Source organism: Lynx canadensis, chromosome F2, assembly GCF_007474595.2.
Source record: "Lynx canadensis isolate LIC74 chromosome F2, mLynCan4.pri.v2, whole genome shotgun sequence".
NCBI lineage: Eukaryota > Metazoa > Chordata > Mammalia > Carnivora > Felidae > Lynx > Lynx canadensis.
In genome coordinates this window covers 74,185,865-74,257,567 of record NC_044320.2, presented here as the reverse complement: position 1 = coordinate 74,257,567, position 71,703 = coordinate 74,185,865, and the positions used below count along the sequence as shown (strand labels likewise).

General features: G+C 43.3%; 1 protein-coding gene and 3 long non-coding RNA genes across 7 annotated transcripts; 3 read left to right on the top strand and 1 right to left on the bottom strand.

Annotated features, from left to right (window-relative positions):
- Window positions 1–12,204: 12,204 nt before the first annotated feature.
- Window positions 12,205–48,293, bottom strand: BPNT2 (3'(2'), 5'-bisphosphate nucleotidase 2). Of its 4 annotated transcripts, none has more exons than XM_030304496.1 (7): window positions 47,849–48,285; window positions 31,372–31,534; window positions 30,152–30,247; window positions 19,745–19,906; window positions 14,651–18,267; window positions 13,999–14,059; window positions 12,205–12,339 (listed from the first exon to the last, which is right to left on the bottom strand). In XM_030304496.1, the coding sequence occupies exons 1-5, from the start codon at window positions 48,236–48,238 to the stop codon at window positions 17,996–17,998; spliced, it is 1,083 nt and encodes a 360-aa protein (XP_030160356.1). In that variant the 5' UTR covers window positions 48,239–48,285; the 3' UTR covers window positions 12,205–12,339; window positions 13,999–14,059; window positions 14,651–17,995. The 4 variants fall into 4 exon arrangements, with proteins under 4 accessions (XP_030160356.1, XP_030160358.1, XP_030160359.1 ...); XM_030304498.1 differs by having other exon boundaries at window positions 14,004–14,059; XM_030304499.1 differs by lacking the exon at window positions 30,152–30,247 and having other exon boundaries at window positions 47,849–48,293.
- On the top strand, window positions 15,286–23,423 carry LOC116737880. Its single transcript, XR_004343188.1, has 2 exons — window positions 15,286–15,369; window positions 19,432–23,423. It is a non-coding gene; the product is annotated as an uncharacterized LOC116737880 (long non-coding RNA).
- On the top strand, window positions 38,793–40,496 carry LOC116737881. Its single transcript, XR_004343189.1, has 3 exons — window positions 38,793–38,898; window positions 38,994–39,046; window positions 40,405–40,496. It is a non-coding gene; the product is annotated as an uncharacterized LOC116737881 (long non-coding RNA).
- Window positions 48,294–50,818: 2,525 nt separating the features above from the next.
- On the top strand, window positions 50,819–58,292 carry LOC115506480. The gene is made up of 3 exons (XR_003966400.2): window positions 50,819–55,166; window positions 55,478–55,567; window positions 58,108–58,292. It is a non-coding gene; the product is annotated as an uncharacterized LOC115506480 (long non-coding RNA).
- The last annotated feature ends 13,411 nt before the right edge of the window (window positions 58,293–71,703 follow it).

Genomic DNA, 71,703 nt, shown 5'->3' with positions numbered 1-71,703 from the left:
CAGGGAGCAGCGATGATGCCGTGGGCACTGTTCCGGGTGCATAGGGAACGAAGAGGCTCTGATGTGGAGAAGTGTACCGCCTGGGGTGGGGGGGTGGATTGCATAAAACAGGGGCCAGAGAGCAGGATCAGCTTGTTGGGCAGGGGTTCCGTGAAGGACCGAGGACGTGTGGCCCGAGGAGTGTGACAAAGCCCGCATGCGAAGGCGGGGGAAGGAGAGTCACCCAAGAAAGAACGGGGACAGCGGCTTGGGGTCCGGAAGGACTCGGCCGGCAGAAAGGGCAGCGTGGAGGTCAGCCCCGGGCTCAAACCCAGAGAGGACGGTGCAAAGTGAAGCGAGGTGGGGCTCGGGACGTAGGTAGGAGATGATGTCATCAGGGCTCTGGGTGACTGACCGTCGCGGTTCGTGGGGATGAGTGGTGTCCCGGGGCCCCGGGCTTCACTAACACCAAGGAAGTCCCAGGCAAACCAGCACCTGGCCCAGAGGCCATGGTGAGATTTGCAGTACGAGAGCAAGGGGCTTAAGTTAGAGGGTTTTAGGTACGCCCAGAATCTGATAGGATTTCCATTTCCGAGGGCCGCTTAGACTTCTAGGTGGAAGGTCGATGGGGGAAGGGGCAGCCGGAGAGAGCAGTCTTCTAGGATTCGAGACCCTGAGGTCAGATTGTTGTAGGACTTGGTGGTGGGGAGAGAGACGGACAGAGGCGAACAGGTTCAAGATGCATTTTGAAAGTAGAAAGAAAAGGTGCCAGTTCCTTACAAGGGAGAATGGGGCAGAACGGAAGAAGTTCTTTTTCTTTTTTTAATTTTTTTTAAATGCTTATTTATTTTTGAGAGAGAGATGAGACAGAGCATGAGGGGGGGAGGGTCAGAGAGAGAGGGAGACACAGAATCTGAAACAGGCTCCAGGCTCTGAGCTGTCAGCACAGAGCCTGACGCGGGGCTCGAACTCACGGACCGCGAGATCATGACCTGAGCCCGACTGAGCCACCCAGGCGCCCCGACCAGTATCTGCTTTAAAAACTCTCCTTCGTCTTCAACCTTCCAGCCTTGAAGGAAAGACGAGGGACTGTAGTGAGAACTCACACCTTCCTGCAAAGTGGAGCCTTTCCTGTGTGGTGCCAGCCTGGGGCTGAGTGACAGAAGGCTGAGCCTGCGTGCATGTGTTTGATGGAGCCTCAAATGATCCCTCTTCTGATGTAAGATTTCATCAGTGTGCACAGAAAGAAAATAGGAGGAGCACGTCCAAAACTATATGCCTTCGAAGGCCAACCTCATAGTACCAAAAAAACAAAACAAAAAAAACTCCATCACCTTCTGGAACAGCTGGCATTCTAGATTCAGTTCAAATGACCCACCTGTGTCCAAAAGGATTCCTCAAGGTGAAGTTGTTTCTCTGTTGAAAGTGATTCTTTTTTTTTTTTTTTGAAGTTCATTTATTTTGAGAAGGACAGAGAGAGAGCAGGAGAGGGGGGCAGAGAGAGAGAGAGAATCCCAAGCAGGCTCCAAATTGTCAGCTCAGAGTCCGATGTAGGGCTTGATCTCACGAACCTTGAGATCATGACCTGAGCCAAAATCAAGGGTGAGAGGCTTAACCGACTGAGTCACCCAGGCCCCCCCCCCCCGCTCCCCCTCCCGCCTCCCCCACCCACTCCACCCCCCTCCACCCCCACCGAAAGTGATTCTTTAAGATTATCTTTTGTCTTCGGTTCTTAGACACAGCAGTCGTCCAAATCCATTTTCTTTCCCCAAAGGCTTCTGTCTCTTTTTCTTCCCCCGAATTGATAACATCTTGTATTTTGCTAGAAGCCATGGGCCTCCTGATATCCTGGACTGGAATTAAATTAATCAGTGCTCCACCTCCCTCCCTCACCTCCGCGCTTCACCGCCCCATCACGGGACAAGCGGGGCCAGACCAGCCGTTGCCCTTAAAACCAAAGTTGACTTAAAACTCGAGTCTTCAAATAAACGGTCAAGTTAGAAGTTTATCCCTGGGAATTTCAACCCGCAGAAGAGCTTCATTCCTAGCGAGATACCCTGTTATTTTCGATTCTCACGTCAAGACTTTGAAATGCAGACCCGAACTACAACGGGCCTTTTTGGTGCGGTTTTGCTTTGGTTTTTGTTTTTTTTTTTCTAGTCAGTGTAGAAAGAGTGATGCTCTGCTTCCCCTGTGTGGCAAAGCCTGATATTTCACTCTCCACAGATCAGAGTTACAGCAAAACAAAAGGAGGAAGCAGGCACGTCAGGAGGTTTATTTATTTTTATTTTAAATCACCCGTATCATGATCTCCTTTTCTGCCCCAAAGAAGCCAATAGCTATTTCAAAATATCCTTAGAGGAATTTTCCTTTTATTTTTCTTCTCGATTTTGAGAGTCGGTGAGTGGCCCTCTAGAACTGTAAAAATGGGAAGCATTTTTAAGGATCTTTTTTTTTTTTTTTTTTTTGCTCATGCGACACTCCGGGGGAAAGACAACAGTAAGTTCATTTATTTCTCCAGATCTTCTACTTTATACAATAACGGCACAATAATATCTATTTAGGTAAGTTTAGCTGAGGCCCCCCGGGTGGCTCAGGCGGTTGAGCGTCAGACTCTTGATTGCGGCTCAGGTCAAGAGCTCACGGTTCGTGGGTTCGAGGCCCCGCGTTGGACTCTGTTCCCTGTTCCCCTCTCTCGACCTCTCCCCTGCTCCCACACATGCTGTCTCTCTCTCAAAATACATCAACAGTTAAAAAAAACAAAAAAAATTGAAGTTTAGAAATCCCAGGAGTCTTTTTCTGGAGCCCCTGAAGCTGAGGCCAGGCAGCAGGGTCCCCTGGGTGATGCAGCTTAAGATACGGGCTATGCGGCAGGACCAACACGTATTATGGGGGATCCAGGGAACCACCCAGAAGGATACCATTTTCCTGAGCCTTGAGTCTCTCCCTGTGCTTCCCGTACCAAAAGCAGAGTCCCCTGGGGCCATTTTGCAAATGCAGCCTCTCCGCTCACCTCACCCCCCCCCCCACCCACCCAGAGTCTGCATTTTATCGAGATTCCCCGGGGGATTCACAGGGACTTGAACGAGTGAGGACCACTGGGCTAGAACTGAAAAGACCAAGATCCACCAACTGGGAAAGAGTGAGGTTGGAGACAGCGCCCACGGCTAGAAGGTGAGTCCCAGACTGAAAAGGGACAAAGGTGGGCATCCAAACCGCAGGGTATGGTTTGCAGTCGGTTTCCCCGGGCCAGTGAGGAAACTTCCAGGGGAACTAGAAGCAGGAAAGTTTTTCTTTTTTTCTGTTTTTTTTTTTCACTTTAGTGGTGATGATTCATTGTCCTGAGCCATCCCGCCTAGGTCAGCCCAGCAGAAGTCACCACAAGAACAGTCCTGGTAGAAACAAGGACAAAGGTGGTCGTAACTGTGATAAACACCCTTGTGAGCACTCAGAGTGGCCGAGCCCTGCGCGGAGGGCTTACTGTGCATTGTTTCATTGATTCTCACGACATCTGAAGTTTCACTGGGGCACGCATGAGTACTGTGCCCGGAGCAAGGAACTGGCAAGTGGACAAAGTTAGGATTTGAACCCAGATTCTTAGTCGAACGTGGAGTAAGCCAAATTTGTGCCGGAACATTTATTAAGGAAAGAAGCAAGTCTCACACTTTAGCGCGTATAGAAAAATCCTTAGACGTGTGTTAGAATGCAAATCCCTGGGCCCCAAAGCCCAAACCGTAGGCCCACGAATCTACCACTTGAGATATTTCCAGCTGAGGTCCCTGGGTGGCTCAGGGATGCAGGGACAATACTCAGCGACACACGGCCCCAATGACAGGGGAGAAGGGTGGCCAGAGCCTTCAGAGACTGAGTTCACATGTAAGATACTATTTTCACCCCGAGACTCCTCAGTGAAAAGACATTCGAAAAACGGTCTTAGCTAAGTACGCGAAGTCCTTCCCAACTCACCTCCCAGCCCCAACTCCCGCCATGCTCAGCCTGGCAATCAATTCCCCAGGGTGGCTCTTGTCCTTACGGAGACACTGCAGAAATGGGCAGAGGCATTTGAGACTTTCAGGATACTTTGCGGCAGCCTCCTGCTAACAGATTCTTGAGCATCTCCAGGGCCCTCCTTCGTGGAGAGGGACGCCCGCTACTGTTTTTCTAATATTCACCTTCTCCTTTTAAATTAAATTATATTCATCCCAATATGCCCATCTTACCTGTATAAAAAATACACCAAAGTATGTGAACGTGATAAATTGAGTAGATCAGAGCATCTAAACGCCAAGTGAAACAAAGTTTTCAAAAGTCGAATATGCCAGATGCTTTTAAATACTTTTTTTTTAAGTTTATTTATTTATTATCTCTCTCTGCAAATGGCAGAGAGAGAGGGAGAGAGAGAATCCAACGTAGGCCCTGAGCTGTCAGCACAGAGCCCAACGCTGGGTTCCATCCCACAGGTTGGAGATCATGACCTGAGCCGAAACCAAGAGTCATTTGCTTAACCACCTGAGCCACCCAGGCACCAGCTTTTAAATACTTGTAATTCCTTAAAAAGCCGACAAAAAAACTCATCAAGTATTACAATCATGGAAAACTCTGGCACTAAAAATGCTACTAACGTAGATGTAAAGTACTTCTCCCTAATCTCTATTTCATTTTTATTCTTACCTTATTTCTTCCTAGGTGTGTTATTATGAGGTGCATTGCCTCCCCTCCAAAATTCCTCCGTTGAAGTCCTAACCCCTAATATCTCAGACTGCTGACCTTCTTTGGAAATAAGGTCTCGGCAGCTGTAATTCGTTATGATGAGGCGATCCGGAAGCAGGGTAGGCCCCTAATCCAATATGGCCGGTGTCCTTATAAAAAGGAGACATTTAGGCACACACACGGAGAATGCCAAGAGGTGACGAAGGTGGAGATCAGAGTGGTGTTCCAGAAGCCAAGGAACATCAAAGATTGCCAGGGGAAAAAAACCCCACAAAACACAAAACGAAACAAAAAAACACCAGACATTAGGGGAGGGCTGAGGAGCAGACTTTCCCTCACAGCCCTCCAGACGGACCAGCCCTGTTGATACATTGATTTTGGACGTCCCGCCTCCAGACTGTGAGACAATACAGTTCTGCTGTTGAAGACACCCAGTCTGTGGAACTTTGCCATGGCAGCCCGAGCAAACTAATGCAGGTGTAATTTTATTCACTTGAACCAGAAGAGTCAGGGCAAAGACTCCAACTAGTCAGGACTGTGGGTTCGGGTCAGCATAAAACAACTGAGTTCATGGAACTGCACAGAATATTGGTAGGCAACAGAGGATAAGGGGTACCTCCCTGGAATTTTTACAGCCTGAGAAATTGCTAATACAGAAGTCAAGAATATTAAATAAACAAGTGTATAACCAAAGTTTTAATTTTATTTGCTCAGTATAATAAAGAATTCTCAGGACGTAGGCCATTTTTTAAAAATCATTTCTAAATTTTTTTCTAATGTTTATTTATTTTTGAGACAGAGAGAGACAGAACATGAACGGGGGAGGGTCAGAGAGAGAGGGAGACACAGAATCTGAAACAGGCTCCAGGCTCTGAGCTGTCAGCACAGAGCCCGACGCGGGGCTCGAACTCACGGACCTCGAGATCATGCCCTGAGCCGAAGTCGGACGCTTAACTGACTGAGCCACCCAGGCGCCCCTAAAATCGCTTCTAAATGTTAGTATATTGAAAGCACATAAAATTTGAAATGTCTTCACGCCTAAAGGACCGTTTCTGGCTCCCTTTGACTCTTGTAATTGGGTCTTACCGTTAATATCATCTCTGTTCCCACAGTGCTTCACCATGGACCGAAGTCCTCCTCTAGAAGGCCCGGAGTCAACACAAGAGCATTTCTGCCCTAGTCTGTTACCCATTTCACAGGCCTCTTTCATGCTGGCACTTTGCCTGTTAGATGCAGAATTATTAGCTCTGAAAAACCTGGAGGACTTCATTTTTTCACAACCTCAATCTTTCCTAATCCTTCATCTGAGTTCATCTGCCATATTGAAAGCCCACAGGAGGACTTGGGACCTCACATTCTCCTCTTGCCAGGATGAGGCCAACCCCTCATGCCAACACTAGGGATAAATAAGAAAGTCTGGGACTCTGGCCTTTGGGCACCCATCACACTCAAACCTGGGGTGTTCACTGTTCTCTGCCTGCATTCTGCCTTGTCCACTGAGCGCCACACAGGTTTCTACACGTCAGCAGTGGGCCCAGCCACGCGCTACTCAGACTAACATAGTAGTAATGATTTTTTTGCCTTGACTCCTGGAAATCCACAGAAGAAGAAGGATCAAGGATCTTGACAGGGATATAAATTCTGAGCGTGAAAACAAGGGTGCAGGCCAGTCTGTGGGTCTCCAGCCTCTACCCAGCCCAATACCTCACAGAAGAGTGAGGTGCCAAGAAAGTGGCCTATAAGGCTTCGGGCAGTGGAGGACACAGTCCGCTGCTGCAGAGCTGGGGTGCTGTTGAGACCTGGGCCTCCAGTCAGGAAAGAACAGGTGAGAAACCTAAGGGGACAGCAGTCGTCCGCTGTCCTTCACGGATGGGCACTGACTGAGGCTGAGGGCCGTTCTTCACCTCATCCTCACAGATGAATCCTTGATGAGATTTTGGTAGCTACGGTTTCCACTGTCAAACTTTCTTCTTTTTCTTTTTTCAAGTTTTTATTTTTTTATTTTGAGAGAGAGAGACAGGGAAAGAGCGAGTGGGGGAGGGGCTGACAGAGAGAGAGAGAGAGAGAGAGAGAGAGACAGCATCCAGCATCCCACACAGGCTCCTCAGTGTCAGCACGGAGGCAGACACGGGGCTCGATCTCACGAACCGTGAGATCATGACCTAAGCCGAAATCAAGAGTCGGATGCTTAACCAACTGAGCCACCCAAGCGTCCCTCTTCCTTTTCTTGACAGACCCTGTCTTGGCCCTCAGACGGAGAGTTTAGGATAGGTGAGGGCGTGCGTTCCAACCAATCCCACCACTGTCCTTTCCTGTAAAGTCAGCAAAGCATAGAAGACTGTTGTGTGCACGTGGGGCCTACTGGAAGAGTGTGTGGATCTTGGCTCACAGACAGCTACGTCCCCCATTTTGTAGAACAAGTCAGTCTACGGGAGAGGATGAACCCAACATGCCGGCAGATAGAGCCCAGGAGGGGGTGGGGAGAAATGGCTACATCTTCTCAATGGTCCACCTTCTCATCCCTTTGTCTTTCTCAGACACTCGAGCCAGTAAATCATTTTCCGCTCAGCTTAATTCAAGGTCATTTTTGCCTCTTGAAAGTAAGAGAGTCCTGCCAAGTAAATACAGCATGGAGCAGAGGCCTCCAGATCAGACTATTGTAAGAAAATCTTGGTGGGGGGGGGGGGAGGCAGGTCGGCGGCAGGGAGGAGTGTGCATCCGTCAGGGCCTGCATGGCTGTTCAAGGCCGTTCCGCATTTTATCTCATTTCGTCGTGGCCGCAGCCCTGTGGACGGTACTCCCGGTATGCCCCTTCACAGCAGAGCCCCTTGCTCAAGATCACGCAGCTACTAAGAGGCAGAAGGGTGTTCAGACGTAGGCGGGGCTGCACCAGAGTCCGGGCAGTGAACTTCCCTACCAGAACTCATCTCTGGAAGTTCCCAACTCCTGTCTCCGACACCGCTCAGTGACCGAACTGTTGCATTAAACGGGGGCCACTCGTGTAGCACATCTACCCCTGTCACTTTCCAGGGGTCCAGGGCTGAGACGTGACCTTATCACTACTGGAGATGCAGCTCTTGCTGTGAGTTGCAGGATCATTTTTGTTGTCTGACATACTTTACAATTTTAAATGTTTCCTTTTGTCGAGATATTGAATCCACTGAGGTTTCCAGGACGGATTTGGCTTGCTGTCCAAAACAACCGTTTGACACGCTGAAGAATGTTGTATCACTTCTCCAGGGAGTAAAAAGCGGATTCGAGAAAGATCATTTTCCTCCGGCCCCATGACGCTCCACTGCTTACCTACCAACAGCTGCTTTAGGCAAAATTACATCCACTTCGAAAAATATTTTCCATGACACTATTCTCTTTGAAGAATGAGCTCTGGTCTTCTGCCAGTTGGAGATTTGATGTAACCAAAGATCTTAATCCAGCCTAGAGAACTAAATTCACTGAACACAGAAAGAACAACTTTCGCAAATGTGCTGTTTGTATTCCTACTGTGAAATAAGATCTGACCCAGCACTTATCTGGGAAGAACTCCCACCAGAGCTGTGGAAATGTTTCATGATCAGAAATCCTGTTGGGGAGAGAAACCACGCTGCCCTCTGTCCAACAAGATGAACTCCTTCATTTCCTGATGTTCTCGTGTGAATCCCCAAAGCACGGCTGGCTGGTAAACTGCACTGGCTGGGAGGAAGGGACAGAAGTTCCAGAGAGCAAATGGAGACCATGGGAGGTGCTGGACTCCATCATTCACTGTGAATCATGGTTTTTGTTGTTGTTGTTGTTGTCGTTTTCTCCATCGTTTGAGCTCCAAACTGAATGAGACTAGTTAAAAGTCTCAGAAATTACAAAACAAAACAAAACAAAACAAACAAAAAACCATATACGATTTCTGAAATATCAGGTGGTATTTGACACTCACAGGGTGGCCCCTCTTCTGAGGAAACTAGAATCCACGTTGAAGAGCTTTGGAAACTCTGAAATGATATTCCTACGAAGAGCCTCCCAAAAGAGTTAAAAGGGAGAAAGAACATAATCTTTGAAGTTATTAAAGAGCTGAGACATTTAAAAAAATGTTTCTGTGCTCATCTCAGATTTCAAGGTATGCTACACAAAGCTATAACAATCAAAACAGTATGGTATTGGCACCAGACAGACACACAGATCAATGGAACAGAATAGAAAGCCCAGAAAGAAACCTACACTATATGGTCAATTAATTTATGACAAAGGAGGCAAGAATATACAATGGGGAAAAAAAGTCTCTTCTGCAGGGAGACTGGGAAAGGGAGTGCTGGGAAAACTGGACAGCTACATGTAAAAGAATGGAACTGAACTGCTTTCTTACACCATACACAAAAATATGCTCAAAGTGAACAAAAGACCTAAATGTGAGACCTGAAACCATAAAACTCCTAGAAAAAAATATATAGGCAGTAATCTCTTAGACATTGGGTTTAGCAACATTTTTCTACTTCTGTCGCCTCAGGCAAGGGAAACAAAAGCAAACAAAAAAACTATTGGGATTACATCAAACTAAAAAGCTTTTGCACAAAGAAACCAACAAAATAAAAAGGCAACCTGCTGAATGGAAGAAGATATTTGCAAATAATATATCCAATGAGAGGTTAATATCCAAAATATATAAAGAACTTATACAACTCAAACCAAAAACAAAACAAAACAAAACCAAAACCAAATAATCTAATTAAAAACAGGCAGAAGACGTGAACAGACATTTCTCCAAAGAAGACATCCAGATGGCCAACAGACACATGAAAAGATGGTCAACATCCCTCATCATCAGGGAAACGTAAGGCAAAACTACAATGAGGTATCACTGAACACCTGTCAGAATGGCCAAAATCAAAAACATAAGAAACAACAAGCGTTGGTGAGGATGTGGAGAAAAAGGAACCCTCTGGCACTGTGGGTAGGAATGCAAACTGGGTTAGCCACTGTGGGAAAAAGTATGGAAATTTCATCAAAGAGTTGAAAACAGAACTACCCTATGATCCAGTAATTGCACTACTGGGTATTTACCCCCCAAATACAAAAACGCTAATTCAAAGGGATACATGCCCCCTATGTTTATAGCACCATTACTTATAATACCCAAATTATGGAAGCAATCCAAGTGTCCATCAATAGATGAATGGATAAAGAAGATACAGTATACACACACACACACACACACACACACACACACACAATGGAATATTATTTAGCCATAAAAATAAAAAGAATTAAATCTTGCCATTTGCAATGACATGGATGGAGCTAGAGGGTATAAACACTATATAAGCCAGTCAGAGAAAGACAAATGCCATGTGATTTCACTCATAGGTGGAATTTAAGGAAAAAAAAGAACAAAGAAAAGACACAAAGTGAAAAACAGACTCTCAACTATAGAGAACAAACTGCTGGTGACCAGAGGGGAGGTGGGTTGGGGGGATGGGTGAAACAGGTGATGGGGATTAAGGAGGGCACTTGTCGTGATGAGCACCGGGTGATGTATGGAAGTGGTGATTCACCATATTGTACGCCTGAAACTAACATAACACTGTATGTTATACAGTATGTGTTATACTGGAATTTAAACAAAAAAAGGATCCTTCCAGCTCTAACATTCAGTGTTTCTTAAAAACAAACAAACAAAAACGGGCAGAGGAACTGAAGAAAACTTATTACAAAGAAGACATACAGATGGTCAACAGACACATGAAAAGCTGCTCAACATCACTAATGACCAGGGAAATGCAAATCAAAATGAGGTATCATTTTATACCCATGAGAATGGCTAATATCAAAAGGAGAAGTGACAGCTGTTTGTGAGGATATGCAGAAAAAGGAACCCTTGCGCATTGTCGGTGGGAATGTAGATTGGTGCAATTGTGGAAAAAGGTACGAAGATTCCTCAAAAATTTTAAAATAGAAATACCATATAAGCCAGTAATTCCACTATTGAATATTTACCCAAAGAAAAAGAACACAATAATTCAAAAAGATATATGCACCCCTTTGTTTATTGCAGTGTTTTACAATGGCCAAGATGTGGAAGCAACCCAAGTGTCATCGATAGATAAATGGAGTAAGGAGATGTGGGATATGGGTACAACGGACTATTACTCAGCCATAAAAAAAGAATGAGATCTTGCCATCTGTGACACCATGGACGGAATTATAATGCATCATGTGAAGTGAAGTAAGTCAGATGGCGAAAGACGGATACCATATGGTTTCGTGTGGAATCTAAAAAATTTATGACAAGCAGAAACAGACTCATAAACATGGAAAACGACTGTGATTGCCAGAGGGGAAGAGGGGTGGGAGAATCGGCAAAACAGTGAAGGAGAGTGGGGGGTACAGGCTTCCAGTTATGGGCTAAGTCACCAGGGTAAAAAGTACAGCATGGAGAACACGGTCAAGGGTGTTGTAACAACACGTGGTGACAGTAGCTATCGTGTGGGGAAGCACAGCACTATGCAGAGGGTTCTAGAATCACTGTTTCGTACACCTGAACCTAATGTAATATTGTGTCAACTATCCTTAAGTTTCTGTGCTTTCAAAATGCTCAGATTTTAGAAACAATTTTAAAAGTAATGGCTTATATTCCAATTTTTTTCTTAGGATGTAGAATGCTCATTTTTTAGATGAACAAACACTATGTTTCTGATACAGAAGTCAAGGATGTGAAATCGTCGAATTCATAACACGGGGCTAATGACTTCTTTGTATCATCTCTAAGACTCGAGGAGTACAAAAGCCTTGGAGATCTTTCTCATTGTGATTTCTATCACTGCCTTCCCACAATTTTGTTGTCTTTGCTTCTTTTGCTCTTTTTCTATCCTCCCTCCACCTTAATTAAACACATCTATCGGAGAATGCAAGTTACACTTCCGTTATGGCTGTTGGCCTTGTACGCCCCTTTTCATACAGACGCCTTTTCTGTACCCGGTGTGAGAAGACCGAGAATCCCGGAAAATTAAGCGTTCAAAAGCAGATGCACTCATAGAAAAAGCAGGACAGACAGTTCCAGGGGCTGAGGGGAAGGGGACACGGGGAGTGACTCAATGGGTAGTTTCTGCTTGGGATGATGAACGGCTTCTTCAAAAGCACAGTGGTGGAGGTTGTACAATATTGTGAATGTATTTAATGACACTGAATTGTGCACTTACAGATGGTTAGAACGATAAATTTGTGGATGCGTGTTACCCTAGTTTAAAAACAGAAAGAGACGGGGCGCCTGGGTGGCGCGGTCGGTTAAGCGTCCGACTTCAGCCAGGTCACGATCTCGCGGTCCGTGAGTTCGAGCCCCGCGTCAGGCTCTGGGCTGATGGCTCGGAGCCCGGAGCCTGTTTCCGATTCTGTGTCTCCCTCTCTCTCTGCCCCTCCCCCGTTCATGCTCTGTCTCTCTCTGTCCCAAAAATAAAAAAAAAAATAAATAAATAAATAAATAAATAAATAAAACAGAAAGAGAGGAAAAAAGCAGGTGCAGCACACCATCTCTTCCAGACATCACCAATTTATTCAGAAAATTCAAATTTCAGTTTGGCAACGTATGTCCAGGGGCAGAGAGTTTGGGATAGTCATTTCGTTGGAAGCAATCACATTTTCTAGAGATAAACGTCCATGGGGTAGCATCTGAAGGAAAGAAAGCAAAACTTTTAAAACTAGTGCGTGGGGTGATAATCATAAATATTTGCAGTTAACAAAACAATCAGCTTACACAACTGAGGCATGAGAAATGCTTATGCTAGTAGTAACCCTTTATTCAGTTCAGTTCAACATACATTAAGCACCTAATTTGTTCAAGACACTGGGCTAGCTGCTGGGGCTGAGGTGGAAATACAAAAATCACCAAGACATAATCCCTGTCCTTAAGAAGTTTACAACAGCACATGGAACCATGAGTGCTACAGGTGAGGTACAAAATAACTGCTCTAAAGCCATGGAGGGAGGAGAGTTTGCCTCTCAGTAGAGATTAAAATCGGGACCCCCCTGAAATTTGGCGGTGTGGGTGAGGCAGGATACAGCATGCCAAGTAAAGAAAACTCTGGGGTCTAGGCAGGTCTCGGCAACAGCAAATGAACTAGCTCCCCTTTAGGTTTAAATGTGTCAAAAGGGAAGGGGTATTCGAAGGGAAGGGGCATGTTTAGTTTAATCCTTCTCATCGACGTTAGCCTATTACAAGGAAGAGATCCACAGGAGTCAAGTCAATTAAGAAAGCAAAGTTTGAAGAGGCAGGGACGTGAACAGGAAACACCATTTCATAGTTTAGTGTAAACTCAACCCCGTGTGTATACACCTCTAGTAGCTTAAGTAACATCATCAAATGGGGGGAAAAGTCCATCAGGAGCACCGCAGTTCATCATGGCAGAACAGGGTGTCTCTTGTTAGACTCTACGACTAGCTTTGGTTCCTGCCAATGGAAGACGTCATGTTACACGAAAGTAGAAGTCCATATTTTACACGTGATATTAAAGTCCTCAAACGTTACCTCCTCAATTCAGCATAAATGATGATGAGAGAGAATCTGGGGACAGAGATGGAAGTCCCCGTAGGTAAACCGACCTAATAAGGACTTTGGCATGCTGTATTTCCTATTTAAAAAAATACAGGATGAGCACGTCCCTCCTGAATAACTTACTACGCATAGAACATACTCCAAGAGGAATTCTAACGCAAAGTACTACTAATCAAACATCACAGTTTCTGCTTTTGTGATTTACACAAATTACCTTAATTATAATACTTTAGGGAACATGTACAAACACAGTATGTAACGTTTTAATATTCTTCATCAGCTTTAACTTCTAAAAGTTTGGCTTGTATTATCTCAAAAAAACAACAACAACAACAACAAACTACTTATAAACCTCATTTTCCCACAGAATTAATTCACCATCCAACTTTAAAAATAAATTTTTTTAAAAAGAAACCAACAGTAAATTGGAATGCTAACACCTGCCAGGTTTTGATAAAATGAAAATAAACAACTCACATAAACAGCACCTCATAAAGCCAAAACCTTCTTTTGAAGTACAAAGTTCAATTCTTGTCCTCTTAGTAACTGCTAATCGGAAGCCCCCCCCCCCCCCATCCTCCCCCCTTCAATCCAGGAACTGTTCTGGTTTAAGTCACGTGACACACAGTATTTTTTTTTTAGCATCAATAAATTATTGATATGGTACCACGAACAAATAGCTAATTTTTAGAAACCAAAGCAACTCAGAGGACTAGCAGAACAGATACAATAGCACACTGAAATGATTTAAAAGTCAAATAAAAACCAAAACGTACCTTACCCTGGTCTTGTATCAATTCAAATGAAAAAACCAAAGGATGAAGTATCATTTCAGACCTATATACATCAAGATGCCAGTTCTTATAAAAACGCACTTCAGTTGTAAATGCTAGATTATGCAAAAATAATTTTATATCAATTGTATTTAACTTTAATGAATTTTCCCCAACTCTAATATTAAAAATGTTAAAAGAACTTAAATTTTAATGGCAAAAAGTTCCTATTTTCCCCATCTATTAAAAAAAGATTTTGTTTTCCCTTATTAACATACAATGCCCTATTGTTAAGGCACAACTTTTTTTTAGGATAAAAATGAAACCGTAGAATAGGTTTATTTTACACAACAGTTACAAGACAGACGTTTTGTAGGCATATACTGAAAATAATGCATCTTAAATTCAACCCGGATCAAAAACGCAAAATCGCCGTTTCTATCCAGGACCAGTCAACACCTAGCCAACGCAAACAGCTGCAGCTAGAATGATCCAAGCGGTTTCTATTTTTAACCTGCCAAAGATTGTCTCCAGAAGGCCATTTTCAAGGTGTTACCAAGGAGAGGCAAGCTGGATGTTTTCTTTTCTGGGGAACGGGGCCTAGTGGCACCCCAGCTCTCTCTACTTATGCTGGGCTATCAGAGAGAGTTCTCACCTTCCAAGCCCGAGTAAGATCCAGTTTCTGAGCATCTGAGACCAGGGCAGAGCTCCCCATCTCTGGGGGCAGATGTTTGCGGCCTCCCTCCCCTCGCCTCCCCTCCCCTGGAGGCTTGTTGTTCTTCCGGACTCTCTTCTTAGCCGCCGCCCCTCCCCCACTTCTTCTGACCCAATTTGCACAATATTCCAAGGGCACACCCCGCAAACGGAATTTGCACAATTGTTGCTTCAACCACATCAACCAAAGCACTTCTCAGCTTCATCATACAGCCATAAATAATTCACTTGAATGCGGATTTAAAATCAAGAAAAAACACTAAAATTGGGGTAAAGAATTTTGCCCGGCAACTGAATACCGGACAGAAATGACCGGTCTGGCAGGCTCTCGGTAATCTCCGCTGAAATAGGGACAGAAGTCTGAAAACGAACAGGAAAAGCAAGTTTTCTTAAGTAGGCCTATATACCTACTTCTTGTATTGACTGCATTTTCCTTCTGTGAAGAACGGATCTGAAGAAATGCTCCGTATAGACAGAAGCACCGGATTAGCCTTGTCAGGGCGGGTCTTTGTGGTTTTGAAGGTGATCTTCCCTTACTTTTTGAGACGTCTCTGAAAAGTAACGGTCAACCAGAACTCTGACAAGGCTTCGTCTCCCTGTTTGGGAACTGACCTAGCTCTCCGTTCTACCGGGAGATCTCAGCAGCCAACCTGGAGAAAAGTAGGTCTATGAGAGAATTCAGGGGTTGAGCGTTGCGGAAGAGTGCTGGTCAAGAAAGAGGGGCAGAGAGCGAAGAACATTAAGGGGCTGAGGGCATCGAGAACAAGGTAAAGACCAAGGGCAGAGGAAGGGGACGGCCGATAAGTACTGAGGTTACTGGCGTCCCTGTTTTTACTAAATGTGATGGGTAAAACTCAAATTTTAAGGGAACACTGTGCTCTCAATGAGGGTAAAGATAAAGGAAAGAGAAGGCCAGGAGTCAGGGAGGTTCAGGGTCACTAAAAGTTAAACTCTAATTATTGTGCTACATTTTAGAAGTGATTTTATTTCTGTAATTCTGGGAGATATTACATGCCTTACTTATTCATGGTGTTTCACTGGTATGTTCTGGCACAATGTCTCACATAAATAAATATAAACACTGTTCTTTGTACTTCTTTTAGTTCTGTAACGTAGACCGACTTTTGGAAACAAAAGCAAAATTTGAAAACGAACTCTCTATGAAAGCACCTAAAAACCATTAGTAATTAGCCTCTACCCAATAAATTATACAAATAATGCATTTAACTGCCAGCCAATATCTTAATTTTTGCACGCAAGCCCTTCGCAAGTCATTATCTACATGCAGATTAATGAAATTAAAAATAAAACCAAAGCAGTCATGCTTGCTAATATGAACTAGTTTCATTTCCATGAAGTTAGAAAGTTTCCGTCTATTGCTGAAAAAAACAAAAACAAAAACAACCAACAACTCCCAATCAGATGCCGGTTCCTAGCATGCCGGTCCTGTTTCCCCATATTTGACACGTTAGAATTAACCGCTTCTACCACGGACTCTGGAAATAATACAAGCCTCTGCCATCCCTCCTGAGAAAAAGTGTTCTCATTTCATTGCCAAGTAGGAAGGTGAGCTCTCCGATTTTCTGTTCTGAATCCCTAAGTCCTGTTTAAATACCAAGTGTCCCGACTACCAAAACGTTGCATGAATTTTCATTGAACAAAATCCCACCTATTGAGGCCCACTCCACTCCCAGACTGGTGACCAGCTGCTGGATATTGAGGAGAAACACGTGCATCCTACCGGATTCAAGTCCCTAATGAGGAAGTAAAGGGCTTTGGAGACCGTGTAAAACGCAGACCTAAAGTTGTATGCACATGCCACCAGATGAGGATGTCCATTCTTTGGTCAATTTTACCTCCAAGATAGGAAAATAAATGGTAAGCTATTTTAAAGAAAACAAAATAAGCCATCCCGCCCCCTTTATCAGAATGTTATAAAATACGAAGTCACATGAAATAACGGTATTTGTTTACATAGTTTCCAGATCTCACACTGAGAGAAATCCGGCATCCCCAGGAAAGACAGTTCACAAAGTAAGGGGCTAATTATAGTGACTCAGTGAAGACTCAACCGCCTTTCTTCCAACCAGATTCTACACACCGAATTTTAAAAAATTAATCAAAAAGTAACATTAACCATCATTATTTTAATCTGAATGGAAACTTCAAAGTATCTTAAAAGTTACTACCTTGAGAGTTTAGGTTAGGTGCATTTATTAACGGTAAAAGCAACCAGAAATCATTCTTGATAAGGAGAGAATCTCTACATTCAAACCTGGCAAACTGTTTAAAAAGTACTAAAACAAAGTTTTTTAAAATAACGAAAGCTAGCTTAAGCCATGTAATTGTCAAATAAGTCAATTAGTAGAATCATTTATATTCTTATAGTGCATCATTTATCCCTAATGAGAAAATGTACCAAAATCCTAGTGCTAACCCTGAAACCTTAATCCAGACCTTATGAGTTAAAACTAAATGTTGGTCAGGAGGGAAAGGATGGAACCATGCACTGTCCACAGAGCAAACGAAAATCAATAGGAAGATGGCAGAAACGTTGAACCCAGGGGTACAAATACACTGTTCTGTATCAAAAGAAAACAGAACAAAACAAAACACACACACGGAAACTACAATTACAACTCAACCATCAAACAGCTATATTCTCGACTAGCTGGTGAACCTGTTATTAAAATTTCAAAGAATGAAAACAGTTTCAGGTTTTTCTATTTTAATCCTTCAGAAATATTCAGCAACAGATAAATAGAGCATTTGTTGCATATTAACGAATGTGTGGCTGCTTGTGCTTTCTATCTGCATTAGGGGTAAAAACCCCCAATAACTTTATTTTCAATGAGATACAATTGTAAAGTAATTATTAAATCTACACAAAATCAATCCTTTCTTCAGCCCAATTCTATATGAAAGTACGAACAAACAGTGAAGGTTCGTGATGTTGTGTGAAAATGGTGACTCAGAACAATGTACTCAGCTGTAGATTTTAATTCACAAATATATATATATACATATATATATATATGCGCCTCGTGTATTGACAACTGTACGAAAATCGTCTCAAAAATAAAGACAATACTTGAGACACGAAGCAACCCATTTTCCCTGATCTTCCATCCTATTACAGGGAAAATAAGTCTCTGATGCTTCATAAATACTTCAGAAAGTTCAGGATGGCCTTAACCATGCATAGTCTGCACCGATGCTTTGAAGCCCCCGGCATTTCGGCGGACCGTTCAACTTGGGAAGAACTGTGACCTGTAATCAGCTTTGCTTATTTATGTCCTGTCTTCTCTAGATCTGGCAGTTTTCTGACCAGGGCTTGGTGGTTCATTCTGATGCTGGCAAGGAGCCCTCCTTCAATGCCGTCGGACCCAGTGTAACTGATTTCTTCACCACTCAGGGTAGTCATATGCCCCCCAAGGGCTTTTAAGATGGCGTTGCCAGCACATATATCCCATTTTTTGATGTATGTCACATGGATATACAGATCAGCTTTTTCTTGACTCTTATCGGGTACATCCAAGAGTGCTAAGACTTTATAACCTAAAAGATGAACACAGAATTTAAGTTACTATTCCCAAGATTTAAAGAGAGTAGCTTCCTGTTTAAGAGTACATTGTTAAAAGTAACGGCACAGGACGTGAAGGAGTTCTCTTGACTGTGTTTGCAAGGGCTAGGTCTAAAATTATCTAAAAATAGTTTTGTTCTTTTTATTTTTTTTTTTCAAATAACAGCCAGACATTAAACCCAAATGAGCAGAAAATATACTGCAAAATAACTTACGAAGCTACTCTTAAGTGTAACCAAACACACGTCTATAATTTTTTAAATTTAAATCTATTTTGTGGTTGTTTTCTATGGAATGATACATACACTATGTCTCATTTCCTACGGAATACTACACTGAAGCTAAATCCATCTAAATACCCACGAGCGCTGGATTTGAAAGACCAAGCACTACAATCTGAAGCCCTTATTGTAATGAGGCAAAGTTTTTTAAAAAATAATACAATAAAACACACAGATGAAACCAGGTCCAGAATCTGGTTTATCCCATTCCCACCAGGTATTCTGAACCTTACCTTTCCTAACCAGCCTAACAGAGAGCTTATAAGAAAACAATGAAGTCATATTAAGTAAGGTACCTATATGTAATCACTAAATTAAAATTACTGGGCTTAAAAGTTAATCAGCATTACTTTTTCCTTTATTACTGTGGTGAAAAGGTCTTCAAACACACGTTTCTGACCACAACGTGTTACTCATTGGAGTTAAAACACTTCTGTCCTATTCGACGGCACTCAAAACAAGGGGAGGCAAACAGCCTGTGAGCCACATCCAGGCCATGTGCCGGTTCTGTAGAACCCTAAGGCCATGAATGGCTTTCTGTATTTTTAAAGGGTGCCAGAAACCCAGACATCCAAGAGGGTCCATATGTGGCTCGTGAAGCCTTAAACATTTATAGCTGGCCTTTCAGAGAGAGTAAGCCGACCCCGGATCAGTAACGCAGGTAATAAAACGGTAGAGAACGTGCGACGAGCTGGGTGGCCACTAGACTCGGGCTCGCCCCGGACACGAAGGCTGAAGAGTTCAGAGGTGTCGAAAGTGACTCGCGGGTCAGCCACTGCAGGGACCCTCGTGATGACGCCTGGCATCGTTCTGCCACACAAAGCATCGGAATGTGCTGGATCTCCCCTCTCCTCACAGATGCTCCTGCAGCGAAGCTCCCAGTGTGATGACTTATGCCGCTGACGTGAAGATGCCGCCTCAGTGTTCGAGGAGCGGGAGTCACCGGGCTGAGACGTGCCGCTACCGTGGACACCGTGGCTCATACGAAGGCATGTGTGACTGAGATCCCACCCCAGACATTACCAAGTAGGTACCAGGCCTGTCGGGAGAGCACGCGCTCTATCCTCCCTTTTCTTCCCGAGCACAGGGCAAGCGATCCTTCCTCCCGACAGAAGCCCTGACCGTGCTGGGGACGCGGGGCACCGGCGCCACAAGGGGGGTAGGAACGTACCGGCACCACCAGCTGGGATAATGGTGGTCTGGTTTCCAAAAGTCTGAAGAGCAACCTGCTTGACCATTCCTGAATGGGAGCGTGACACAACGATCCTCGGGGTCCTCTCGTTGTAGGAAGTGCGGGCTTTCACGTTGGACCCACCATCTACCATGGCCCAAGCTGAAAAGCAAATATAATAGCCATTAACAGCACGGAAGCTTTTTGAAACTAAAACTCAACGTACAAAGGGTTGACTGGAAAAATATCCTTTTACACAGAATTGCTTGTATTTTTTTTCCAAAACGGAAATATTTTTTTTCTGAGAACCAGAGTAATATTTAGTATTTTTTTTACACTAATAGGCAAATACGAAGACCAAGTTAAAAAAGGCCGCGTGATCCTGCCCAACCGGAGACAGTGGCTACTTAAGACTTGACTTAACGACGCCCAGGTTCCAGAGCTCCTTGTGAGCTGCTGAGTGCTCACTGGGATTGCACCCCAATCTCCCTGTGGCTCGGCCAGCGTCTTCCCCTCCGCTACACAAATAACTCTTCAGGAAACATCCTGCGTGCTCATCTCCACGTCAAAAGTCTGGCTCCTGGGGAACCCTACCTGTGACCACCTAGGACATAAGCAGCAAAACTAGTTACCCTGGATAATTAACAACTTAAGACAGGTTTTGCTCCTATACTACCTCTATTTCTGATACGTTCGTAGTTTCAATTATTCGCATATCGGACCCATCTCCTAAGGGAGCTTTATAAACATAAGGCAGCTCAAGGGGGGAGTCAGCGTTACGTATCTGCTTTGTCGGAGAGCGTAAAAAAATGCTCTAGATTTCGAAATAGAACAGGAATTGTAAGAAGGTGAGGAGACCCTCGAGATGGCTTGAAATGTTTTTCTCGGCTTGCAAGTTTTCCTCAGTGACTACCAAGCTACACAAGAGAACGGACTTACTCAGAATCATCCCCATTAGCTTGGTGCTCTAGCAGTCACTCACCACGGGGAAAAACAGTCCGCATGGCTACATGCCGTCCGGACGACAGCAGCTGCATTACCACTTACTCCCGGCTGCAGGAAAACATCAAAAAAGTGAGCGGAGTCGGGGTTTCTGAGTTCCCCGAAGATGATGGCAGGCTCTTGGACTCCCGTCACACTTCTTTCTAAAAACCACACACAGCGACAAGGAGGGCAAATACGCACACCCTTCATCAACAGCTAAGGAATCGGTAGAAGACGGAGACTGGTCACAAACGCAAACTTCAGAGAAAGAAGAGAAGTAAACACTGAAGGTCAGCAGAATGAGTGCCGCGGCTGATCCCAGGGTGGGGACTGTGGCAGGAGCTCCGGACATGCCAAGAGGTTGGAGGACTCTCGGTGGTGGGAGAAGTCAGAGAACAGCGGCCGGGATTTCTCCCCAGAGGGAAAAGGTCCCATCTGAGATGAGAACTCCTGAAAGCGGGCCTGAAATGTGGCAAGAGAGCAGCGACAAGAGGAGGCCAGGAGAAGACACAGAGCCCAAGTGAAGTCCTGAGGGCACACAACACCTATCGGGACATGTCTCCATGAGTGTCTCCACGAGAGACAAAGACGGGAGACTGCCAACAGAACTAAAGAAAAGGAGTTGGAGATAAGGGCCCTCCTGAAATAAGAAAGCAGAAGGGTGGAAACAAAACAAGATGCCTGCTAACAAAGATAATGTCTTCCTCACCCTAGAAAGAAAGCTCCTGGGCTGAGAACCACCCAAACACCTTCCCACAACTCCGCAACGGCCATGCGGCGGCCCAAATGGGAATGAGAAATGTGGACTACTGCAAAGTCCGCTGAAACCAGAAGAAGAAAACACAACGAATGAAGGTCGAAATGTTCCAGGCTACTTGAAAATGCTCATAGATCACGCAGAATAAAACGGTACCACAATATTCTAGAGAACAAGAAAGAAAAAAAAGAGAAAGAAAGAAAGAAAGAAAGAAAGAAACAAGAAAAAAAAAAAACCCAAAAGAACACCATGGAACAAAGAAACAACAACTGAGGACAGGTAGAGAAGTAGGAACATAGTGAAAGGAAATGGGCCCTCGCGTAACGCGGGGAAGAAATTGAAAACAACAACAACAACAGAAACACAAGACGGCTGAAGACTTAGCCCTGGATGGTGGGATATACGGAAGGGCGACAGCGTGGCCCAAAATCAGAGCAGGCAAGGAGGACGGCAAAGGATAAGCGAAAACGAGAAAACTGATTAAAGGGACCAGAGAGAAAGCGACACACAGACGTCAGCGGAAGAAGAGTCAGTATATACATATTAGCAGGTCTCTGAAAAAAGGGAACCAGGAGCCATGAGATAGAACCCGTTGTAAAATTACGGTCCAAAAGATCGTGCCTGAAAGAAAAGAGGACCGAAATGTCCACACGGAGAGACACACTGTGTAGACATCTGCCCAGAAAGCCAACTCTGTATCTGACATCTAGAGTTCTATTATTAGACTTTCAAGATAAAGTTCCTTGGCACTCCAGGCAAAAATACCAAGCTCCTTACAAAGGAAAAAAAATCAGATTATCGGCTTCGCTGCCAACGGGATTCAGCATGCACCCACACGGATATTAATCAGTTCAATATTTTCTACCAGTAACGAAGAGAAAAGAGTGCAGCGGGGGCAAGACAGTGTCCTACTAAAATTCATGCCTGCTACGAACCTTTGGAATGTGACCTCATTTGGATACAGGGTCTTTGCAGATGTAATTCAAGTCAAGGTCACATTGGATTAGAGTAGGCCCTAAATTCAATGACTGGTGTCCTTACAAAAACAGGACACACAAAACACAGACTGAGAGAATGGGAAGGAGGAGGCATGGAGTGATGGGTCTACAAACCAGGGCACCAAGGGATGTCTCACGCCACCAGAAGCTAGAAGAGGCAAGGGAAGTCTTCAAGAGGGAGCACGGCACTGCTAACAACTTGGTATCAGACTTCTGGCCCCAAAACTGCGAGAAAATAAATTTCTGTTGTTGTAAGCCCTCAAGTTTATGGAAATTTGCTAGAGCACCCAAGGATAGAGGGCTAAACCAAAGAGTTTGGAAGTAGCTGAGTCTTTCATGTATCAAGGCTACAGGAAGAGCTTTTAACACGTTAAGAACTCAGATAATAGGAAGGACAGCTATGTGCTAGCTCTTCTGAAGTAATCCATTAGAGGATGAGCTTTAGCCAACTGAAGGAGGACTGAAGAACACTCAGCAAAAGCACTGTTGGTCAGCACTGAATAAATTTAACTGGGGATTTAAGAGGAAACCAAAGACAGGAATAAAGGTTTCGGAAGAATCAAAGCGTGTAAATGATTTGTGTGTAAGAATCAAAGTGTGTAAACCAATCACAGTTGATTGGTTAGAGTCAAAAGATACCATGTAAATCTAAAGAGCTGAAGAGCAGAAAGATACAGGTCGAAAAAGCGACGACTGACTAAAATGGGATGGTGGTCAAGGAGGCTAAAGGAAGCTCATTTCTTTGTTGCTCATAGGGGAGACCCAACGGACGATACCTAAGGATTACATAATGAATGGCATTTAAACAAAAAAGTTGTATACAAAGGTATTTTAATAAAGAGTAGGCAACAAAAAGAACAAATTTAACTTAAAAATAATAACTAGGTTGAATCACACTGAATACATAAAAATCCATGAGATGTCAAGGATATTAAAAAAATAAAGGAAAAATCCTGCTCTTCCTGGAAAAAATAACATCTGTTTCCGCTGGAGGTCGTTTTTACCCAAAGTCCTTACTCAGAAATTGGTAAAGAAAAAAAAGTTAACTATGTATTTTGTCTTTCTAGTAGGAACTACATTTCAGGATCAACAATTCCAGTTGATGAAATTGCTCTACACACGAATTTTAGTTTTGAAAACAGTTTTTTGAAAAAACACACAGAATTAGAAAATTCCATTTTACATCTTTAACAGATCTTTTTTTAAAAATGTTTATTTATATTTGAGAGAGACAGAGATGTGAGCAGGGGAGGGGCAGAGAGAGAGAGAGAGAGAGAGAGAGAGAGAGAGAGAATCTGAAGCAGGCTCTGAGCTGTCAGCACAGAGCCTGACATGGGGCTCGAACTCATGAGCTGTGACATCATGACCTGAGCCAAAGCTGGACATTTAACCAACTGAGCCACCCAGGTGGCCCACAGCTTTAATAGATCTTAAAACTATTTTGTGAAAGGCTTAACGGAATCCTGATCTCAAATGGTGCCAAAGTATTTCTCCAGACTACCTGCTGGTAGCCAGAGAATAAAAATAATTTATAGCAGATCTAGTCATGACCACTTTAAACATCTTAGCATCACTAGTAATGAGACAAGATAGGATACATCATGTAAAATGATGCAACAGGAAGTACATGATGAGTATCTACAACGTATTGACAAAAATGCTAACCTTAAGCCAGTCAAGGCTTCGGATCTAATTTGCACTTTAGAAGAAAAAGAATATGAAAAATAAACAAGTTAAAGGACACCCCGAGCAAATAATCAGAGAAATCCAAAGAGCAGGACATTATGTAACAAGTAATTTGATCTCAACAAGTAATGTCACAGGGAAGAACAGGACTAGAGGTTGTTCTAGATTAAGAGAACTTAACAGAGCAACAAAAAAAATGCATGTCATGAGACTGGATCTTGGTTTGAAGTAACCAGTTGTGAAATCCACTTTAGTAACAATTGAGGGAAGGGGTGCCTTGGTGGCTCAGTTGGTTAAGCATCCGACTCTTGTTTTCAGTCCAGGTCATGATCTCACAGTTTGAGCCCCGAAGAGGGCTCCGTGCTGACAGTGTGGACCTTGCTTGGGATTCTCTCTCTCTCTCTCTCTCTCTCTCTCTCTCTCTCCACCTCCCTTACTCATGCACACACTCTTACTCTCTCTCTCTCAAAATAAATAAAATGAAATAAAATGAAATGAAATGAAATGAAATAAAATAAAATAAAATACAATAAAGTAAAAAGAAACAACCAGGGAAAACAGGAGTATTGGATCAATTAGGGAATAAATGCTAATTTCAACGTTATATTAACAGAACTGTTATGTAGAAACATGTCCTTTTTAGAGATGCACAGTGAAGTATATAGGGATAAAATGTCATGATCCTTGTAATTTTCTTTAAAGCACATGAAAAAAAAAGGAAGCAAACATAAAAATGTTCAACTGTTAAATCCAGAGGAAAGAGCATGTGGAAATTCAGTACAATTTATGCTTGTTTGAAATTATTCATAAAAGTTAAAAAACGAGAAAGAAAAAACAAAAAAATTCTCTAAATTCTTTTTAGAAATGATCAAAAACCATGGTTCTACTAAGAAGTGAATTTACAGTGCTACATCTCTAGAGGTCAGTATTGTCTAAGAGAATAAAGACAGTATCTCTTGTTGATAGCATCAGAACAATTTAGGTAAGAATTACTAATTTAATATTTTAAAAATATACTTCATGTTACATAATCTCAATACATTCTCTTATAACACTTACACAGACAAATTATTTCAAGCACTTTAAAAATTCAGTAGGTGCTTAAATAAATGATTGTTGGTGAAGAGGTAATCATGAAAAGGTAAAATAGCAGCTAAAAGAATGGACTCATTCTATCTGTAAGACATGCTAAAAAAAAAAAAAAAAAAAGAAAAAGAAAAAAAGGAAGAAAGAAAGAAAGAAAAAAGCCCAGTGGGAGATAAAAAGTGGTTGGTACTTTGCTAACACAGACCTCAGACATTGTAACTTCTTTCTAACAGCTATAAATTTCCCCTGCATGGATACACTACACTTACACATTTATACGTTACTCTGTTAAAATACCATGCAAGTATCTGTTGCTTCTAAGAATTTCAAAGGCAATGAATTACTTCTAGCTAAGTACGATAAGGATTTGGATCAGTTTGGCTCTGACTACTGCCAATAACAATACTATCTAGCTCCCATTAGAGTCAAGTGTAGCTAAATTCTGGTAAACATTTAATACTTGACAGTTGGTACTCTGCCAACATCAATACACAGGCTGGATCTGAAAATAACAGTCCAAAAAGAGGACACAAGCCAAACAAAGCTTCAATCCAGGAATAGCAGGTCAACCCGCACCTAATTAAGGACATATCGATTCTTCTGGAATGTCCGCTCACTAGCAAGCACCGTGTGTTCCAGCATACAGGGCAAGTCGGCTGCCTCACAGAACAGGGCAGTGTATCGTAACTTACAGGAACGTTTTTGGAACACAACTTGTTCCTAAGTTAGAAACTTCTGGCTTTTTTATTCTAAAGGAGGTAAGACTATAGGGGGAGAGGATACATGTTCTTACAGAATAAAGATTTTTTTTTTCACGGGCATTTTATTATTCTTATTCTCCCCTACCCCTCAAATGAACAGATGTGGAAATCGGGGCTCCAAGAATGTGAATCTATTCGCCTATCCCGTGTCAACTTTCTCTGCGTTTCCTGTATTACGATTCTTACTCTCGTTGGAGCAACAGGCTGTCTGCAGCTAAGGGTGCCATGTGACCTCTGGCCAACGAGATGAAGAAGCAGGGGGCTTCAGGCTACTCTTTCCTAACACAAAGAATATCTGGGAAGAGATCTTCCGTCCCTCTTCTTTCCTCTTTCTCCCAGCCTGGAACAGAGCCATTGTAACTACAAGCACCCATCTCCGTGAGGCTACAAACAAAGAGCCACCTTCTAAGAAAAGAAGCAAGAAGTCAGGTGCCTAAGAGGATCATAAAGCCACTGAAGCACCCTGCCCTTTGGCCATCTCACTACGTGAGGAAAATAAAACCTCTCCTTGTTTACCTACTGTAATCAGATTTATTTTGTATGCAGCTAAATGCAACCCTAACTGATACAGACAGGCAATGAGGAACACTGTCAAAGGAGGAGTCCACTATACTTCAATTAAAAAAAAAAAAAAAGTAAAAGAAAAAAACTGAGACAGGACTTCAAAGACTTAAGCCCTGTACATCGCCTTTATATGTTTGCTTTCTCTTTTTTAAATTGGAAGTCACCGTAATTCATCTTTTATACGCTTTCCAGGGGTATTTTGAGTTTGGAATGAATGTCAATACATTTCATAAACTGTGAAAATACTAAACAAACATCAGATATTAATAAGGAGTAGTTAGCTTTTGCTGTAACACTTTGAACTATGTGGCTTTCATAAGAGCTGCTCAGCGTCTTTTCTCATCTATAAAAAATGGCAATAACAACACTTTGCTTTGTCGCAGAGTTATCACAAGCTTCAAATGAGAGAACTTGGGTGCATTTCAAATGGTTAAACACTCTCCAGATGTTAGGAATCGTGGAGTTGTGAAAATGGCACGATGTACTGATTTGCATAATATTTGTCAGGTTAACCGCTCCGCCTTGAGGAACGTATCTAACTTGTGAGTCCCATTTTCTCATCCGTAAGTGGGAGTATCAGTAGTAAGTGTATCCTTCCCTCGTGAGTTATACTAAGTGTAGCGATACTGCTGAGTTGAGTTATGCTCCGATATCCACTCGCCCTACTTTCCCCGAAGTGACAGGACCCCTAACTGGATGCTTGGATGCCCACCAAAAATAAAGACTACATTCCTTAGCCTCCCCTGCAGCTGGTTTCAGCTACACTTTGGTCAGCGGGACGTGAGCTGAAGCGATGTGTGCAACTTACAGGTCGAACCCTGAGTGGACAATGTCCTCCACGTCTCCCTTCTGGATCCTCTGCACTGGTGGAATGTGAAAGAAGCGGGGGGCCATCCTCAGTCATGCAGAAGCGGGCAGCAAAACTGAGCGCAGCCAAAACAGCGAACGAGAGCAGCCTGCATGCCCGGTCTGCCTGCATGCGCGCTGTTAGAGAAGGCAGAAATCAACTACTTGTTGAACCTCTGGCATTTTGGTGCATTTTGTTACGGAGGCCTAAATTAGCGGCCCAACCCGTATCCTAACTTACTCGGTAAGGATTACAGGAAATATGTGAAAGCAACCCACAAACCATAAGGCGATTATATAATTTATTTTAAGGCACCCTGTCGGCAGTGATGGCCTCGATCTTTTGTAGCTCATCAAACTGTCAACTGTAAAAACTATCTGAATTATGAAAAGAAGATAAAAATCAAACACCACAAAGCAGATGTGGTCTTGAAACGCAGAGCCAACACTCAAGTATATGTTCAGCCTATCTCAGAGCAGCTGGAATTTGGGACGCAAGGTTATTCTGCAAAGCAAATAAATGTTAAGAGTCATCAAAAACTAACCTTGTCTCCATTTCTGTACACTTGAGAGCCAGCTTTTTTTTTTTTTATTTTAACGTTTATTTATTTTTGAAACAAGAATAGACACAGCATGAACAGGGAGGGTCAGAGAGAGAGGGAGACACAGCATCGGAAGCAGGCTCCAGGCTCTGAGCTGTTGGCACAGAGCCCGACGCGGAGCTCGAACCCACGGACCGCGAGATCGTGACCTGAGCCGAAGTCGGCCGCTCAACCGACGGAGCCACCCAGGCGCCCCAAGAGAGAGCCAGCTTCTTTAGGCAGTGGCAGCCACACCACCGACATGCAGCGGAGAAGGCCAGAGTAAGCGACAGCGCTGTATGGGCTGTGGCCACAAATCACCACAAACATGGCGGCTTACGAGGAAAGAAACGTATTTTCTCACAGGCCGAAGGGCTCAATGGTCAAAATCAAGATACTGGTAGGGTTGAATCCTTCCGGAAACTCTACGGGAGCATTCATTTCATGCCTCTCTCCTAGCTTCCACCATGTCTGTGCCTTCGCCATCCCATCCTCTTATCGCGTGTGTCTCTGTAACCTCAGTTTCTTATAAGGACACTCTCACTGATTTAAGGACCTACCCTAATCCAGGAGGACCTCATCCCGATACCTTAATTACACCTGTAAAGACCTGACTTCCAAATAAGGTAGATTCTAAAATTCTGATGTCATGGATTTATGTTCCCCAAAAGGTATGTTCAAGCCCTAATCCCCAGCATAGCAGAATCTGACCTTATTGGAAATGGGGTTACTGTGGATGTAATCAGCTAAGATGAGGTCATGACCGGGGAGGTGGACTCTTAATCCAATATGGTGTCTTTGTAAGAAGAGAAGCCACACAGAGCCACGGATACACAGGCAGAATACCGTGAAAAGATGAAGGCAGAGACTGCAGTGATGTGTTCAGAAGCCAAGGAACACCATGGACTGTTGTCAAGCTAGTAGAAATTAAGAGAAAAACATGGAAGAATTCTCCCTTACAGGTTTCAGAAAGAGCATTTCTCTGCCAAAACACTGATTTTAAACTTCCAAGCCTCCAAAAACTGTGTTGGACTATATATCTGTTGTTCAAAGACAGTCTGTGGGTTTTTTGTGTTTTTGTTTTTACGGCAACCACAAAAAACTAACACAGGAGTGAAAATGAATTGGAAAGGGGCATTATTCGACCCACTACACTTTGGTCAATGCTGGCGCTGGCAAAATGGATACTGTCACCATCAGGAACCTCATCAGAGTGGAGCCAAAAGGACTCTTGATGGGAACTACCGATTCAAAGAATGAGGAGTCCCTTCAGACTGTCAAGGATACCGTTGACACCACTAACTGTCACCCTCAACTTGTACATCATGACAACTCATGGTGTCTTTCTGGACTTGTAACTACCGTCCACGCTATCACTGCTATTCCTAAGACCGTGGCTAGTCTCTCTAGCAAACCATAGCATAATGGCCACGTCCATTATGTGCCACAGTCCACTGGCACTTGCAAGGCTTTGGGCGAGGTCATCCCGAGCTGCACGGAAAGCTCTTTGGCACGGTCCTCCACACTCTCAACTCCCAATGTGACCATCACAGATCTGATCTGCCTTCTGCACAAAGCTAACAGACATGACCACATCAAGACAGTGGGAGAGCCAAGGGTCCAATGGAGCTCTGAATGGTGTCCAGGGCTACACGAGGATTAGCCTGATTAGTAAGACTGTCACCATGACACCACCCATTTTTGATGCTGAGGTTGCCAGGTTGCCATTGCCCTTGACCACCACAGTTTCCTGACATGATAACAGATTTGGCTAAGGCCACTGGATGGTAGATCTCAGAACCCACGTGGAATCCAATGTATATGAGCCCTGGACCATAGCCCCAGCCACAGCACAAGAGAAACAGAGAGGAACACAGCGTGTGCCCAACTGGATTCCTCAACACTCTCCATCTCTCATGGTCATTCACGGTTTCTGTCCTCTAAAGAGAGTTTAGAAAGCTCTGCCTCATTACGTGTTATCGTTACCAACACCAAATCCCCACTGTATCCAATGAAAGGGTGAGGTATGGTGGGACTGACCTCAATAATTATTGAGCTACAGTTGCGATTCTGATAAGGCAGTAAGTACTATAGACACATGATTTAGTAACATTAACTCTTGAGAGCTCTGGTGTATCTCTTACCTGTGTATTCAGAAAATGGCTTATGTATTACTCCTAGCACAGGTTTACCATTCACAGCCACACACACCATAGTAGTGACATACTTTCGAAGATCCTCTAGGAGAAAAAAAAACACAGAAAACAAAAAAACCCAATAACATATGTTATTATTAAAGTAAGTAATTTTAAACTTTAGTTTTAAATTTGAAAATCAAGTTAAATACTTAGAATAGTCCCTGCACAAGAGAGGCGCTCACTTTTACTATCACTATTATATAATCAGGCCAATCTCAGTTTAGGAAAAATTTTTATTAAAAAATCCCTCAATATTCTGTATTTCTACTACCTACTTCCGCAAAATATTTTCTAATTTCAGTTGCTATTAGACACCTAGTGTCTTCCTCCTGTTCTCCAAATAGTTACCTACTGAGTGTCTATTATGGGTCAATCAAGGTCAGTGCTTAAGGACTAGAACGCAAAGATGAAAAAGTAGAAGGCCCCACATTCAAAGAACTTATCCCCTAGAAGGAGGGCACATAGGTAAGCAATTACCTTTACTATATACACCAACAGAGCAGAGAAAAAGCAAGCACTGGATATCTCAGTGTAAGAAACAAGGCAAGAGAGAGGATCCACAGAAATGAAATCTGAGCTAGGCCTAGGTAACAATACAAACAAACAAAAAAGAAAATTCGGTGGGGGCAGTAACTCTCCATGTTGCTACTTACTTACCCCTGGATGCCTACGACTTACTATGCTGAATTCTAAAGATAAATGTATATGCAATAAACCCTCAATTCCTCAAATCACGAGTAAATATTATATTCTGGCTACATAAATAAATACCTGAATAATGTACACCTCAACATATAATAACTCAGTATGTAAACAAACACCTCAAGAAACAGGTGTCCAACAGGAACCATTTTGTTGTTGCGACTGACAAAAATGTCCTTTCACTGAAGGATCAGTGAGCGATATAGTGAATCACGACCACTAATAGGAGTATGCCATAATATAGTGGTTTTGGGGGGAGAAAAAGGTGGAGAATACCTGGGTCCATCCAAAGGTTTCACACCACACTGCGTGAATCCAGCTATCTGTCTTAAAACCTAATCGGAAAGGCTTGCGCCAAACTGGTAAAGTACCTACCCACCCAGTATGTACCACCCGTCTTTGTTCTGATTCTCCAATACATAATGGCAATCTGAAGTCTGAAGTGAATTTTCGTGTGAAGTCACCTGTATATTCCTGTGTAGCATCCAGTGGATCGATCCAGACAGTAACGCTTTCTGCTGGTACCTCCTTGGGGGTGGCGATTTCCTTCAGGATGTCCTCAGGAATCTTACGGTCCCATATGATAACCTCCTGATCAGCTGCATCTACATGTTCCTCAGTATTTATCTGCACCAAAAACAGATGACAGCTAAAACACTTAAAAAGAAGAAATACCCCCTCAGAAAACATGAGAGAGAGAAACTTCTCGGACCGAATCGCATCCACTGAAGTCGGTAAATCCGTATGTTTATTTTGAAGCATTTCGTTACAAAACGGAAAAATATAAAAAATTCCAGCAACATCTTGCCTTCAAGTACTATTTATTTAACTTAATATTCCAGTTTAGTTTATTGCCTCAGAGAATCCAAATATAGAGAAATGTAGAGAAATTAATCATCAAAGAAACAAGCTATTTAAAGCTTAATGATATTTGTAAAAAACAACAGATCTAAAGTGTGAAAACAGATTGGCAATATTATGGAACGCTGAACTGAACGCGGTAACTATAAGGAGGAGAAAAGTGACAATGGACTTGAAAGAAATATGCTTTAGAACAGATAATTCATGAATGCTAAGAGTCACAATGTCCTAGAAAAGTAATCATCTAAAATATAGCTTCGATCAATAGAAAAAAGAAACCTGGAAATAATGAAAACAGATAACAAGCTAGCATATTATAAAATATAAACAAGGTTGAAATGAGTAATCCAGACAGACAAAAAAGAGCCTTCTCTTCACTATACCAAAGGTAAGTCACAGGATAAAATGCTAAAGTCAAATTTTCTGTTTTTATTTACTAGGACACAAAATTAAAATATAAAATAAATCTGACTTATATAAAAACGTAAAGGTATAGGGGAGTAGAGAACCACTGCTTTCAACAGTAAGCTTCTTAATGAATACTTAAAACATACTCTGCTTTGTAAAACAATGATTTAAATTAACGTATCACAGGGCCGCCTGGATGGCTCCGTTGGTTAAAGGGACTTTGGCTCAGGCCATTATCTCGAGGTTGGTGAGTTCAAGCTCTGCATCTGGCTCTGTGCTGACAGCTCAGAGCCTGCAGCCTGCTTTGGATTCTGTGTCTCCCTCTCTCTCTGCCCTTCCCCTGCTCACGCTCTGTCTCTCTTTCTCTCTCAAAAATAAACAAATGCTTAAAAAATTAAAATTAATTTATTACATTTATATTTACTTTTGTAAATAATGACACACCTAAACGAGGCAAACTGAAGAACTGACTGCATTTTAAGAATGGGGTTAATAACAGACTGTCAACTTTATTCATGTACTACCTTATCAGAAGACTTCCTCTATCAAATCATAACATCCACGTGCAAGAAAAATGTCTCCAAAATGTGAATTTCTAGTAGGGATTAAGACTGAAGCGAGGCAGGCTTTTGGGTACTGTGCTTTCTGACAAGCTCCCTTTCCACAGCAGATCACTGTGTTTGTGCGGCACGTGATGGCACGCCCAGACCCCATACCCACAGTGTCAGAGTGATGATAACACTGACAACTACATAAGTAAACAGTCACACACGATAAAAACCCTACAAATACCAGCAATCTCTGGAAAGTGCCTGAACTATCCTAAATTGTCGCAGAGAAAGCTAAAAACTGTAATATTCCAGAAAGAGCCACTTAAATAAAAAAAAATATTTTTAATATAGTGTAAACATCCAATTCATCCATTCACTTATCCCTTTAGTGATTCAGCAAATTTTACTGATTGCCTACTACATGCCAGGCAGTTCTCAGAACCGATGTACAACGGTGATCAACTTGAGACAAAAATCTCTGCCCCTGTGCCCCTTCGATTCTAGGCAAGGAGTTAAACAATGCACAAATGAGTGAAACAGGTGATATGCTGAACAGTGATAACAAGGAGATCTAAAATATAGCAGAGAAGCACCGGCAGCATGTTGTAGGAGAGCAGAAGGGTTACTGCTTAAGATAGGGTGGCCGGGATTTTTCATACTAGCCTAAAATTACAAACTACCAAGTGTCCATCAACTGATGAATGGATAAACAAAATGTGGTACATCCATACAGTGGGATGCTATTCAGCCATAAAAAGAAATGAGATACAATTCATACTATAGCAAGGGTGAACCCCCAAAACATTATGTTAAGTGAAATAAGAAACAAGAGACCACATACTGGATGATTCCATTTAATGTGAAATGTCTGTAACATGCAAATCTATGGAGGCAGTAGATCCGTGGTTGCCTGGGGGTAGGGGTGGGAACACAGATGAGTAGTAATTGGGCACAGGGATATTAGTAGGGTGATGAAAACGTAACACTGATTAATGGCAATGGTTGTACAGCTCGGCAAATCTAGTAAAAACTAGTGAACTGGATATCTGCAATGGGCAAATGATACTGATACGTAAAATCACGCTGCAATAAAGTCGTTTGTTTTCGAAGACAGGGTAGCTAAGGCAAAGGCGGTGTTAGAGTGAAGATTTAAAGGACGTGAGCCTCGCCAGGCATCTGAAGTTACATCCTTCCAGCCCACGGAGTAACAAATGCAAAGGCGGGAGGTGGGAGCGTGCTGGTATATTCAGAGCAAGGAGGCAAGTGCGGCCAGAGCAGAGTGAGCCCGGAGGAAGGAGCCGGAGGTAAGGGTGGCGATGGAAACCTGACGGTGAAGGACTCCGCCGGCACCTCACCGAATCAAGCTGCCCTCCATCATAACCTCTGCGAACAGCGTGCACAGCGTCCTAGCCGTTGCAGAACGCTAAGGGAGGGTGGCGAGCGTAGAAAGGAAGAAGTGAAGTCATAACATGCAATTCATGACTTACTACTGAGAAAATCCAAAAGAACTTGTAGATAAATTATAGGATAACAGAACTTTCACAGCCAAGTCTCTAGGTACAAGATCGGTTTTTAACAATCACTCGCATTTTTTACCAGCAACAGATACTAGCGACAGATATTAAAAAAAAAACAGATTTAACATAAAAATGGAAGCCATTTCAACTAACAAAAGTAGTAAATTATTTGGAAATAAATCTACCCAAGATGTGCAAAAACAGTACAGAGAAAATTAAACTGTATGAAAAAAATATTACTGAAAAACGACAAAGATGTCAATTCTCCCACCAGTAAACTATAGATTTAATGCAACTCCAATCAAAATCCCTATAATTTTTTTTTCTTTCTTCTTTTTTTTAAACCGCTTCTTGGAAAAAGAACAAGGCATTTTGGTGACAGGGGTGGGGGAGGGAAATTATCATGGTGGGCTGACTTTCCTTACCAGTTATCAAGACTTACCTTAATGCCAGAATAATTACGACTGTGGCACTGGTGACATATTTGGCTTTTCCCTGCAGCTTCACTGAGAAAGCTACACATACATATCAAGTGTGATGGCTTGATAGGTGGTAAAACGATTACCACAATCAAGTTAACTACTGTATCTATCAGTTGTTTTGTGGTGAGAATGCCTAAGATCTAGTTAAGATCTACTAAAATACAGTATTATTAACCACAGTCATCTTCCTATATATTTGAACCTCAGAACTTACTCATCTTAGTCATAACCACCAGTTTTACACCCTTAGACCGACACCTCCTCTCTTCCCTCATTCCCTAGACTCTGGCAATCACCATTCTACTCACTGTTTCTAGGAGCTCAACATTTTTTTGGATTTTTTTTTTAATGGCAGAATAACATTCCAGTGTGTGTGTGTGTGTGTGTGTGTGTGTGTGTGTGTGTGTCTATACCGATCCATCCATCCATCAGTACTTATCCATCATTTCTGTATTTTGGCTATTGTAACTATTGCCACAATGAACACAGGAGTACAAATATCTCAAGATACTAATTTCATTTAGATATATATCCAGAAGTGGGATTGCTAGATCATATGGTAGTTCTATTTTTAATTTCTTGAGGAACCTCCATAGTATTTCCATAATGGCTATACCAATTTACATTCCCACCAATGGTATAAAAGGGCTCTGAGAATTTTCTCCACATGCTTGCTAACATTTACCTCTTGTCTATTTGATAATAGGCACCCTAACAGGTGAGGTAACATTTCAATTGTGGTTTTGATGTGTACTTCCCTGATGATTACTGATGTTGAACAACTTTTCATATAACTGACAGTTACTTGTAGGTCTTCTTGGGGAAATATGTATTTAGGTCCTTTGTCCATTTTTAAACTGGATTACTTATTCTTTTGCTATTGAGTTGAATGCGTTCCTTATAGATTTTGGACTTTAGACCCTTATCAAAATACATGGTTTACAAATATTTTCTGCCATTCCATAGGTTGCCTTTTCCTTTAGTTGTTTCCTTTGCTGTGCACAGCTTTTAAACTTGATGTCATTTTCCTTGTTTATTTTTGCTTTTGATTTCTGTACTTTTAGTGTCTTTTCTAAAAAATCATTGCTCAGACCAGTATCAAAGAGCTTTATATCTCAGGTGTTACACTGAATTCTTGTATGCATTTTGAGTTCATTTCTGATGAGTGAGTGGTATACGACAGGGATCCACTTTTATTCTTTTGCATATAGATAGCCAGCTTTCCCAGCACCTCTATTGAGGAAGCTATCTTTTCCCAGTGGTATGCTCTTGATGCTTTGCCAAAGATGAGTTAAATGTACATGTGGGGATTTATTTCTCTATTCTATTCCTTTGGTTTACATGTACGTTTTATGCCACTACCACACTGTTTTGATTACGATCGCTTTGTAATTTGAAATCAGGAAATGGGATGCTTCCGGGTTTGTCCTTCTTGCTTAAAATTGCTTTAGCTACTTGGGTCGTTTGTGGTTCCACGTGAATTTTGGATTATTTTATCCCATTTCTTTAAAAAATGCCATTGGGATTTTGACAGGGGCTACATTAAATGTATACATTGCGTTGAGCAGTATGGGCAGTTTAACAATACTAATTCTTCCAATCCAAGACATGCAATACCTTTCTGTTTGTGTCTTCAATTAGTGTTTCATCGGTTTTTGGTATACAGGTCTTTCACCTCCTTGGTTAAACTTACTCCTAGCTACTTTATTGTTTTTGATGCTATTGTAAACAGAATGGTCTTCTTAATTCCTCTTTCAAATAGTTCATTGTTGCTAACATATAGAAATAATACAGGGGCGCCTGGGTGGCTTAGTCCACTGAGTGTCAGACTTCGGCTCCGGCCATGATCTCATGGTTCATGAGTTCGAGCCCCACGTTGGGCTCGCTGCTATCAGCTCAGAGCCAGCTTCGGATCCTCCGTGCCCCCCCTCCTGCCCCTCCCCTGCTCATGTGGTCTCTCAAAAATAAATAACACATTTAAAAGAAAAAATGATTTTTGTTGACTTTGTATCCTGCAACTTTATTGAAGTATTAATATTAGTTGAACAATATTTTGCTAATATTAGAGTTTTCTTTCATAATATCATGCCATCTGCAAACAATTTTACTTTGGATGCATTTTATGTCTTTTACTTATCTAATTGCTCTGGCTAGGGCTTCCAGTACAATGTTGAATGGGAGTGCTAAGCACGGGCATCCTTGCTTTTCTGATGTTAAAAGAAAGTTGTTAGATTTTCATGATTGAGTATCATGTTAGCTGTGTGCTGGTCACATATGGCCTTTATTATGTTGAGGTATATTCCTTCTACACCTACTTGGTTGAGAGTTTTTATAATGAAAAAGTGTTGAGTTCTGTCAAATGCTTTTTATATTTTTATTTTGAGAAAATCACACAATTTTTGTCTTTCATTCTGTTGTGGCCTATCACATTGATTGATTTGCATATACTGAAACTATCCTTCATTCCTGGGATAAATCCCACTTGATCATGGTGTCTGATCCTTTTAATATGCTGTTGAGTTCAGTTTTTTAGTATTTTGTTGAGGATTTTTGGATGTATGTTCATGAGGAATAATGGCCTGTAATTTTTTCTTCTTATAGTGTCCCTGCATAGCTTTGGTATCAGGGTAATGCTGGCTTCATAAAGTGAGTTTGGAAGTGTTCCATTTTCAGTTTTGGGAAAGACTTTGAGAAGGATTGGTATTAATTTTTGTTTGGTAGAATTCACCAGTGAAGACATCTAGTCCTGGGATTTTCTTTATTGGGAAATTTGATTAAGGATTCAATCTCCTTACAGGTCTGTCCAGCTATTCTGTTTTCTTCATGATTCAGTGTTGGTAGGTTGTCTGTTTCTAGGAATTTATCCATTTCTTCTAAGTTACCAATTTGTTTACCTATAATTGTAGTGATCTCTTTTGATCATTTGTATATTGTAGCAATCAGTATGTAACGTAGCGGTTGTATGCTTTCATTTCTGAATTTATAGAAGATTCGAATCTTTTTATCTTTGACTAGCCAAAGGTTTGTTAATCTTCTCTTTTCAGAAGACCAGTTCTTAGCTGAAGTGTAGTGTAAGTCCATCATTTCCGTATTGATAATCTGTCTAGATATCTATCCATTGGTAAAAGGGCGGTACTGGGAGTCTCTACTACTACTGTGGCTTTGCTGTCTGTTTCCGTCCTCAGGTTTATAATACTTGCTCAATGTATTTAGTGCTGTGATGTTGGGTGCCTATGTATTTACAGCTGTCATATCCTCTTGATGAACTGACCCTTTTATCTCATTATATAATATCTTCTTTGCCCCTTGTTAGTTTTTTTACTTAAAGCCTATATTGTTTGATGCCATTATAGCTACCCTGTCCTCTTTGGGTTTCCATTTGCACGCAATATCTTTTTCCATTCCTTCACTCTGATCCTATGCGTGTCTTTAAAGCTGAAGTGTGTCTCTTGTAGGCAGCATACAGGTGGGTTTTTATTTTTGTTTTTTTTAAATCCATTCACTTAACTGTTTTTTGATTGGAGGATTTAGTTCACCTACATTTCAAATAATTATTAGCAAATGTGGACTTGCTAATGCCACCTTGTTAATTGCTTTCTGGCTTTTTGTAGCTTCTTTGTTCTTTTCTTACTCTGTTGCTATCTTCCTTTGTGATCTGATGATACTCCACGGTGGTATGCTTTGATTCCCTTCTCTGTATCTTTTGTCTATCAGAGGTTTTTACTTTGTGGTTATCATGAAACTTATGTATCTTATAGTTATAACAGTCTATTTTAAGTCAATAACTTAACTTTGATCCCATATAAACCCTTCCCTCTTTGCCTCCACAACATTTTATTTTTGATGCTGTAAGTTACATCTTTCTATACTGTGTATCCATTAACAAATTTTTGTAGCTCTATAGTTTTAAAAAACACTCCTCTTTTAACTTTTATATTAGAGTTAAGTGTCTTGTACACCACTATTACATTAGAATATTCTGAATTTAATTCTATACTTACCAGTGAATTTTATACTTTGTTTTCATGTTACTACTTAGATCCTTTCATTTCAGCTTGAAGAACTCCCTTTAACATTTCTTATAAGGCAGGTCTGGTGGTCAACTCCCTCTGGTTTTATTCGTCTGGGAAAATCCTGATCTAGTCTTCATTTCTGAAGGAGAGTGCTGCTAGGTAAAGTATTCTTGGTTGGCAGTTTTGTTTTGTTTTAACAGTTTCTTTCAGCACTCTGAACAAACATATCATCCCAACTCTCTCCTGGCCTACAGGGTTTCTGATGAAATATTTGCTGATAGTCTGATGACGGGTTCCCTTGTATCAGGTGAGTTTCTTTTCTCTTGCTGCTTTCAAATTCGGTCTTTGATTTTTGACAGTTTTATTATAATGTGTCTCAATAAAGTCCTCTTTGAGTTGAATTTTTGGACTTATGAACTTCATGTACCTGGATGTCACATTCTCTTCTCTAATTTGGGAAATTTTCAGCCACTATCATTTAAATAAACTTTCTGCTCTTTTCTCTGTCTCTCTTGGAGATTCCCAAAGTATGAAAAGTTACACTTGATGGTCCCCCATAATGCACACAAGTTTCTCCACTCTTTTTAACTTCTGTCTCTGTTGTGTCTCCCCTTTTGTTCAAGTATTGCTTTCCTGATTTCTTTGAGTTGTCTGTGTCTCTTAAACTCACTGAGCTTCCTGAAAACAATTTTTTGAATTTGTTGACAGGCAATTTGTAGATCTCTGTTTCAGGAGGGTCAGTTACTAGAAAATTATATTCCTGTGGTAATGTTGTGCTTCATTCATTCATTCATTCATTCATTTTGTATTCCTTGAAGCCCTGCATTGCTGCCTTCACATTTAAAGAAGCAGTCACCTCCTCCAGTCTTTACTGATTGACTTTGTGAGAGTTATCTTCACCTTGAGTCTGATGTGGGATTCTAAGGCTTTCTCTAACATTTTCTACAGATATGCATTCTCCACACTTCTTGTTCCCTCTTGGAGGGTAAATTCTTAAGATTATAAGCTTTATCTCAATCCCTCAAAGCCAACCCAGGGACTAGGAGCCTCCCATTTGTCTTCTCTAGGGTGGTACTCTGAGATGCTCAAGTTTGTGAGCCTTTTCCCAATTCTGCAATTCTGCTGGCTTTCCACACTTGTTTGTTGGCCATTTACAAAGGCTCAGTCTCGCTGTCTACGGGAGCACATGCTAAAATCATGCCAAGGTGGGCGAGAGGACCGGGTCTGGGCAAGACATGGAGAGTGTTGGGGGTGCCTGTGAGCCAGTTGAGGGGCCCTAATGGTGAGGACTCCCCAGCGACTCGTGGGCAGCCTTCCCGATGGGTGTCTACAAAGAGCATCCCTTTAGATGAGCCCTGGTTTATGTGTTCCCACAGCCTCTCCCAACCCCTCAGTCTTGCAGATCACTTCAGGGACGTAGGTGACAAGAGACAGAAGTGGTTTCGTGGGCAGTGTCCTGCATGGCTGGCAAAGCCAGACACTCACTCACACATTCCTGTGGGTCAAATTGCAGGCTTCAGGGGGTCTCTCTTGGCACCAAGCTGTGCTGTCTTGAGAGACGGTGTGGTGAAAGTGAAAACATTTCTCTCACTCTCATCAATGTATCTATTCTTTTTTTTTTTTTTGCCCCAATGGTGTGCTGGAACATCTCTGCTGGACTCCCAGATGCCCACAAAGGAACCCTTATCTGTGGATGACTACCAAAATCAATGTTCTGTGAGGGAATGACCGTAGAGAACGCCTATTCTACCATCTTGCAGGTATCACTTTAAAGTATTATAGCTTTAGGGCCCACATACTTAATGAGAACACCATTTAGTCTGTGTCAGATAAGGGAATGTAAGAGTAACACTAAGCAAACGCCAGGGAATAAACTTAAAACAAGCAACAAATGTGCCTCCCAGAAAACACAAAGTAGTTTCTGGGTCTTGACCACCACAGCTTACAAAGACGGCAGTGCCGAGTGTGGGTAGCAACCACCGTGCCTTAGGATGAAGATTTCTGCCTAGAGTTCAAGCCAGCTTCTCCACATCCTTTCAAATGAGTATGGCCTAACAAAGTATGGGACTGCTTCTAAAAACATCTTCCCTGAGAGTCAGGTTAGGAAGAAACAAACGGAGCAAGAGAATAAGAACATCAGTCCGGTGTCCCCACCTGCTTCTGCACAACCGCTATTTGTAACCTGCTGCCACCATTACACACCCACAAACGGAATAAACCCACCGTACGACATTGTCAATGGCCTTAGAAAGGGTTGGTTAAGTTTATCTCAATTCTTTCCCACATTTCACCAGCCATTAAGTCCTGGAAATTCTACCCCCAGTTCTAAATACATGAAACTATGTATACCAAGCAAATCTTAGTTTAGGCCGCCATCTATCTCTCACTTGGATTTCCTTTTTTTTTTTTTTCCAACATTTATTGATTATTGAGAGACAGAGTCAGAGCATGAGCATGGGAGGGGCACAGAGCGGAGGAGACACAGAATACAAAGCAGGCTCCAAGTTCTGAGCTGTCAGCACAGAACCTGACACGGGGCTTGAACTCACAAACCGCGAGATCATGACCTGAGTGGAAGTCGGACGCCCAACCGACTGAGCCACCCAGGCCCCCCCACTTGGATTTCTAAAATAGCCTTCAATTGCTCTTGCCTCCTACAGTGCATTCACGGATTCATTCATTCGTTCAACGGCTACTAATGGCCACGTATCGCAAACCGCTATGGGTACTGGAACAGAAGAATGAACAAGATGGACAAAATCACTGCTGTTATGGAGCTTCCCCTTGCAACCCAGCAACCCGCCATCTTCCTAAATCAGATTCTCGTCACTCCCTGCTGAACACCTGTGGTTTCTCATTGCTCAGAGGTCAAATCCAGACTCCTTACCATCATCCACAAAGGTGCGGATGATCTGGCCCCAGTAACCTTTCTCTATTTGCATCCTTATTTACGCTACACTCCAGACTTGTCTTTTTCTGGTCTGTTGGCCTCAGGGCCTTTGTACTTTGTACTAGAAAATTATGTTCCTTTGGCAACGTTGTGTTTCCTTAATTTTTTCTCTTCTGCTCATGCACACTCTTCTCAAATCTCTGCAGGATTGTCTGTTTCTTATCCTTCAGACCTCAGTTCAAATGACAGTGCCTCTCAGTGGTCTGCCCTGACCATCATGGCCAAAGCAGAAGCCCCACTCACTCTTCCGACATGGTCTTATTTTTTCTTCTTCAAAACCCTTATCAGTATCTGAGATCAATTTATTTGATCACAGGTGTACTACAGATCTCGACCTACCGGAACATAAGTTGTATGAGTTCAAGGACACAATTTCCTTCATTACTGGAGCCTAAACCAGTCCCTGGTACAGTAGGTGTTAAATAAATACTTCTGAGTTGACAACATTATTCTTTGCCAATATACTTACATTTCTTCCCCAAAACCCTTTCCATTCAATCTACTCTCCCTCCGTCATTGCTACTGCCTCTCTGTCTCAGTCCTCAACAGGAATTGTAGAATAGGAAATCAAGACTCCAAAACACAATTAAAGCTATTCATATGAAAGCTCAGTTACTTTGGGGCTGCAGAGGATTTTGGTTAATGTCCTAAGAAGACACCATTCACTACATTTTTCCATGAATCATTATATCCTAAAATGTTTTTACATATAGTGCCTCACACTGTGCCTGTCACATAGTAGGCATTCAACAACTATTTTCTAAATGGAGAAACATGGCTCTACCTGTCTTCTTCAACCTTTTCAGAAGTTTTTTACTATCAATACCATCTTTCAGATATATATCCATAAATAATTAAACACACTCTATCGTCTGTCTCACACCTTAAAAACAATACCAGAAAAAAATCCACAGAAACTTCTCTTAGTCCCATAGAAGACCCCAGCCAAGCTCCTTAGGAGTCCAATTTCTTGAAAGCCTTGTCTTTACTATCTCCATTTTTTTTTTACCTCCCATCTTTTTCAGTTTTGCTTCCTTTCCATCGAGCCACCAAGCAAGTTCTCACAAAGTTCACCAGTGACCATTCACCACACAGAACCACTATTAAGAGTATGTGTTCGGGGGGGGGGGGGGGCGGAGGGGGGGAAGAGTATGTGTTCTATCATTGCCAGCTCCTCAATTTCTTGGGCATGTGACTTTATCCAGGTTGGTCCCCTAAGCTTTCTGAGCTGCTAAAAGTGAATGATAAACACATCTCCCTACAGGGTTCTTTGGGTGAATCAATGAAACAGAATAGGTAAAACAAACAAACTTAGTATAGTGCTTAACACTGAGTAAGCACTGAATAAAAGCTGGATGCTATTATTCTTGTTAAATGATTATTTTCAATCTGCGTTATCCTTGGCTGTAGGCCCTTGATCTTCCCCTTTCACAATATAGTCTTTCCATAAGCAATCCTGTCCACAACAGCTTTCAATTAACATCACAACACTGATGACTCACAAATTCCTATTTCCAATTCCAATGTGTCTTCAGAGCTTCAGACCGATATATTCGACTACCTCCTTAACATGTCCCCTCGGCCATATCAAAGGCAACTCTAACTTCAAACGTCAAAGATGGCACTCATAATCTGCCCCCTTTGACTTGTCATCGCCCACTCTTCAAAACCAATTGTGAAAATCAGATATAAAGGGGTCGTTTTCGTGCATCCTTAGAAATTCTCTCGTATCTTTCCAATTCGCTCTTTTCTGTGACCACAGCAATTTAAAATGTATCATCTCTCACTAGAGAAAACCTCCTAGCTGGTTTACCCCCTCCAAACGATTCTCCAAGTGTCTCCCCTGAGCTCTACTAATCATTCAAAGCACTATAGGTTAGTTAAGAATACACTGTGGTTATACCTCCTATATTGCCTTATCTACAGAATTAAATGGACCTGAGATGATTCTCCGATCACTAAGTCAATCTCTGAGAGGCTAAAATTATCTTCTAATTGTGTAACGCTTGGTAAATTAGTTATCCTCTCCAAGCCTCAATTTCTTTATCTGCAGAATGGGGGCAATAGTACTTAACTTCCTATGTCGTTGTCAAGAGTAAATTAACGGCGGTAATACAAAGGCTCACTTACTGAGGACTAACTAAACGTTAGTCAGGAAACCAAGCTGAGTATAACTTTCCTTTTAGCTGAGTTCTGGTCCTCATCTCTTGCACAGCCTGTTTTAACATACTTCTAACTGGTCTCACCCACCTCCAAATGGCCACAGCCCAAACAAAGTATGGCATGTTGCAGGCTTCAAGAAAAGTCAGGTAAATCTGGCCCTCTTTAGTACTTTAGGATTAAACTAAAGATTAGCTCCAACCCTCTTTGAGTGAACTCGCCATGTGATTACCTTCCTAATTTCTTCCACAGTGATTTCCCCAAGTGCATCAGATTCAGACTCATCAGGGTATTGGAATTTACTATCCTACTACCTCTATTGGGCCAGCTCCTTTCAACTTGTATTTTTTTCTGTCTGCAGTGCTTATGTCTGCACTAATTATCAAATTTACTAGTTATCTAGATTTTACAGAAGGGGAACTGCAGGTCAGAGATGTGAAATGACTGGCCAGGATTACACAGGCAGGTGACTGGACAAGATGTCAAGTCAAGTGTTCTTAGCACTGTATTAAGCTTCTCAAACTTTTCCAGTGAGTACTGCTGTTGAGAGAAGAGTTTAACTCCCATCTTAAAGGTCAAGGAAGCACAGGCCCAAGACTCCTATCAGATTGGAGTAGCATGCCCGATCTTCAAATAAAATGAATCATCGTCAAAAACTGAACAAGTTGGGGTGCCTGGCTGGCTTAAGTCAGTCGAGCGTCCGACTCCGGCTCAGGTCATGATGTCATGGTTCACGAGTTCAAGCCCCGCGTCAGGCTCGCTGCGATCAGTGCAGAGCCTGCTTTGAGTCCTCTGTCCCCCTCTCTCTCCGCCCCTCCCCAGCTCATGCTCTCTCTCTCTCAAAAATAAATAAAACGTTAAAAAAACAAAAAACAAAAAACACTTTGAACAAGGAAAGTTGAGGACAGGAGCCTTTCAAATACAGAGTTCCCTGTATAGTACATTGAAACTATAAATCTAAGTGTGTCTGTTCTGTAGCTGCAAATCCACTCCAGAAAACTATCTCCAGCCCTCCTTTTCGTCACCATCCAGAAGAATATGATGAAAGTGCCGCACAAATGGCTGCAGTTGCTAGTATTTTCACATAATAAAATCAAGCACGGCCCATGCGTTTAAGAAGAGAAGAAAGGTTGCCTGGGGACTCTCCCAAGATCCCTGACATAAGAAAGGCTGCACACCAAAGGAAATCCGGGGCTCCCAGCCCAAACTGGAGTTTTCTTAGGATAACACTCACTTCTCTAGAGCAGGGTTTCTCAACCCTGGCCCCAACTGAAAAATTAGGCTACGTCATTCTCTGTTACGGAGAGCTGTCCTATGCATTGTGGGATGTTTACGGTCTACCTACTAGAGGCCAAGTAGCATCCCACCTCCAGCTGTGATAACCAAAAATCTCCAGACTGTGCCAAATGTCCCCTGAGGGCAAAACTACCCCCACATGCGTATTCTAGAGTGACACGTGGTATATCCTTGTATGAGGAATAAACGTGAGACAGGAAAGCTCAAGCCTCGGACTCCAGACAGGAAAAGGGTGGTAAAAAGTAAGAGACCTCTCTCTATTTGCACAGGGCATCAGGATAAAAGAAGAAAGCATCTGTGGCTGATCAATGCTAATTTTCCCCAAGGAAGTAAACGGAGTGGGACTGGACTTAAAATCATTACCCCCCCAAAATCCAGGTGAGGCTTCAAAACCAACCTTCCGGGTGCTGGGGGACGATGAGAGGGGAAAAAGGAATCCAGGGCTGAGTGTCTACATAGATGGCTGTAACATCTGGCCTCTAGTTTTAACCCAGTGATCAAAGGCTGTTCAAGAGGACACCACTTGGCAAGAGGACAAGTAGGACATGTCCAACATTCTACTTGGACATTGTAGAAATAAATGTGACCTCCTCGACACCAGCAAAAGCCCAACACTAGAGGTGAACGTGTGAATATTCAGTCACAAGAAAACAAAAAGCTATTTTACGTGGAGGCAGAGCCCTCAACATCTGCACTTCTGAAAGCCTGGCTTTTGTGTTCAATAAAATGCAGCAGTACCACTTGGCAGCCATTCCCTTCGCGTTTGCTAAGAAGCGAGAAAACAAATGCAGAATCCTGTGGAAGTTCCCCAAAGCAGAAGGTCTGGTTCACACGTGAACACACATGGGCACGCAGGTACGTGTTTTTGGTATTTAAGAATGTCGTCGTCTTCATCTTCAAAAAAACGAATTTCAACTCTGATATATTTTGTTACCATGGCTTCTAATCTTCTACAAGTTTATGTTTTCCCTAGGGAATTGCGCTGTAAGTTTTAAACAGCCTCCGAAAGATCTAGCTAAAAATGAAGCATTCGATAGTTCATATAAACCATGGAGCGTTGCGAGCCCCGCATTCCCGTCTGCAAACTGGCCATCGATAAAATTTACTTCCTAAAGTTGCTGTCAGGATCCAAAGGAGTCCTGCGTGCCATTATCTGGGTGCCTAAAATAAATTCAAGACATGGTCACCATTTCTACTGATGTAACTATTCTGCATCAACTTCTGGGAAACTCCTCTGTTTATTCGACAAACTCTTAAGAGAATACCGTGCGTCTTGGAGAAAAGATATCCTACCGGTGGATCCTACATACGCAAGGTACACATATCTGTACAAACCCAAGATAAGTATTGTTTGTGATGATAAAGCAGGGTAGGGCAAAAGAATAAACGTTCTGTGTCTTGTTTGAGAATTCTTGTGTCAATAACATCTGGTAGCCAGCGGCTCATGACATGAAGCCAATGTTCCTTCCCCCTGAAAAAAAAATTTTTTTTTAAAGGAAAGAAAAAAAAAAAAAAAGGCAGTAAGAAAAAAATGACAGATGGAAAGAGGAAAAAAGAGAACCCAAGCAGTAATACGACAGACTGGAGGGAGGATTACACAAAACAGGTAATTCTACAATCACAATACTCGCTTAACTCTTCCAAGAACAACAGTAAAAGGTCAGATACTTTCCAAAGAAGCTGGGGTTTCGATTTCACTGTTTATCTAATTAATGAAATTCCACTGGAAACAATTTTTCTTCCCCATAGCCAAAACGAGTTAGCACATAAGCTTCCAAAGCACTGCTACACTAAGTTAAGCTCTTCCTCTGGAATTATAATACATTTTTAAAAGGGTTATTCATTCGACAGCAGCTCCACTAAAATGATGAATTCCTAAAGTATGAATAACAAATCCCCAATTCTGGATTCACCTACGAAGATGTCAATTCCTTCCCCAGAAACGCACCCAAATAAAAGGCCAAGGTTTTCCAATTCTTACTCTCTGTAGAAAATACGGGGGCGGGGAGGGGGGCGCAGCTGAAACGAAGTGGCTGGGAAACAGACTTCCGAAGCCTTCTTTGAAGAGCTCCCCAAATACACGCCTTCAAGAGGGTCCTGATCACTCTGCGGCTCAAGTAAGCCAGAAGCATACCTCCCACGATGCCCTGCGTACTAACAGTTCCGCAACAAGACTTCTACGGTCCTCGGCCCCCAATCAGCTCCTAGCGGAGCCGGCAGAAAACGTGTGTTCCACAGAAACTATCCTTCCGACAAGTACATCAAGAAAGGCTGGAGGGCCACGGGGGTTCTAGTCCAACCCCTTCATTTTGCAGAAGGGCCCGCAGCAGGGGCCGAAGTTAACTTTCCCAGCCCTTCAAGGCCGGCCCGGCACCCCGAGCTTCTGATCGCAGGCACGAAGCGCGTCCCCGTTTCTGGGGAGGGGCCAGAAGGGCCAGGGCCCTGACTCAGATTACCTGCAACCTCACCCAGCTCTTGTGTCAACTGTTTGTACGACCTTGAGCACCTAGACTTCCGCGTCTCGAGCTCCACGTCTGCAAAAATGGGAGCCAGGGCCCCACGACCTGGAGCTGTCAGAGGGGTCAAGGCGCTGGGGCTCGCTCCGAGCAGGTCTCCCCGCAAGGCGACCCCAGCGAGCGCTGTCGCCGGCCCGCTCCCCCCCCCCCCCCCCCCGGGCGCCCGGCGGTCGTGGCACCCACCCACCTGCACGTTAGGGAAGGCGGTCTTGAGCAAGTAGAACATCTTGCGGTTGGACAGCACGTCCCCGCTGGTCATCTTGTCCTCGGCCCCCTCGCGCGTCTTCCCCTTGGACTTCTCGTGGAGGACGTTGCTCTCGCGGACTCGCCTCACTTCATCGCCGCCGCGAACCGCCGCCAGCACCGACACGGCCAGCATCTCGCGCAGGTCCACGGTGCCCCCGTCGGCCGCGGCCGCGGGCCCTGCGGCCGCGCCGCCGCCCGGCTCGCCGCCCAGGCCGAAGAGGCTGAAGCGGCCGGCCAGAAAGCCCGAGTAGAGGTGGTAGAGCACGCCGAGCCCTAGCAGGCAGAACACGGCCACCCCCAACGGGGACAGGCGGATGCCCATGGGGGCCATGGCGCGGGAGGCCGGGGCTCGGGGCGGCGGCCCTCACAGGCCTCCCCGCGCCCGACGCCGCCGCCGCCGCCGCCGCCGCCTCGCTCCGGGGCCGGGCGCCGCGCGTCTTACACCGGCGTCCGCTCGCCGGCGCCCGCGCGCCCCATCGCTCCCTCCCGGGAAAGGCCGAGCCGCGCCGAGAAGCCCTCCGTCGCCGGGCCGCGAGCCCAACTGCCCAGGGCAACGCGGTCCGGGCTCCTCAGCCGGCCAGCGGGACGCGCTTCCACGTTAGCCAACGGCTGGGAGGTGAAAGGGGAGCGTGGGTGTGTATCCGGGTTACGCGAGGGGGCGGGGCGGGGGCGGGGCCACGTCCTCCCCGCCCTCGGGGCGGGCTGATCCTGGGGGCGGGGCGGCGGGCTGCGGGCTCCGGGATCCGTGGGACGCCCCACCGCGTGGCGCGGGGGCTGGAGCGGTGGCTGGGTTTTCAAGTCGCTCTCGGGTGTGACGGAGCTCTTTTCCACGCAGGGAGGGTGCTGAGTGCCTTGTGCAAATTGAAACTAAATCTCTCTTTGAACGACGACGCATGGTTGACATAAAGTCTACCGCTTGTTTTACAGGCTAGACTTCCCGTCACTCTCAGATTATTGACGAACGGAGGCTATGACAAGCCATTTTCAGACAGATCTGTATGTTTTCTTGTTTTGTGCGTGTGTGTGTGTGTGTGTGTTTCCTCCAGCGCTTGTGTAGACGGAGCCTGTATCTTTAAATCGCGTCTCCGCGTTGGGAGAGGTCGGTCGGCAGTGACCTCTCCCATACTGGGGTATTTTACTTGGCTCTTTATTTTCTTGGTCTCTGTGGTGATCCAAACGCTTGCTTATGCGTTTGCATCCGTAGGTTTATATAGATTTTTCCCTGTTCCTCCATCTGCCAGAATAAACCACCCTCTACGCAGCTGAAAAATATGCCTTGGTTCTGGGCTTTCATAATGAAAGAAAACGCTCTTTCACTTGACACACACCTTCCTCCCAGAGGTTGAGATGGAAGAGGAAATGAGAAAGCCTACTTGATATAAAGGTGGTCACAGGATGGGCAGTCAATCCGGAATATGTAATCTTCGAGCCAATATAGGCCCTCCAAAGGCTTCCAGAAGCCTTTACCTGAAATAATTTGCCTTCGATACTAGCAGGAATAATTTGCCTTCGATATTAGCAGGAATACTGAATACTCTACTTACTAAATTGTAATATTATTATAAGCATGAGTAAGTTTATTTTCCATGTCACTAGTGAACATTAAGATGTGCAGTATCGTTCTCAAGTGTTAGGGTATTTATATAAAATCAACTTAAAATGCAGCCTGTTTCACAGTTCACAGCCAAAAAGTCATTGGTTGTAAATGGGCTTTAATCACGAATGACCTTAAATACTGCAAGTATACAGAATGGAATCTGAACATCCTTTGTTGGGCAAGTCAGCAGAGACAGGCTGACCTTCACCACTTCCTCAGAGTTCAGGACATCTGTAGAATTTGCATATGGTTATATAGATGCAATAAACAAAGACTATTGATTGCGCGGTTTCCCTGCCAGCAATCTGTAACTAGCTCAAAAATAATCACAGCACGAGATCAAGTACAAATACAAATCAAGGAAGGACCAGTCTCTGAAGTGTTTACAGCACCAGATCTTAAGAATCTGGCACTGTTCTCCTCAGCTTTTGGGAACAAATTCACAATTAAGCAAAGCTGCTTTGAAAAGAAAGCTGAAAGTGAAGGGCACAGGGCAGTTATGGCTACCAAATCCAGAGGTAAATATAAAGATCAGGGTTGAAGTAGAAAGGCTTAAGTTCAACAGAACCACCTCAAACCACACTCTGAAATCAACGAAAGATAGGAGTTGGGGAGTAGCTATGAAAATATTAAAAGCATCAGGGGAAAGTATAGCCGAGGTTTGTAAAAATAAATTGAATAATATTTTCCAAGGGTATTGGAAAGGACTAGCGGGCCCCATTCACTGTGGCACTATACAAAGCACTAATGAGACACCCAGAGGGATCCTTAAAGCTCTGGAGCATCTATACTTCGGGGAAGAGATTAAATAACTGAAGGAGAAGTTGCCCTGAAAACAATGAGTGAGTTTAAACGTCATGGTTCCAAGAAGGGTTCTAGTACCCAGGTGACACGATAGGTAATATGTAAAAGATATTCATAAAATATAACATGTAATCATTAAGGGAAACTTTGTGATGAAGATGAAACTTAATTACATGTGGGACAGTGATGTTGTCTTAGAACCTTCATAGGAATTTGATTGCAAGAAACTTGCTTTTTCAGTAACATGTTAGAGGCTCTAAAGAATAAATACATACCAATGAAAATTACATAAAAGTAAATGGAAAATAATAGGTTTGTGGGGGTGCCTGGGTGACTCATTGGCTGAGCATCCAACTCTTGATTTCTGCTCAGGTCATGGTCCCATCCCAGGGTGGGTTGGTGGTGGGATGGAGCGCTGTCCCTCCCCCCCCCCCCATTGGGCTCTTTGCCGAGGGTGGAGCCTACTTGGAATTCTCTATCTCCCTCTGCCCCTCTCCCCGCCTGCATGCTCTGACTCTCTAAAATAAAATTAATCAATCAATTAAAAAAATAATAGGTTTGTGAACTGAGGCAAACTGGACTTTCAAAAATAACCTTTTTTTCTAGGTGTTGAAGATGAGGAGTGCCTTATTCTGTAAAAATACTAGTAGCAACAAGAATTGACACACAGGAGAAACTTCTTTAACCACTTTCCACTTAACTGGCTTGGCAGACCCTGCTTTCCACCATCAGCATGTTTACACCTAATAAATGCCACCTTTTGGGGGACTGCCCACTTTCACTCCCACTACTAGAACTTTCTATACTCTTTAGTGTTAGTTTCATTTCAACCCCATTTTGTCATCATGGTTATTATTACAAACACAAGTAAAATATCGTGTAAAACAATCAAATGTGAGTATATATATAAGGCTGAAAGCTGAATGACTGGATACAGGTGAGTCACGAAAAACAAAAATTACCACCAATTTTGGTTGTTGGGGCAAAAACTGTCCCCGACTGTGACGAAAAAGAATCATCAAAGCTCAAACAGGTACTGAAATCAGATTGCTTGGCTTTAAAGAAAGCAAGCTGGTCGTCTTAGATTATGCATTACTCATGTGGTTGAAAGTGCAGCTAATGAATGTGCTCAAAGAAAACTCACCGTACATTAAAAGAGAGACAAGTTATTATATATTTATAGATTCGCGTCTACAACCCACTCCTGTCTTGATTACATCAGACGAAGGACCTCTCCTAGAAGTCTGAATGTTACTGCCTTCCTGCAAATACCACCTTTCCTTATGCTCTCCATTATGTATGAAATAAATCACACCCATTTATAGCACATTATTAACATCTTAAATGATGGCATGTTTTGATTTGCCTGAATGACTCCTAACCCCAAAATTTATCTTGGAGAAATTGTGTGTGTGTGTGTGCGTGCGTGTGTGTGTGTGTGTGTGTGTGTGGTGAAATCTCTGCCAGTTAGTTTTCTTGTATTGTTTTTCTCCTGAAAGAGCATCTCAGGCAGACAGTTAAACTAACCAAACATTCCAGCTAGTTGAACCCCATGGAAAAGTGGTGTTACTACTTTTCTGAGAAAGCAAGAAAAAACAATGAACTCATAGCACCTCTTCATGTTTACAATATTCCAAGAAAAATATTATTTTTCTATTCCTCCTTTAAGTGAGCCTATAAAAACAATAATTCTATTTTTTTAATAGATCCAATGAAATGGTACTTGGTTCTGCTGCTAAAGTTCTCTCTTTAGCAGATCATACAGTTCTTGGGATAATGGCTTTCACATGTTAAGATTTCATGTATTTCTAAAACATGATCTACATCCATTCTTAAAATCGATTTTCCCAAAGATTTTGAAATACTCAATTTAAATGGGCAAGTTTTTCAATTAATATAAAGTAATATGTTAACAATTAACATAAAATAATATGTTAGCCCTAAAACCTTCTATGACTATGACTTTAGCAATAATAACAGTAAATACTTATTTTAAACAGAAGCAATGTGGTATGTATAGAAAACTGAGTATAATTTCTAGTCTTTGATATTGTAATTACTCTAATCCATATAGCCAACATGAAGGCAGGTAGGTGTTTTGCAGATCTTTCTATCCTCCGACCTTTTGCATATGTGAACTCAGATCTCTGTATATCCAAGCAGAGATATCATAAATATCTACTCAGGTGGAAACTGGACTTTTAAGAACTAGTTTTAATGCAATTTTGTCCTTTGTGTAAAGTGTTTTTAAAAATCTTGAATTTAACAAATACATGAAGGACCCAACATTCATTTTCTCTGTCCAGAACATTTGTTTCATAGGCATACGAGTCAGATGAAATAAATATTTGCTTTGGAGCTGTTAAGATGTCACATATTTGTTAACTTATGTGTGTGCTCTTTATTAAATCCAATGCTTGGCAAAGCATCAATTCAGTCAGTAATGTAGATTTCCCCACACTGTGTTTTGTTCTGTAAGTGGTCCAAACTCATAAAACACATTTTGCCCACTATCTACCCGAAACCTGAGATAAAATTTACCTTCTTAATCAGTCCAAAAAACCCTCATGATATAGTATCTAAAATTTTCTAGTCTCCAAAATAGCATTTGAATGTGTGTATCAATCATGATTATAATATGGAGTCTATGGCATTGTATTTATGATTTATATTAGAAAAACCCCAACATAATACATGTTGCTATTGCACTGTTTTGGGTATAATGCAAGCCAAGTGATGACACCCGGAATGTAAGAACTCAATGTATTTAATAATATCATAGCCAATGTGTCTCAAAGTTATTGCCAATGAAAAAAGGGGAAAAAATGTTTTTACACGTAGATATAACAAAGGAAAAGTTTCCCTAAACAATGCTTACCCTACTACATGAAACATTCTTTTATGTGTATAAACCCTCTACATTGATTTCATGATTCTACTAAAGGGTGACTGTTTGGAGCCAGTTATCTCTAAGTCTCTGTTTCTGCTTGCCTTTCCAGCAGAGGCACTGACTCCATTTTCAAGAACGCTATCCTTTCAAGGATGTTTGTACAGCAAACAGCCTTGAAAGACAGAGAATTATCTTCCTCCAGAGAAAAGGACAACTTTGTTTCCTACACATTAAAATAAAGATAAGGGCAGGCAGCCTTGTGGCCAATTATAAAAGCCTCAAGGTCCCTAAGCTCAAAGTTACGCTCCTCTGGACCCTCTGAGTGCCACTCCGTTGGAAGTGAGGCTTGAGAAGCGCAAATGCTGAGTCTGAATGCCACAATTGCTTTGTCTCTGAGCCAGGTGTCTCGTGTCTTCTGCCAGCATCCATGAAACTGGCAGGCTAACTGGTTAGCTGCAAGTCAGGTGAAATCTCAGCCAATATTCCCACATTATCAATTTAACCGTAAAGCCAATTTTGCCAATTTATTTCTTCTTCTTAGTCTCAAAGCAAATAGAGAATGTCTTTTTTTCTGCAGCATCTGCTTACTAATACTATATGATGCTACAAAGTGCCTTCCAGAAGCACCTAGTCTTTTAGCAGAATGAAATCTCTTACTCATCTGTCTTCACCCAGGATCCTCCCTTAGACAGAGAGAGCTTCCTGCTTGTCCTTGGGACTCCCATAGTTAGCAAATCCAATTGCTCTAGATGGGTTTATGTAAGAAGATCTGTAGTAATGGGAAACACCAGCAACATACTCAGAAATTTAGATTCATTCTGTGTCTCAGTGCTTCTAAAACTATAATAGCAGATCATGAGGTGCTTCAAGATGCATGTCATAGTCATGTAGAATACAACAGCAGTTCCAGTGACCCACGTTTTTTCTGTGCATCCTGTTTACATCAGCAAGGAAAGCTCTGATTGGGTCACCCCTACTGGTAGTTACTTGGCATGCCGTACTTCTCACTATATCCTCCTGGGTGTCTTCGGCTCTGGCCTAGTCATTTCAGCCAGGGTAAGCAGGGTTATTCTCATTGAACATCCATACACGTGGCAAAAGCCATAGCCACTTGAAGAATAGCCTGATGTTGCTCTCCTCTGCAGAGAGCCATGGGCAGATAGAGCCATCATCGCCTGTGTGTTACTGCCTCAAGTAACATCTTACCATCCTTATACCTCGCTACAAAGTTACAAATACCTGCCAGCTAAACATCAAATTAGAAAACTCTAGAGGTTAAAACAATAGATAATTTTGCTCCATCCCTTGATCCGGTGGGTAAGTTGAGTTACCCCAGAGCTAAGCCAGATCAGAACCCCGGTTTTCCATTTCCCATTCTGCCTGATTTCCACACAATTCCCATATGTGGGCAACACAATCCTTCTTGGGAAGGCGACAAGACCCTTAGCCCCCCAAATGCAGAGCCCACATTTTCAGGCTCTGCCACAGTGCGTGCTCCGTGGCGTAGCATGTTCTCTCTCTCTTCTCTCTCTGTTTCTCTCTCTCTCCCTTTTCCTCGCTCCCTCCCTTTCTCTCTATGAATTCATTGAATCACCTAGATTTGCATATAACCTGGTTCGGATTGCATTTTTAATGTTTCTCACTTCTTCCATGCTTCTGCGTGATACCACTTCATTTTAAGAAGTCTCCGATTGCTATTTTATGAATCGCTTAGTACCATGAACAATCCCAAGAAACAAATTCTCAGGTTTTATAGCTCTTCATGCTTTCCAAGCCTGCATATCACAGTCTCCAGGAGGCTTTCCTGATGTAAGAATGGACGCCAGGCTCTTTGTACGCGTTCCAGTAACCAACAGCACGGCCTCTGTCATCGCATGACCCAATCATCTCATCACTGCCTGATGACATGGCTGCCTCCCCTACTGAACTGCGAGCTCCTGGTGGGCAAGACCCCACAGCTTATTCGGGGTTGGTATCCCAGAACCCAAAACACTTGATGCATGCCCCAAAAATGACTTCTGATGCATTTTGTTCCACTCCACTGCATTTGCACCACCATTGCCCCTTCCCCACATTCCTTGCTTAGCTTTGTTCATTACTTCCCATCTCTTCTTATTCCCGTAGGGTAATGGAATAAGGGTGACAACGTCCCAGACACAAAATCTTACTAAAGTCTAACCAAAAGATGATAGGAGGAGAGGTAGGAGATAGAGAGTTGCCTGCACTGAATTTCAACGGTGCATCTCTTTGTCTTTAAGCTCAGACTGCTCTCTTTTCAGCCCCAGACAGATGTCAATTACAGTGCCTTGTCTTTGGAAACACGGAGCAAACTTTCTCTATGCTGTCCACGGAGCAAGTCAACAAAGACGGTGAGTTCAGCTCCAAATAAGTGGCAAAAGATAGATTTTAACGATTCTTGATTCTTCAGCATGACAGGAAATGATCCACAAATTGCATTTACTGGAGATTAAGAACAAAGGCCTCAGGTGATATTTATGTGACCATGAACTTTTTAGGCCGCTCACATCCCTCTTCATGTTTAAGAAAGGGACCAAGTATGCCAGGGGCAGGGCTCGGAGGAGGGGGTTGGCTGCAAGAAACCCCTGCGGGAACATCTAAGGTGATAGAAGTGTTCCATACTATTACTGTGGGAGTGGTTCCCTGACTCTATACATTTGTCAAAATTCAGCAGGTTGAATACTTGAACTTGGCAAATTTTATCAAATATACATAATACCTCAAACAACTGATTTTTTTAGGGGCGCCTGGGCGCTCAGTCGGTTAAGCATCTTTTTTTTTTTTTTTTTTTTAAAGAACTGCTGTCACCTTTATTCTTTTTTTTTTTTTTTTTCAACGTTTATTTATTTTTGGGACAGAGAGAGACAGAGCATGAACGGGGGAGGGGCAGAGAGAGAGGGAGACACAGAATCAGAAACAGGCTCCAGGCTCTGAGCCATCAGCCCAGAGCCTGACGCGGGGCTCGAACTCCCAGACCGCGAGATCGTGACCTGGCTGAAGTCGGACGCTTAACCAACTGCGCCACCCAGGCGCCCCTCAGTCGGTTAAGCATCTGACTTCGGCTCAGGTCATGATCTCAGGGTTCCTGGGTTCGAGCCCGGTGTTGGGGGTCTGTGCTGACAGCTCAGAGCCTGGAGCCCGCTTCAGATTCTGTGTCTCCCTCCCTCTCTGCCCCTCCCCCGCTTGCACTCTGTCTTTCCCAAAAATAAGCATTACAAAAAAATTTTTTAACTGAGGTTTTAGAAGGGAGGAAGGACAAACAAATCAAGTCAAAAAACCGGATCCTGTATGTGATATTAATGTAACTGCTTGGAGACCAAATAGGGAGGGGGGTGGAGCTTACACCTGCGTTTCTGCCACAGTCATACTGTAACTGCCTGTTCCAACAAAATTGTCTTGATAATGTCTTAAGAGGATAAGAAACATCTTCAGTTCCTGTCTAGCATGATCGCCAAGCTTGTTGTCCCCACTGACTTGTGCAGGTAGAAACAACTATGAAATAACGAGGGAGAAAAATCAGCCCTTCTGCTACACAAACCAGAATGCAGATGGCCAGGGAGGGGGCGCACGGATATTTCTTTCCAAGGCGCACGCAGCCAACGCATGTAAATCCTGAGGGTGAATAAAGTTCCCTGTCTGGCTGGATTTGTGACCTAAGGTCCTTCAAAGACTGACCTGGATAAGAAAAACTAGGGCAACGCTTACAAGTGAAGTCACGTGTCTCCATCAATCACAGCAAGGCTCCAGCCAAGTAGAAGGAGGAGACAAATGCACACTAAAGAATCTGGAAGGGTGCTCTGCTTGCATGCTAACTGTAGGGCAGATTTCGGCCAAAGCTTGCGAGGTCCAGGACGGGGCTCTTGAGGCAGGGACTGCAGAGGGAATAAAGATGCAGAGGGAAAGCAAATCCTTTGCTTCCCCTTAATGACGTGTGTGCTTTAGAACTACGGGTGTTTCCGTCTGTTTTGGAAGCTGTTTTCCCCTCTGCTGTGCATCCTCCTGCCCTTCTTGGCCTTGCCAGATCTCAGCCCTGCTCCGAGCGAGCCCTGTGCAGTCGGCCGTCTTCCCGCCCCAGCATCCTGTCAACGGCTCAGGCTCTGCATTTCTTTTGCGCTCCTAACCTTTCCTGTTCAGCTTAGCCCTGCCCTGTCTTCCCCACTATTTCTGCACGATATTCCCAGTACTCTACTAACGTGATCTCGTCTCTTGTGCTTGAAGAAACACAGTCCAGCAACCAAATGATCGTTTCCCTCAAATTCCCATTCTTGACTTGCGTTTCCCACACACTGCGAAGGCTATGCTTTCCTCTTCCATCCGCTTTCCTCAGACGCTGGGTGCACATTGGCTTTCCTAGGCTGTCTCTGGCTGAGGAAGGCCCTTCCCGGAGGATGAGGAACTCTGTGACCCTTTGGCCCCCCTGGAGTGGCTGAGGTCGGGGGGCATCCTGTATTTGCACGTTCCAGGTTATCCTGCAGGGAAGGACAGGCTAAGGCTAGCCCCTGCTCCCCCTGCTTGTGCCCCGTCCCTTACTAAGGCTCTGTGGCTTCGGAGGCATGTTCCCCACCCCAGTTTTTCACGTGCCTGGTCTGGCTAGCCTAACGGAGCTGTGCCAGCTGGCACAGGACTGCTATTGACTCAATGTGTTGTGTTTTGAATGAACGCCATTAGTTCTATTTATTGGGATGATTAGTTCTCAAAGGCTTATAATCCAGTTTTTCTTTATAACTTCCTCGTTGCCTGGCACAGACCTGGACAGATAGGGTTGCTGATTGATTCCATGGTGCCCTGTGCCTGGGGGGGGGGGGTCGTGGGGGGGAAGGGAGGGAGGTGCCCAATTGCCTCAAACCTATGCAACAGGATGCTAGATGTAAGTTTTTTCACTGTCTTGCAGTTTTCACCGAAATTCAAACACCGAGAGCAACAAAAAGACTATATATGTCCTCAAGAGAGGCGCTCGCCAGCTCGTCTTTCCAGAACTACTGTCGGGATCCGGGTCAATGCCTCCCTTTCACCATCACCGTAGACCAGGAGCATGATAGGAGGAGAAAGATGCGTGAGGATCCATTTAAAGCTAGTTGCTGAGGGGCGCCTGGGTGGCGCAGTCGGTTAAGCGTCCGACTTCAGCCAGGTCACGATCTCGCGGTCCGTGAGTTCGAGCCCCGCGTCAGGCTCTGGGCTGATGGCTCAGAGCCTGGAGCCTGTTTCCGATTCTGTGTCTCCCTCTCTCTCTGCCCCTCCCCCGTTCATGCTCTGTCTCTCTCTGTCCCAAAAATAAAATAAACATTGAAAAAAAAAATTTAAAAAATAAAGCTAGTTGCTGAATGCGGTGCTCATCTTGACCACCTCCCATCTCTGGCTCAGAATGAGAGGGGTTTGGAGGGAAGTGTTTAGAGGAAAAAAAAAAAAAAATCCACGTGCCCCAGGTTTTAAGGTTAAGAGATTTTCCTGCATGGAGCGGCCTGGGCTCAGAGAGTCTGGCAAGACAAAGACTTGGGTTTTCTGTCCTAGACAAAGTAGCTGCCCAGAAAGTAGCCAGGCCAGGGCTCCCTTGAGGTGATCCTGGCTGTGAGGACCGTCCCACTGGCCACACCAAGGTGACTGTGACAGGAGGTGGGGGGGGGGCCTCAGGCAGACGCAGCTTCCAAGGCGGGCTGGAGAGCACGTCACCCACAGCAGGGAATACCCAGGGAAATGAACTTGGTGTCCAGCAGGAGAGTGGGGAGAGAAGGCTTCGGAGAACTCACAAAAGCGCCCCAGGAGAGAAAAAGCCAGAATTCGGGCTTCCGCGCCGTCCAGAGGGCGGGAGTGCCAGATCAGGACATCACCGTATGAAGTCTTCCGTGGGCCACAGCTTGTTTTTCGCGGTTCATCGGGAGAGTGGTCAGAGAATGAAGGCCACGTGAGCCTCTCCCTCCTCCCTGTAGCTGTCTGGGTCCGAGGCCAGACTGAAAGGTCTGGGGGTAAGAAAGCTTGACCCCAATGCAAGACGTTGCTTCCTTCGACCTGCATTTTCTTGGTTGCCCACATACCAAGGAGACAGTTGCCGGGAGTGTATTTCAAACATGTCGGCTTACACGCACACCGCGTTTTCCTAACATTTATACAGATCGCAGGGACAATGGAAAGAAAAGCAAAACTGGGGGAGAGAGAGAATGGGAAATCGACATGACATAGGTAAGAAGGAGAGAGCTCGCCTCACGCCTGTGGGTCCAGCTAACGGGTTGAGTCTCATGGTGGGTGTGCCCCCACTTTTCCAAAGATTTACGACATCATTACCTGTTTTCGCTAACCAAGGAAATCCAAAGAGGGCTTTTTGCTTTTATGGAAAAAAAAAAAGAAAAAAAAAAAGGTGAAAAGCGAGATGAGTCTTTGGCATCGTTTGGCACCTGTTGGGCCTTTGTGGAGGCAGCGTGCACCCGAGCAGGGAGACTGGCTCCGCCAAGCTCCTTCCCCAGGAACCACACGCGGCATCTCAGAGCCCAGCCGCCAGAGCTCTGGACTGTGTCTATGAGCATCGGTGCTTTATCTCGATTTCTTTTGTTCATCTGTTAGCAAGATGTGTCCTAAGGTATCAGAAAAGCCTAAGAGGGCTTATTGTTTTGCGTCTGGGAGCACTCGAAGAATTTTCCATGGAAGTTAATGACAACTGCTTCTTCCCTTTATGGCTATTTTGGCTTACGAAAGGTTTTGTGGGAATGCTCTAGGTTCGGACGGTGGGGGTGGGGTGACCTGCACTTCCCAGCAAGCTGCTTTAACGGGGTCGTAACTGAAGACCGGCAGGATCTAACTGTAACCTTTACCAAAGTCAGTTACGACTTTGTGCACCTGGTTTTGCAATTTTTCGACGTACAGCCGCTTTCGTTAGGCAGGAAGCTGGGCGTGAGCGACAGGAGGATGGACGGCCCCAACCCAGGACCGCCCGGGGACCACCCGTCGCACCCATCTGGCAGCGGGTCTGTGGGCACAACATCCCGGCCCAGGGAGAGTTAAGTTTGATATGCTTGTTGTGCTCATGCAGACCTGACCTATGTCCCTAGAATAGACAAAATGTTGCGATTTCCTACCCCATGCAGGTATTTTGAATACATCTTGGGAAAGGACATGGACTGTTGGCTAATTATTATATAATCCAGGGCTGTCACTCAAATGTTGCAACCCTAGAAGCCAGGGGAAAAGCGAAACTGATAGAAGCCCACACCCTAGAGTTTCTAGGGCCTTTGTCTCTCCTCACTTGGCCTGCTCCTCCCTTGGAGTGTCCTTTTAATAACACGTTGCTCAGCTGTACTTTCCTTTCCCTGTCCTGGAAGTCTTTACTGTGGCAGCGGAAAGCACCAGGGCTTCGTTCCTTTTCCATCTAACTCTCGGTAACACTTTGAGGAATCTAAATATTTCATTCACCTCAATATTGGAAGATATTGTGAGAGGCTTACTAAGTGTCGATCTCCAAAACCAGAACTCCATGAAAGAGACATGACATCCCAGGGCTGTGAGAGGAAGTGGTAAAGCAAGAAAAAGGCCAGGTGAGGGTGCCAGGTCTGGGTGGGTGGCTTAGTGGCTTAGACATCCGACCGACTCTTGGTGTCAGCTCAAGTCGTGATCTCACAGTTTGTGGGTTTGAGCCCCGCATCAGGCTCTGTGCTGACCGTGCGGAGGCTTCTTGGGATTTTCTCTCACCCCCTCTCTCTACCCCTCCTCTGCTGACTTTCTCTGTCTCTTTCTCAAAATAAATAAATAAACTTAAAAATAAATAAAGAAAAATTAAGAAAACCTTTGAATTCTTAAATAATGCATAAAGTTCAGGGCCTTTTTCTTTTTTTTTCTAGAGCCTGCAATACTAACCATAAGATTAATAAACACAAAATTAAAACGATGGGAGGATAATCATGCCTAACATAAGACACCTGATGAGCACATAATCTATGTGGGGAATGGTTTTGTCTTCCTCATGGTTGAGAAACGTGCACCTTTTACTTGTTAACTTTAAAAGTAAAACAGCCAAGGGCGCCTGGGTGGCTCAGTAGGTTAAGAATCCAACTTCGGCTCAGGTCACCATCTCACGGTTCACAAGTTCGAGCCCCGAATCAGGCTCTGTGCTGACAGCTCAGAGCCTGGAGCCTGCTTCGGATTCTGTGTCTCCCTCTCTCTCTGCCCCTCCCCTGCTCATGCTCGCTTGCTCTCTCTCTCTCTTTCTCTCTCAAAATTAGGTAAACATTAAAAATTAAAAAAAAATAAAACAGCCAATTATTCAGAAAACGGGTTTATTCAGGACTAGCAGAGAATTACAATTCAAGACATGGAAGCTACAGCAAAACCACAGGCAAGTCCAACCAACAAAGAAGAATGTTCGTTTATGGAGAAGAAGGAGGAAGTTGGGAGGGGTTGTTTTGAATAAAAGTCCACTGGAAGAAAGCAAGAGTTCAGGGTGATGACTGTTGCTCATTGACTGAATTGCAGGGGTAGTTGATTTCTTATAAAAGATGCAATGTGTATCTTTTTCTGTTGGGACCTGTAATTGAAGATTCTTTCTTGTTGACCATTTTCTGTTGGAGTCTGCAATTGACAGTTCTTCCTGTAACTGACATTGAGTGGTAGGGCTCCACCTTCCAGCCTCCTGACTGGACGTTAGTGAGGCTTCCCTTCATACTTATTGGGATATTTATGCATTTCTCGTAAATAAACTTTTAAAAACTTTCAGGTGGCTTTACCTATTTATAAAATGTGTTTATTCTTAATATGGGGACATTATCTTGATGACATATTTGCTCTGGAACATTCGCTTCTGGTAACATTAGTTAGTAGCTATCGGTAGCTTTGTGTGGACAGGACAGTCCTCAGAAGATGATGCTAATGAAACGGAGCCCCGAGATCAGGATCTCCTGAAGCCAGAGAATTACAATTGACCTTTGAACAATGAGCAGGTCAGGGGCACCAACATCTTGTAGAGTCAAAAACCTGAGTATACCTTTTGACCCCCCCAAACTTAACTAATAGCCTACTGCTGACCAGTTACTTTGCCAAGAACAGAAACAATTGATCAACACATATTTTATGTATCATATGTAGTATATACTATATTCTTACAATAAAGTAAGCTAAAGGAAAGAAAATGTTATTAAGAGAATCAGAAGGAAGAGAAGACACATTTCTTGAACTGTACTACACTGTACAAAAATCTGGGTATAACCCGTGCAAGTTTCAACATGTATTATTTAAGGATCAGCTGTATTTCTTTAGACTCACTACTGCCAAAAGTGAAGCTGGTTTAAGTCCAGACAATGCTTTAAAAAAAGAAAACACATTGTGGGATAGCATGTGACTGTCAAGCCAGGCGACCAAAGTTGCTTTTTGCAGAAAAGTCTTCTTGTTTTCAGTAGTGGAAGCTACTCCCATGTATCTTCTTGGCTACTACAACAGCTGACCTTGGAAAGTTCTATGGTCTCCCACTTCAGACTCTCAGATCCTAACATGCCCTGTAGACTTCTTGGCCTCCGTCTTGGCCCCTGTCCTGCAGCTAGTATACCTTCTCGCTTGTGCCAACAATAGGTTGTTTTCCTTGAAATACAACTTTTGACTTCTTGCTTAAGTGCATCGTGATCTAGACTACCAATTCTGGGATTCAGAATTCTTAACCCTCAATATTCATTCATACTTCTTTAAGAAGGTTTCCTTTAACCTGCATGTTACCTACTAAAAGGAATTTATATTTTAAAATATTTTATTAAACTCTTTGTGCGCTTAATGAGGCCAAAACAAACAAACAAACAAACAACCCTACAATCACCCAATGTAAATTTAATATCTGAAAAGGATGTCTCAGAAATCAGGCTTTTTTTAAAAAAAAAAACAACTTCTTTCCAAGAAGAGACAATTTCCCAAGGCAGGTAAGAGGAGACGGGGGGGGGGGGCGCGGGCAGAGAGAATTTAGGCATACGTTCCATCCAGCTCTGTTGCTTAGTAAAGCTAAGAAGTTGGACAAATTATTCAAGCTATCGGAATCTCAATGTTCCCGTCTGGAATCACGAGGTAATAGTTGAGTTTTCTCTAGGATTAAGAGAGGTCATCTATATAAAGCACTTAGCACAGCGCTTGGCTGTTAGATGTTAGCTGCTGTTACAAAATGAATCCCAGGTATTATGGCCCTTATCTTGGATCCAGTAAAACCAGTCTCTAGAGGAGTAATTAAGAGCCTGTCTCCGTCGCTGTGTGAGTGCGATTCCAGATTCTTCCACCTACTAGCTGTATGCTCTTAGTCAAGATACTTAACCTCTCTTGTCAGTTGGACACACACATATGCACGCACGCACACATATACACACGCAGAGGACACTCAAGAAGCTTCAGAGAATGCTTAAGAGAGAGAAAAATAATCCAACTCATAAGAGTGGTAGCGATTTGGGGCGCCTGGGTGACTTAGTCAGTTAAGCATTGGAATCTTGATTTCTGCTCAGGTCATGATCTCACAGTTCCTGGGATCGAGCCCCGTGTGGGGCTCTGTACTGACAGCTCAGAGCCTGCTTGGGATTCTCTCTCTCTCTCTGCCCCTCCCCCCGCTTTCTCAAAATTAAATAAACATTTTTTTTAAAAAAAGAGATTAGCAGTCAAATCTGTCGTTTGGTCAACTGGCCCATGAATGCTCTACAAATTTGTTTTCCCCTTGTGGTGCCCCCCAAAATGGCCTCCTCCATGCCTTCAGAAAGCATTCATCTGAGGTCTTCCCCTTACTCTTACCCTCTGTGGCCAGTGCTTTAAATTACTTCTCTCTAGTGCATTCTCTCCTTCTTCCTTGCTAAGAGACCCTCATTTTTTTGTGTGTGGGAAAGAACAGATGAATGCCTAGCCCCATGTAATGGTTCGTTGAAATAATTGTGAGAATATTGCTCTTTATTGTCTTCAGCGTCCTTAAAGCCAGAGTGTGGCCATATATCCCAGGTCCAGCCAAGGACACTGAAGAAGAGAGGCTCCAGGCCAAAATAAAAGCCAACACCTTAAGCCTGGCGGAAAGAAAGGAGCCTGGATGCTTTCTTACTACTAACAGTGGGAATAATGAACACAGTTTAGGATTTCTTTGCAGTTTTATTTTCGTTGTTGTTCTTAGAATATGTCCCACTACAACTGCCTTAGTCAAACACTGTGTTTTAAAGTCACATTATGTAATTTTTCCCTGTGTCCTTAAGCCGCTAATTTGATATACAATTAAGATCATTTATTTTTGTTTTCAATTTTTAGTTATTTTTTTTTTCAACGTTTATTTATTTTTGGGACAGAGAGAGACAGAGCATGAACGGGGGAGGGGCAGAGAGAGAGGGAGACACAGAATCGGAAACAGGCTCCAGGCTCTGAGCCATCAGCCCAGAGCCTGACGCGGGGCTCGAACTCACGGACCGCGAGATCGTGACCTGGCTGAAGTCGGATGCTTAACCGACTGCGCCACCCAGGCGCCCCTTTTTGTTTTCAATTTTTAGGGATTTTTCCCCCCTCATTTCGATTTAAGTTTTTAATTTACATTTACATTGTTCCAAAGTCAAAAACACCAAACGAGGGACGGCGTAGGAAGCCCAAGTTGCACCTTTGATTCAATAACTCCTTTCTATCCTTCCAAATGAGAAACAATTTTTATTTGCTTTTAAAAATTGATTTTCAAAAACACAAGCCAGACGGGCTCCTGGGTGGCTCAGTTGGGTAAGCATCCAACTCTTGATTTTAGCGCGGGTCATGATCTCACAGTCCTGAGATCCAGCCTGAGACTCTCCGCTGACATGGCGGGATTCTTGGGATTCTCTCTCTCCGTCTCTCGTCTCTCTCTGCCCCTTCTCTGCTCTCTATCCCTCTCTCAAAATAAATAAATAAACTCGGGGCACCTGGGTGGCTCAGTCGGTTAAGCTTCCGACTTTGGCTCAGGTCATGATCCTGCGGTTCGTGAGTTCGAGGCCCACGTCCGGCTCCGTGCTGACAGCTCGGAGCCTGGAGCCTGCTTCCGATTCTGTGTCTCCCTCTCTCTCTGCCCCCTCCGCTGCTCACGCTCTGTCTCCTCTCTCTCAAAAATAAATAATAAACATTAAAAAAATTTTTTAAAATAAATGAATAAACTTAAAAAATATAAAAGAAAGCCCAGTTCAGAAGGTATTCCATTTCTTAGACATAAAGAAACACACCCTCCACACTGCAGTGCAACTTGCCTTTCCATTCAGCAGTGCATGTTGGAGATTAGTCCATAGCAGTCTTCCTCGTACCCTTGACGAATACTTCATCCTGTGACTATTCGACGGCGCTCTATTGGGTTAACATACCATGTCTTTGCGCAGTTCTCTCGGGATGGATATTGGGATTGTTCCCGGTATTTTACAAATAGTCTTCTAACCATAACAACAAAAAATTTAGTACCTGTATCTTCTCATATTTTGGTACAAGTATCTTTTGTTCGTGGCAAGAGTTTATTAAATGCCATTTAGTTAACATATACTGCAGTATTCGTTTCAGGAATAGAATTTAGCGATTCATCACTTACCTACAACACTCAGTGCTCATCACAACAGGTACCCTCCTTCATTCTCATCACCCATCTAGCCCATCCCCCCACCCATCTCCCCTCCAGCACCCCTCAGTTTGTTCTGTATTGTTAAGACACATCATTGCAAATGGCAAGATTTCATCTTTTTAATGGCTGAGTAATATTCTATTGTATACCATTCATCACTTCTTGATCCATTCATCAGTGAATGGACATTTGGGCTCTTTCCATAATTTGGCTGCCGTTGATAATGCTGGGGTGCATGTGTCCCTTTGAATCAGTATTTTTGTACCTTTTGGGTAAATACTAACAGTGCAATTGCTGGATCCTAGGACAGGTCTATTTTTAACTTTTTGAGGAACCTCCATACTGTTCTCCTGAGTGGCTGCACCAGTTTGCATTCCCACCAACAGTGTAAGAGGGTTCCCCTTTCTCCACATCCTTGCCAACATTTATTGTTTCCTGTGTTCATTTTAGCCATTCTGTCAGGTGTGAGGTGGTATCTCATCAGGGCTTTGATTTGTATTTCCCCAATGATGAGTGGTGTTGAGTATCTCTTCATTTGTCTGTTAGCCATATGGATGTCTTCTCTGGAAAAAATGTGTATTCATGTCTTCTGTCCCATTTCTTAACTGGATTATTTGTTTCTTGGGTGTTGAGTTTGACAAGTTCTTTATAGATTTTGGATACTAATCCTTTATCAGATGTGTCATTTGCAAACATCTTCTGCCATTCTGAAGGTAGCCTTTTGGTTATGTTGATCGGTTCCTTTGCCATGCAGAAGCTTTCTATCTTGATGAAGTCCCAATGGTTCATGTTTGCTTTTGTTTCCCTTGCCTCCAGAGACATGACTAGTAAGAAGTTGCTGCCACCAAGATCAAAGAGGTTGCCACCTATGTTCTCCTCTAGGATTTTGATGGCTTCCCGCCTCACATTTAGGTCTTTTACCCATTTTGAATTTACTTTTACGCGTGGTGTAGGAAAGTGGTCTAGTTTAACTTTCTGCATGTTGCTGTCTGGTTTTCCCACACCGTGTGTTGAAGAGACTGTCTTTTTTACCACCGGATATTCTTTCCTGCTTTGTCAAAGATTATTTGACCATATAGTTGTTGGTCCCTTTCTGGGTTTTCTATTCTGTTCCATTGATCTATGTGCCTGTCTTTGTGATACTATCTTGATAACCACAGCTTTGTAATATAACTTGGAGTCCAGAATCGCGATGCCTCCAGCTTTTTCTTTTTCCAGATCGCTTTGGTTGTTTGAGGTCTTTTGCGATTCCAGACAAATTTTAGGATTGTTTGTTCTAGCTCTGTGAAAAATGCGGGTGGTATTTTGATAGGGATTGCATTAAATGTGCAGATTGCTTTGGGTAGTATCGACATTTTAACAAGATTTGTTCTTCTGATTCATGAGCGTGGAATGTTTTTCCATTTCTTTGTGTCACCTTCAATTTCTTTCATTAGTGTTCTATAGTTTTCAGAGTACAGATCTTTTACCTTTTTGGTTAGGCTTATTCAAGGGTATCTTATGGTTTTTGGTGCAGTTGTAAATGGGATTGATTCCTTAATTTCTCTTTCAGCTGCTTCATTATGGATGTGTAGACATGCAACAGATTTCTGTATAGTGATTTTACATCCTGTGTATCTTACTTAATTCACGTATCAGTTCTAGCAATTTTTTGGTGGAGTCTTTCAGGTTTTCTACAGAGAGTATCATGTCATCTGCAAATAGTGAAAGTTTGACTTTTTCCTTGCTGATTTGGATGCCATTTATTTCTTTTTATTGTCTGATGGCTGAGACTAGGATTTCCTGTATTATGTTAAATAACAATGGTGAGACTGGACATCCCTGTCTTGCTCCTGACCTTAGAGGAAAGCTCTCAGTTTTTCCCCATTGAGGATGATATTAGCTCTGAGTCTTTTGTATATGGCCTTTATGATGCTGAGGTATGTTCCCTCTCTCCCTACTTTCTTGGGGGTTCTTATCAAGAAAGGATGCTGTACTTTGTCAAATGGATTTTCTGCATCTATTGAGAGGATCGTATGGTTCCTATCCTTTCTTTTATTAACGTGGGGTATCACATTGGTTGATTTATGAATACTGAACCAGCCCTGCAACCCAGGTATAAATCCCACTTGACCATGCTGAAATATTCTTTTAATGTACTGTTGGATTCAATTTGCTAGAATTTTGTTGAGAAATTTTGCATCCATGTTCATCAGGGATATTGGCCTGTGATTCTCTGTTTTAGTGAGGTTTTTGTGTGTTTTTTGGAATGAAGGTAATGCTGGTTTTGTGGAATGAGTTTGGAAGTTTTCTTTCCATTTCTATTTTTTGGTACAGCTTGAGAAGTATAGGTATTATCTCTCCTTTAAGTGTTTGGTAAATTCCCCTGGGGAGCCATCTGGCCCTGAACTTTTGTTTGTTTGGAGATTTTTGATTCCATTTTTTTGCTGGTTATTGAATTGCTCAAGTTTTGTATTTCTTCCTGTTTCAGTTTTGGTGGTTTATATGTTCTTAGGAATTTATCCATTTCTTCCAGATTGCCCAATTTGCTGGTAACTAATTTTTCATAATATTCTCTTATAATTATTTGTATTCCTGTGGTGTTGGCTGTCTTCTCTCCTCTTTCATTCATGATTTTATTTCTTTGGGTCCTTTCTCTTTTCTTTTTGAGAAGTCTGGCTAGGGGGTTATCAATTTTATTAATTCATTCAAAGAACCAGCTCCTGGTTTCATTGATCTGTTCTAGTGTTATTTCCATGTCATTTTTAATTTCTTCTTCAATTTCCTGGATGACCCATTCATTCTTTAGTAGGATGTTCTTTAACCTCCATGTCTTTCCACATTTTTTCTTATGGTTGACTTCAAGTTTCATAGCATTGTGGTGGGAAAATATGCATGATATGATCTCAGTCTTTCTGTACTTGCCAAAGTCTGATTTGTGACCTCACATGTGATCTTTTCACATGGAGAATGGAGAATGTCCCATGTGCACTTGAAAAGAATGTATATTCTACAGCTTTAGGATGAAATATTCTGAATATACCTGTTAAGTCCATCTGGTCCAATGTGTCATTCAAAGACGTTGTTTCCTTGTCGATTTTCTGCTTAGATGATCTGTCCATTGATCTAAGTGGGGTGTTAGAGTCCCCTACTATTAACGTATTCATGAGTTCCTTTCTGTTTGTTATTAATTGTCTTATGTATTTGGGTGCTTTCATGTTGGGCACATAAATATTTATAATTATTAGATCTTCTTGTTGGATAGACCCCTTTATGATGATATAGTGCCCTTCATCATCTCTTGTTACAGTCTGGTTTAAAATCTACTTTGTCTTGGGGCGCCTGGGTGGCGCAGTCGGTTAGGCGTCCGACTTCGACTCAGGTCACGATCTCACGGTCCGGGAGTTCGAGCCCCGCGTCGGGCTCTGGGCTGACGGCTCGGAGCCTGGAGCCTGTTTCCGATTCTGTGTCTCCCTCTCTCTCTGCCCCTCCCCCGTTCATGCTCTGTCTCTCTCTGTCCCAAAAATAAATAAACGTTGAAAAAAAAAAATAAAATCGACTTTGTCTTTATAAGTATGGCTGCTCCAGCTTTCTTTTGATGTCCATTATCATGACAGATGGTTCTCTATGCCCTTCCTTTCAATCTGCAGGTGTTTTTAGGTCTAAAATGAGTCTCTTGTAGGCAGTATATAGGTGGGTCTTGTTTTTTTTGTTGTTTATTTTTTTTATCCATTCCGATACCCTATGTTTTTCCATTGGATCATTTAGTCCATTTAGATTCAGAGTAATTATTAATAATTATGAATTTAGTGTCATTTTGTTACTTGTTTTGTCATTGTCTCTAGAGATTTTCTCTGTTCCTTTCTAGTTTTTGTTGCTTTTGGTCCTTTTTTACACTCAAAAAGTCCCTTTTAATAGTTCTTGCGGGGCTGTTTAGTGGTCATGAACTCCTTTAGTTTTTGTTTGTCTGGGAAACTCTTTATTTCTCCCTCTATTCTGAATGACCAGCCTTGCTGGATAATGTTCTTGGCTGCACATTTTCCCCATTCAGCACACTGAATATAGCATGCCACTCCCTTCTGGCCTGCCAAGTTTCTGTGGAGAGATCCGCTAATTTTATTCGTTTTCCTTTGTAGGTTAGGGATTCCTTTTCCCTTACCGTCTCCTTATCTCTGTAGTTTGCAAATTTTACTATGATATGTCTTGGTGTTTGCTTTTGTTGATTTTGATGGTAGCTCTCTTTGCTTCCTGGGTTTTGATGGATGTTTTCTTCCCCAGAGTAGAGAAGTTTTCAGCTATAATTTCTTCATATAAACCTTCTGCTCCCTTTTTCCTCTCGTTTTCTTCCTCTGGGACTCCTATGATAGGAATGTTATTACGTTTTATGGAGTCACTGAGTTCGTAAGCCTACACTTATGATCTAATATTTTCTTTCTCTCTTCATTTCTGCTTCATCGTTTTCCATGATTTTATCTTTTATAGCACTTCTTCAGATTTCTGCTTCTTCCGTCCTTGTGGTCATTACATCCAGTCAGTCTTGTATCTCGGTTATAGCATTTTTCATTTAGGCCTAATTTTTAGGTCTTTTACCTCTGCAGTGAGGGACACCCTTGCATTACTCAAGCCCAGCTAGTATCCTTATGACTGTTGCTTTAAGTTGCGGATCAGGGGCGCCTGGGTGGCTCAGTCAGTTGAGCGTCTGACTCTCGATTTTTGACCGAGGTCATGATCCCAGGGTGGTGGGATCGAGCCCCAGGTTGGGCTCCATACTGAGCTTGGAGTGTGCTTAAGATTCTCTCTCTCTCTCTCTCTCTCTCTGTCTCTCTCTGTCTCTCTCTCCCTCTACCCCTCTCCCTGACTCATGATCTCTCTCCCTCTCTTAGAAAAGTAAAAAATAAAAAACAACATAAGTTCTGGACACCCACCCCCCCCCCCCACGTTACTTACATCTGTTTTGATTAGATCCCTGGCTGCAACCTTTTCTTATTCTTTCTTTTGGGATGAACTCCTTCATTGTGGCGCTTTGTCTCCATCTCCGTCTTCTTCTCTGTGTTAGGAGAGCCTGTTACATTCCCTGCTCCTGAGAGTAATGGCTTTATAAAGAAGAGGTCATATACCGTCCAGGGCCTGGTGCTTCAGGAAGTGTCCCCGATGTGTCCTGCGTTCAATCTGCCGCTGTGTTTTGGCCGCTCTTTCCCGCGGGTCAGTCCTCTGAAGAGTTTCTTCTTATCTACAGCGGCGGGTGTTTGGAGCTTGGCCACAGTGTGATAAGTGTTAACTGTAGGTGCTCTGGTCCGCTTGTTAAAAGAGACCTGCTGCTATTTCCACTGAAGCTGAAGCTTTGCAGCACTGTATGGTCGGTGGGCATGCTGTGTGGGGTTGGGGGCGGGTGGGGGGGCTGTTGTGCCGATCTGGGGGATGGGGCCGCTATGCTGCTTCTCAGGCACACTTGCCCCCCAAAAGCAGCACCTGCAGAGCGCCGGAGGGAAGGGCTTGGCGCGAGCCGTGTAGGTCCCCACTGTTGGTGTTGTGCTGCTTGCAGTTTATGCTGAGGGGCAGGGGAAAGACATAGCGCCAGCCCCCTCCCTTAGCCCCAGAGAGGGGCGTTCGCACCTGCTGCTGCCTGGAAAGCCCTCCCAGAAGAGCAAACGATCTCCCTTAGCGTGTCCCAGACGTCTGTCAGATCCCTTCCCTCACCTTGTCCGGGTGGAGGCCATCTGCCCAGCCCCCTCCTGCCCCCCCTGCGCCCCTCCCCCCCGCCTCCTCCCCCCTCCCCCCTCCAGCAGGGCTGTGCACCTGTGTTCTGGCCTAGGCAGGCTGGCTGAGTTTCAAAACTTCAAACTTTAAGGGCCTGGCGTGGCGCAGACCCACACTGGTTCTCTGGGGGAAGGTCTTGCGGCAGCGGGAGCGGGGCAAGTTTGTCCCAGAAGTGCAGCCACACCAAAGCGCAGGGGTGTGGAGTTCGGAGTAAAG

What these genes read in the sequence shown, in the direction of transcription:
- BPNT2 (XM_030304496.1), bottom strand. Translation starts at nt 48,238, where the DNA reads ATGGCCCCCATGGGCATCCGCCTGTCCCCGTTGGGGGTGGCCGTGTTC. An exon ending in GCCATTTTCTGAATACACAG is followed by an intron (nt 19,907 to 30,151) that starts GTAAGAGATACA and finishes TTTGCTTTTCAG; the next exon opens with CTTGGGCCATGGTAGATGGT. An exon ending in TATCCCAGCTGGTGGTGCCG is followed by an intron (nt 18,268 to 19,744) that starts GTACGTTCCTAC and finishes TTCATCTTTTAG; the next exon opens with GTTATAAAGTCTTAGCACTC.